The following is a 72089-nucleotide window of genomic DNA, read 5'->3' on the forward strand; positions in this document are numbered from 1 at the left end:
GTATCGATCGGTCTTCTCGTGAGAATCTTATGTTGTAATTTTCTTCCTAGCACCAACCTGGGGAGTGCCCAACCCACTAGACATGCCTAAGCCGCGCAGAACACATGGCAACATTACGGTCACGCGGTGACCACGCGACGGGCATGCGAGTTTACGCGCTCTAGAGTTGGGGCCCTCGGCCACCGTCCAAACCTCGACGTATCGCCACCAAACCATATATTTATGATTAAATAGGTCCTTATATAACTAGAAATGATTTTTGGAAAAAAATCAATAGCAAACTATGAGGCAGTTGCAGTTCAAATTTGACCCGCTTCCAGCTGAATCGGCGGAAATTTGTCTTTTTCACGAGAGGTGGATCAAAAAATTTTACACCCAACCATTTTGTCAATTGTGCATTAAATATGGCCTAGTGTGGCTCGCAGGCTAGGAGGGGCGACGGCCGAGACGGGTCGTGCGGGCCGCGTGCTCGCTCGCCCGGACGTGCTCGTGCGGGGCGATCGCGCTGCACCGGACGTGCGGGCTGTGGCTGCGCGCGCCCGGACGCGGTCGTGTGGGCGGGGTCGTCTCCGTGCCACACAGGACGTGCGGCACAACCACCCGATACACCACACGTGTGGCAGTTATCGGGGACCTTTCTTTTCTGGTGGTGTTCAAAAAGAAAACTTCTTTTCTGGTGCTATATATACGACCAAGGCACAAGGCTGCAGCGAATCAACCTGTGGTTGAGTTGGTTAGGTGGACAGTGGTATCCCCAACCCACCAGGGTTCAAATTCTGGTGCTCGCATTATTCCTGGATTTATTTCAGGATTTCCGGCGATGCGCTTTCAGTGGGAGGAGACGTTCCCGTCGACGACGAGGCGCCTACGGTGACTTCGTAAATCTCAAGATGATATGCCGGCTCAGTCTCTCGAAGGTGCTCATAGAGGTATGGTGTGCGTGTGTGCGTTCATAGAGGTGAGTGTATGCGCATGTATATGAGCGCTTGTGTCTGGATTGATGCTTAAAAAAAAGGCACAAGGCTGCACACCACCAATACGATCAAATCGAATCAACAAGAGGAAAAATAAGCTTATCCAATATGGGCCTCCTGTCGTCGATCCTGCAATGGTGCCTACTAATTCCCAAGTTCCTCGCCCTCGTGGTGGCTAACCTTCCTGACCCCGCCAACTGTGCCCGCTGCCACGCTCTCTACCATCCATGGTACTCCGCCGTGCACCACCATGGCTCCCAAGCGCGCCCGCTACCATGGATCGCCCTACGGGACGGCTTCGTCGTCGCCTCCTACAATGGCCACATGCACCGACTCCCCGAGAACGCCATGACTGCTGGCTCCACCAATGACTGGTTGGCTCTCGGCCTCGGCCAGAAGCACACCAACGAGGAGCAAGCAGAGTACTACGTTGTCCGCAACTATGTCTTGTACAATCCTTTTTCATACAGGTCTCTGCCGCTACCCGAGCTTGATGTCGTCGTCCAGGAGAGGTCTCTCGTCCGCAAGTTCCTCATGCGCTCGATGGTCGGCGACTTCATCGCCGTCATCACCAACAACAGGAAGCATCTGCTCATTGTATTCCAGCGAGGGAAAGGTGTGTGGATGCCAGGGCCATGGGCAACTCAATATACCTACACCTCATTGACATCGCGTTTCTTGGTGATAAACTGTATGCCATCACCACGGCTGAGGACCTCATCCCCATTGATCTTGCATCCGATGGAGAAGGAAGGCCTATGGTTGCAATGGGACTACGTGTCATCAAGAAATCAATCAACTATGATTATTATGAATCATTGACTACTTCTGATGAGGAAGACGATGATGAGAATGAAGAGGAGGAAGAGAAAGGGGACAACACCGATGAAAAGAAGGAAGAGGGCGAAGATAATGATTTGACCTATATCAATTGCTCAGCTGAATTTGCGCCAGACGTCAAACCTGATAATATCACCATAATTAGCCGGCACCTCATCGAGTCGCATGGGAAGCTACTCATGGTAAGGCATAGCCGTCAGCTCCATCCTCACGCTTTGTGGGTCACTCTCAAGGTGGATGTTCTTGAAGCAGACTTTAGCACACACGAGTGGGTGCCACTGACCGGAGGGCTAGGCGGCGATCGAGCACTCTTTGTTAGCATGGCCTTCTCCAAGTCTGTCCCGGCACCTTGTGGACAGGTGGAGGAAGATGCAATTTATTTTATGGACACGAGCGAGGTGCACAACATGAAATCCGGTACTTCTATGCCGTCAAAGTTCTATAATGGGGTCACATGGCTCTTCCCTCCCGAGTACCAGCTTTGATATGCAAAAAAAGGCTGCGTTGCAATCTTGCAATATATCTAGATTAGATATAGTATAAACAAGATGTTTCCATCTATATTATCTCTCATGACAAAAAACAATACTTGTTTTTAGGTATACCCAATCTTTATTATTAATTGTTGGTCAGATTATATGGGCTTGGTTCCAAAGAGATGGAGTGCTCAGCGGGCACCCATGGCATCTCTTATCTGCTTGCTCGTCTCAGCGATAGTATAGTGGCTGGTACGTGGATTCGTTTTGCCTTGGGGATTGAAGATTTTAGCTTTAACCTTGATTCATGTATCTGCATTATGTCTTCGTTCTGCGTGTAGTTTAGTCCAGGGTATTGTTTGTCTGATGAGGTTTTGGCTGTATCGCATGAAGGAGGCGAGATGCTTGGCTGCCGTATGATGGGGCGAGATACCGAACTACCGATAATGTCTGTGTGATGCAACAAAACCTTGAGATAGCCATGGTGTTGTGAGATACATATCTGTATACGAAAACTGGACCTAATCCATGAAATAAACTCACTGAATCATTAGTTATCTTATTAGGTGGCTTTGTCATATAAATAATGGAATCAAATTAGCGTATTATGGGGTTGTACTTTGAGGCACAGATCCTCCCGTGGATTAGTAGCGCTGGGCTCTTTGGGTACCTGGTAACCTGGACGACAGCTTCCCCGATCCGGACAAGGTCCTCTCTCAGTCCCGTCTACAGGCAAAGATGTCAGACTGTGGCAAAGATGAAACCGCTCTACACTTATTGGAGGTGAACAAATCAACAGATCATGTCCTATCTGATGAACTTTCTCTCTCAAAGGAAGTTCTCATCCAGGTGATGCACCTGGAGACGTCCGAAGATGTGGTGGAGCGCCATCACCAACGTGTTTGCGTCACTCTCATCCTCGCTCTCGCCCCAACAACATCCACACACATCTTCAAATGGATGAGCTCGCCGCCTCCGGAAAGCCCCCCACCGAGCACAAACTCGCCTATCGCTGGCCTTGACATTGGCACCGTCGACAACCTGCTAGTATCTGCCCTAGATGCTCACATCGAATCAGATTCCCTTGATGCACTCTGTGTGCAGATGGCGAACTTGGACCGACGCGTCGAGCTTCTCCATGGTTCAAGCTCCGGAAGCGGCTTCCAATCCTTGGCCAATAATGTGCCACCTGGTTGTGGTGGATCCTACCAGCACAGACACGGCACCCTGTGGGCGTGGCAGAGGCCACGATGGGAACAGCCATACATGGCAAACACAACGGAGTCGCACCTTACCCCGAGAGTGGTTTTTCAAAGCTCGAGCTGCAAGGTACCTGCACGAACATTAAAATAAAAAAAGAGAGTAAAACAATGAAAACATTCTGAAACTTTGTGGGATTGATTATGACAAAATGTTGTAGGTGCTTGCATATTTCTGTGTCCAAATAACATTCTAGAAGCTCATACAGAAAATAACAAAATTGATGCTCAAACTTGTGTGCACTGTTGAGTAGAAGTTTTTTTTGTGGGGGTGGGGGGCTCGTCGTATATCATATGGACGACAAACTTTGAAAGCACACAAGACATTTGGTCATAAACATTGTCACAACATTTCAGAATTGTTAATTTTTCTTTACTTTTTTTATTTTACTGTTCATGAAGGTACCAGGGAATTCGAGCTACACTACAATTTTTTGACTTTACCCCTCGTACAAGGCTACAACAACGATATAGGTTGGTGTACTGAGTACAACTGTAATGGGGCCTCACATGTCAAGTCGGGGCACTCCGCCATGGAGTGTTGTTACCGCTTTACTGACAACTACCTCCCAACACGGCAACACCTCCTCCAGAGTCCAGACAGGGTTCAAACTTGTAATGAAATTTCTGAAATTTCACATATTTTGATGGGGTCCGAACTACTTGTAACCCCGTAATTTCTAGACATTCAATCTAATATTCAAACTAGGTTAAAATTTATTGAATTCTAAAAGCTCAAAACCTGAAAGATTTTCTGAAATATGCGAAGTTTCCTAAATTTCACATATTTCGATGACGTCTGGAAGTTTTCTGTTTCCAAAATTAAAAATCTTGCCTCCAGAAGCTTAAAATCTGCAATAACTGTGGCTCCAATGATCAAGTCGACACTGTCGATGGGTCAGATATGACGAGTGGATTAGAATCTTCTAGATGTCTTTTGTATCACGGTTATGGTTCAGATAAAGCCTAAACTGTTCAAGTTATTATCTCCATCTTCTCGATTCTGACATCATGTAACAACCTATCTTGTACCCGCCACGGTGATGTTGTTCACCCTATATAAACATGCAACCGTTTACCTGATGTAAAGAAACATCACACTGAAAACTCAGCCTAATCTAAGCAAGCATTTAAGAATAGAAAGCTGAAAATCATGCATCTTAGGCTCTTAGTGAGCATGAGGCACGCCTGTGCAGGAAGTAACATGAGGAGAGCTAATGTTAACAACAATTTTGAACTTGGCTTCGCCCAAAGAATCTCTCAGGTTCTCGGACTGTGCCAGACTCTGCAAAAGCTACATGAACTCTCTTTGTCTGTTAGAGCCAATACAGGCTTGCAAACTCTGAACCCAAGTAGTGCAAACTCAGAAGTTATGCTTAGCCCAAGTACAGATATACAAGCGAAAACTGAATTTAGACGGTGGTGGGTTTTGCTGCAAGTCAGCAATTGCTAGTCGTTTACGGTACTTTGTCCTAGCCGCTTTGTCGATCACCGTTTCCTGTTAATGGATCCGGACACTGCAGTGAGAGTTCTACTGGTAGTGCTGGTGTTTCAGTTAGCACTTAGAATGTAGCAGTTCTTGCTGCTGCCATAGTTTGCAGATTGGGATTTTTGCTCTGTGATCTCAGACACCCGGTGCTGAGAAAAACTGGGGTGATGCCAGCAAGAACAATCCTTTTTATTTGTTGTTGTTCGTCTTCAGCATGAAAATGGGGGACAAACTGCCCCTTTCCTCAAAACAAAAGTTAACCTTGATCTGCAGGGAAAGATTAGCCATTTGTTTTGTTGGTAACCGATGGGAACAGGGAAAAATATGCATCAGAATAATCGAGAGTCGTTGGTGATAGGCAAAGATAGTTATATATCGCAATCAGTTACCAACCGGAACGGATGGCGATATGGTTTCATTGCCCTCGGGTGAAAAACCGACACCCATATCAATATTCAATAGTAGTGTAAGTTTGTTGATTTCAGTGAGTGCAAAGTGAAGCAGAACGAGTATCAATGTCCTGCCACGTCGAGATACTCAGTAATACGATGTCACAGTACCAGAATAACACGGAGCTAATGAACAGCTTGGAGGTGAGAGCCTCACTTGACGCACTGGACCAGATCCTTGGTGAGGCCTTGAAGCTCGTCACCGCCTGCGAGGAGACCAACTTCGTGCGCCTTTTCTACAACTCTAGGCACCTGTCCCAACAGTTAATCCAGGTGGAACAGCGTATATCCAATAAGAACATGGACGCAGTGTTTGCCATTATGGCCTTCCTTTTACCTAAGCCATTCAGTTTTCATCCTCCACCCTCACAGGTATGATTCATGCACAACTTTTGTCATTCTTGCCTGAGACTACATTAAAAGTTACAATTTCACATTTCCAAGTATCTATTAGCCGGTATTGGTAAAAAGCTTTTTTGCTAAAAGAGACCGCTCTTGTCACTCCTGCCACATGTTTATTACGATTGTCTAAGTGTTGCCAGTGTCTCTTCCATAATAGTTGAAGGGGATGGCCGAGACGTTACCTGGAGGAGTAGCAGAGAACGGCAAGCTACCACCCCTTTCTGGAAAACTGTGACTGATGGTGCCGAGTGGAGAAAAGCATGGTAGTGGTGGAATGTGAAGAAAATAAATAAATGATCACTAAATGGCAAAAGAAAAGAAAATTGCCCTGTACTGCTTACATGTTGCTCTTTTCTTGTTTGGTAGCCTTTGTGTATATGTAAGACAGCAAATTGCTTTTTGTCCATTCTGGATGTTTAACATGTCTTATTCAGTGACATGGACAAACTGTAGGAACATCATAACCGATGGAGCATTATTAAAAATGATAATGGTGCTGTCGATAGCACATCATAACACGGTTTGCCAATTTTTTTAGCAAGATGTTGATCATGCAGTCTGTCAATTCTCATTTCCTCGAAATTCCCGGAGAAGACTCTGGTGGAAACAAGAGTGTCATTTGTATCCATAACAGAATAGTTCATTAACTCGAGAAGACTTCCTGCCGAGCCAATACTGGAATCGCTCATTTGGAGGCTGCAGGGAAAGGAAAGGAGAATCCAAGAAGCAAGGTTAGTGCACAAACTGGTAATCAGCCTATTACTTCTTTTCATGAATTGCTCAGTTATTAATTAGTAGTTCATTTATGTAAGTATGTAACTGAACTTGATCTGTAGATTGAACTCTTTGACTTTCTGCCTAGGATGGTCGATGCAGTGAGCACCGTGACCAAGATTGTGGAAGTTGCGCTAAAGATCAAGAACGCTGCGGACAAGGTGAAGCAGAACGAGTACATCTGCAAGCAAATAAAAAGCCGCGTCGAGATACTCAGTAATACGTGTTAGATGTGTATAGTTCATTGTGTACATCCCCATTATATAAAGGGCTTTTCTGCACTTTACCACATCTGTATATATACTGGCCATTGGTCCTTAGTAAAGCTAGTTGCTCATTCCTAACATGGTATCAGATGCTTAGGTTCCTCTCCCGCTCCCGCACGCTCGCAACTCCGTGCTCCCCTTCCCTAGCCTGCCTCGTCTCCGGTCGTTCCTGCTCGATTCCGGCTGCCCCGACCCGTTTTCTGCCCGTCACTGGCCGTGCTAGGCAGCTGCCCCGCGGCTATCCGTGCTCGCTCAGGTCGTTGCGGCTGAGATCGGTGCTGCCTACTCCCTTCTTCGTCCGGGCCGTCGCCGCTCTGTCTTCGTCCGGTCACCGCAGCCTCGTCTCCGCCCGTTCGCCATCGGCCTCGTCTGCCAGCCGTCGCCCCTGCTGCCTGTTCGGCCGGCTGGCTCTAGCCGCGGTCGCCGGGCCTCTGCTCCAGCTCGGGCAACTGAGCCCCCTGCCTCGAGCCGCCCAGCCCTCTGCCTCGATCGGGCCTCTGCGCGATCCCGCTCGAGCCGCCTGAGCCCACTATCTTGATCTACTTTGTTGCTCGATCCAGATCGGGCAGCTGAGTCCGTTGACCAAAAAAAAGGACAGAGGAGACACACAGAGTTCCCTCATGTCTTCTTCGGGCTATGTTGATGTTCCTAGTTGCTCAGTGATCTTCGATGGCACCAACTATGCTGAATTTGTGGGATTCATGCGCATCCATATGTGTGGTCTTCTTCTGTGGGGTGTTCTTTCTGGCGAGGTTCCCTGCCCGCCATGCCCTGTTGCGCCTGTGGCCCCAATCCCACCGGTGCCGCCGGTACTTGCTCCTGAGGCTTCCCAGGCTGACCAGGAGGCCGCCAAGGCCCTTGACGATGCTGCAGTTGATGCCTATGATCACCAGGTATCTGCTTACTCCGATGCTCTTTCGGCGTACCGGGATAATCTCTGTACTTACACTCAGTGGTGCAATGACGATGCTCGTGCTGCTGCTGTTCTTACTGCCAGTGTCCTCCCTCAGTTGGCTTCGGAGTTCATGGGACTTGGCACAGTTGCAGCGATGTGGTTTTATCTTTGTCAGCGCTATCGGCCCTCTGGTGATGCTCTCTGTCTCTCTGTGGTGCATCAGGAGCACGCCCTCTAGCAAGGTGATTCCTCTATTGATGAGTTCTATTCACAGTACTCTGCCATCTAGCGTCAGCTTGACTCTCTTTGGACAGATGTTTGTGGCACCTGTCATTGCTGTCAGACTACTCGGTCTGATCTGGAGTTTCAGCGGGTCCATGAGTTCTTATCTCGTCTCCGCTCTGAGTTTGAGCCCAGATGTGCTCACTTGCTTGCTCGTGGTCGTGTTCCAATCTCGGAGGTACTTGCTGAGCTTCGTGCTGAGGAGACCCGCCTTCGCTCTGCTGGTTTGCTGGTGGTCCCGTCTGTGTTGGCTGCTCGGGCTCCTGTGTCGTCTGCTCGGCTCACCGCTCCACCGCTCCTCCCCACACCTTCAGGGGGGTGAGTCACCCTGCTTATACTGAGAGGGTCCGTTCGCGCCGTGACACCTTCTGTGGCTACTGCTCTCGGCCCGGTCACCCAGAGTCTGATTACCGTGAGAAGAAGCGAGACCAGCGACTCTCCTCTTCCAGTGGGACTCCTGGATCTTCCTCGACTCCGTCACTCACTGACCAGGACATTGTGAGACTCAAACGCCTCATGGCTTCCATAGAGTCTTCGTCGACTGGTTCAGCTGCTGCTGTGACTGCAGCCACTTCTCCACCACCGCAGGCATCTACACAGTCAGGTACATCTTCGTGGGTTTTGGATTCTGAAGCCTCCTTCCACATGTCTTCTTATTCTTCTGTGTTGTCTTCTCTCGGACCTCTTGATTCGCCTGTTAATGTTCTTACCGCCGATGGCACACCTCTTCCTGTTGCTAGTCGTGGTCTTCTTTTCACTCCCTCTTTTTCTGTTCCTAGTGTCTCACATGTTCCTCGTCTTACCATGAATCTGTTTTTCGCTGCCCAACTTACTGATTCTGGTTGTCGTGTCATCCTTGATACCGACTCTTGCTCCATTCAGGATTGACGCACCAAGGCTTTGGTTGGCGCTGGCCCCCGGCGCCGTGAGTCAGAGGGCCTTTGGGAGGTTGACTGGCTTCGTGTTCCTTCCGCTGCCACCACTCCTGCCAGCTCCCATGCTCTTGCTGCCTCTTCGTCTGCGTCCTTCCAGCAGTGGCATCATCGCCTTGGTCACATCTGTGGCTCTCGCTTGTCTTCTTAGTTCGTCAGGGCCTCTTAGGGTCTGTATCTGGAGATGTTTCTTTACATTGTAATGGTTGCAGATTTGGCAAACAGACCCAGTTGCCTTATCCTACCAGTGAGTTGGTATCTCAGCGTCCTTTTGACTTAGTTCATTCTGATGTTTGGGGTCCTGCCCCCTTTGATTCGAAAGGTGGTCATCGCTATTATATCCTGTTTATTGATGATTTCTCTCGCTACACCTGGCTCTACTTCATGAAATCTCGTAGCGAGGTTCTCTCTATATACAAACGTTTTGCTGCCATGGTTCACACCCAGTTTTCCATGCCCATTCATACTTTTCGTGTTGACTCCGCTGGTGAGTTTATCTCTCAGCTTTTGCGTGGTTTTCTTGCGGAACAGGGTACTCTTGCCCAGTTCTCATGTCCTGGTGCTCATATTCAGAATGGCGTTGCCGAACGTAAGCATCCTCATCTACTTGAAACGGCTCGTGCGCTGATGATTGTCGCTTCCCTTCCGCCTCACTTTTGGGCTGATGTTGTTTCTGCATCCACTTATCTCATCAACATTCAGCCATCGACTGCTTTGCAGGGTGGTATTCCTATGGAGTGTCTCACTGGACGTTCCCCTAACTACTCCGCTCTTCGGATGTTTGGATGTGTGTGTTATGTCCTTCTTGCCCCACGAGAACGCACCAAACTGACTGCTCAGTCGGTTGAGTGTGTCTTTCTTGGCTACAGTGATGAGCACAAGGGCTATCGATGTTGGGATCCTGTGGGTCGTCGCTTGCGCATCTCGCGTGATGTGACTTTTGACGAGTCTCGTTCTTACTACCCACGTTCTTCTTCCTCGAGTTTATCTGTGGACGACATTTCTTTCCTGCTCCTTCCTGACACACCCGGCTATGTGCCTCATGTGTCACCTCTTCCTCCGGCACCTCTCATTCCTTCTCATTCCCCACCGACACCGTCTTCTCCATCCTCCTCCTCCACCTCTCCACCATCATCTCCCATCTGTCGCCCTTCTCATCGTTTCCTCTCCACTATACTCGTCGATCTCGTACTGAGGATGTCTCCTCTGACGAGCCTTCCGGTGCACCTCCTCTCCCGCCTCCCCCGGTTCACAACCTTCGTGCTCGGCCTCGCCCCCCGCCTGATCGCTACTCCCCTGATCAGTATGGTATGTCTGCTATTGCTGAGCCCACTTCCTACCGAACTACCATGACTCATCCTGAATGGCAACTTGCGATGGCCGAAGAGCTTGCTGCTCTTGAGCGCTCTGGCACATGGGATCTGGTTACCCTTCCCTCCGGTGTCCGTCCCATCACCTGCAAGTGGGTCTACAAGGTTAAGACTCGCTCTGATGGTTCTCTTGAGCGCTACAAAGCTCGTCTTGTGGCCCGTGGTTTTCAGCAGGAGCATGAGCGTGATTATGATGAGACATTTGCTCCTGTGGCCCACATGGCCACTGTCCGCACTCTTCTTGATGTGGCTTCTGTTCGCCAGTGGTCTATCTCTCAACTTGATGTTCAGAACGCTTTTCTCAATGGTGAGTTGCGTGAGGTGGTTTATATGCAGCCACCACCGGGGTACTACGCTCCTAATGGTATGGTCTGCCAACTTCGCCGCTCTCTCTATGGTCTTAAACAGGCCCCTCGCGCCTAGTTTGAGCGCTTCGCCTCTGTGGTGACTGCAGCTGGTTTCTTGCCCAGTGATCATGATCCCGCATTGTTTGTTCGCACGTCTCCTCGTGGTCGGACTCTTCTCCTCCTCTATGTTGATGACATGATCATCACTGGTGACGACCTTGACTATATTGCCTTTGTTAAGGCTCGCCTTCGCGATCAGTTCCTCATGACTGATCTTGGTCCACTTCGCTACTTTCTTGGGATTGAGATCTCCTCGACCTCTGATGGCTTCTACATCTCCCAAGAAAAATATATTCAGGGTCTTCTTGCTCGCGCTGCTCTCGGTGATGAGCGTACAGTTGTGACTCCTATGGAGCTCAACGTTCAGCTTCGTGCCTCTGATGGTGACCCTCTTCCTAATACCACTCGCTATCGTCATCTTGTTGGCAGTCTTGTCTATCTTGCAGTTACGCGTCCTGACATCTCCTATCCTGTCCACATCCTGAGTCAGTTTGTTTCGGGCCCCACCTCTGTCCACTATAGTCATCTCCTCCGTGTTCTACGATATCTTCGTGGCACGATCTCTCAGCGCCTTTTCTTTCCCCGCTCCAGCTCTCTTGAGCTCCAGGCCTACTCTGATGCTACCTCGGCCAGTGATCCCTCTGATCGACGCTTGCTGTCTGCTTACTGTGTCTTTCTTGATGGCTCTCTTATTGCCTGGAAGACAAAGAAGCAGACTGCAGTTTCTCGCTCGAGCACAGAGGCTGAGTTGCGAGCCATGGCTATGTTGACGGCTGAGGTGATCTGGTTACGGTGGTTACTTGAGGATTTTGGTGTGTCTGCTACTACCTCCACTCCTCTACTGTCTGACAGCACCGGTGCTATCAGCATTGCGCGTGACCCGGTGAAGCATGAGCTCACCAAGCACATCGGTGTGGATGCCCACTTTGTGCTTGCTGCTGTGCAGGATCAGACTCTCGCTCTTCACTATGTGCCCTCGGAGTTACAGTTGGCTGACTTCTTCACGAAGGCACAGACTCGAGCACAGCATGGGTTTTTCCTCTCCAAACTCGGTGTTGTTGATCCACCATGAGTTTGAGGGGGGTGTTAGATGTGTATAGTTCATTGTGTACATCCCCATTGTATAAGGGGTTTTTCTGCATTTTACCACATCTGTATATGTACTGGCCATTGGTCCTCAGTAAAGCTAGTTGCTCATTCCTAACAATACGATGTCACAGTACCAGAATAACACGGAAAAAAATTGTATGAGACCAGGTCTCACGGTTAGCAGGTAAGACCCGTCCTGATGGATGACACATGGCATTCACAAATCACAAAGCATCTAATCTCTCTCCCCCCTGATTTTAAGTGGGGGTGGGGGATACTTTGTGATTTGTGAATGCCACGTTGTTGGGGAACGTTGCAGAAAACAAAAAAAATTCCCTACGTTTCACCAAGATTAATCTATGGAGTCAACTAGCAACGAGAGGAGAGTGCATCTACATACCCTTGTAGATCGCGAGCGGAAGCGTTCAAGAGAACGGGGATGATGGAGTCGTACTCGTCGTGATCCAAATCACCGATGACCAAGTGCCGAACGGACGACACCTCCGCGTTCAACACACGTACGGAGCGGATGACGTCTCCTCCTTCTTGATCCAGCAAGGGGGAAGGAGAGGTTGATGAAGATCCAGCAGCACGACGGCGTGGTGGTGGATGCAGCAGTGATCGCAGCAGGGCTTCGCCGAGCTTCTGCGAGAGGGAGAGGTGTAGCAGGGGAGAGGGAGGCGCCAAGACTTAAGGTGCGGCTGCCCTCCCTCCCCCCCCTTTATATAGGCCCCCTGGGGGGCGCCGGCCCTAGGAGATGGGATCTCCTTGGGGGCGGCGGCCAAGAGGGGTGGAGTGCCCCCTAAGACAAGTGGAGGCGCCCCCACCCTAGGGTTTCCACCCCTAGGCGCAGGGGGCCCAAGGGGGGCGCACCAGCCCACTATGGGCTGGTTCCCCTCCCCACTTCAGCCCATGGGGCCCTCCGGGATGGGTGGCCCCACCCGGTGGACCCCCGGGACCCATCCGGTGGTCCCGGTACAATACCGGTGACCCCGAATCTTTCCCGATGGCCGAAATTACACTTCCTATATATAATTCTTCACCTCCGGACCATTCCGGAACTCCTCGTGACGTCTAGGATCTCATCCGGGACTCCGAACAACTTTCGGATTACTGCATACTCATATCTCTACAACCCTAGCGTCACCGAACCTTAAGTGTGTAGACCCTACGGGTTCGGGAGACACGTAGACATGACCGAGACGGCTCTCCGGCCAATAACCAACAGCGGGATCTGGATACCCATGTTGGCTCCCACATGCTCCTCGATGATCTCATCGGATGAACCACGATGTCGAGGAATAATCAATCCCATATTCAATTCCCTTTGTCAATCGGTACGTTACTTCCCCGAGACTCGATCGTCGGTATCCCAATACCTTGTTCAGTCTCGTTACCGGCAAGTCACTTTACTCGTACCGTAATGCATGATCCCGTGATCAACCACTTGATCACATTGAGCTCATTATGATGATGCATTACCGAGTGGGCCCAGAGATACCTCTCCGTCATACGAAGTGACAAATCCCAGTCTCGATTCGTGCCAACCCTACAGACACTTTCGGAGACACCTCTAATGTAACCTTATAGTCAGCCAGTTACGTTGTGACATTTGGCACACCCAAAGCACTCCTACGGTATCCGGGAGTTGCACAATCTCATGGTCTAAGGAAATGATACTTGACATTCAGAAAAGCTACAGCAAACGAACTACACGATCTTTGAGCTAAGCTTAGGATTGGGTCTTGTCCATCACATCATTCTCCTAATGATGTGATCCCGTTATCAATGACATCCCCATGTCCATAGCCAGAAAACCATAATTATCTGTTGATCAACGAGCTAGTCAACTAGAGGCTCACTAGGGACACATTGTGGTCTATGTATTCACACATGTATTACGATTTCCGGATAATAAAATTATAGCATGAATAATAGACAATTATCATGAACAAGGAAATATAATAATCATTTTATTATTGCCTCTAGGGCATATTTCCAACACACGTGTCATCCATCAGGATGGGTCTCGCGTGAGACCTGGTCTCATAGAATTCTTTTCCGAATAACACGAAGCTAATGAACAGCTTGGAGGTGAGAGCCGCACTTGAGGCGTTGGACCAGATCCTTGGTGAGGCCTTGAAGCGGAAAAGAATTCTATGAGACCAGGTCTCACGCGAGACCCAACCTGATGGATGACACGTGGCATTCACAAATCACAAAGCATCTACCCCACCCCCACTTGAAATCAGGGGGAGAGAGATTAGATGCTTTGGGATTTGTAAATGCCACGTGTCATTCATCAGGGCGGGTCTCACCTGCTAACCGTGAGACCTGGTCTCATATAAAAAAAATTCCCCTTGAAGCTCGTCACCGATTGCCAGGAGACCAACTTGGCTCGCCTTCTCTACAACTCTAGGCACCTGTCGCAACAGTTAATCCAGGTGGAGCAGCGTATAACCAGTAAGAACATGGATGCTATGTTTGCCATCATGGCCTTCCTTTTACCTAAGCCATTCGGTTTTCATCCTCCACCCTCACTGGTATGATCCATGCACAACTTTTGTCATTCTTGCCTGTGGGGTTTCTCTTCCATAATAGTTGAAGGGGATGGCCGAGACGTTACCTGGAGGAGTAGCAGAGAACGGCAATCTACCACACCTTCCTGGAATTCCTTTACCAAGTGACATATCCGCCATAGTCACCGAAAGTTTGGGCAGCACAGGAAAGTTGTGGGGTACAAGAACAAACTTCAGACGGTCCTGATGGGTTGCTTGTTTCTGATGGATCAAGTTCTGTTAGGAACAAAGCAAGTAATCCAGAAATAACCAATAATGGAAGTATACCACCAGATGCAGAATCCCACCACAAGGCTGAATGGGTAGAGCAAGATGAACCAGGTGTTTATATCACTCTCACTGCCTTGCCCGGAGGGGCTAACAGTCTCAAGCGAGTTCAGTTCAGGTAAATACATTCGAAGCCTATCCGAAAGAGAACTTTTGTATCCACTCCCGTACCTTTTCATCTTTGTCGCCCATTCGTGTTGAGCTGGTTCAACATTTCAGTATTCGACTTTGTGGCTGCAGCCGGAGGAGGTTCAGTGAGAGACAGGCAGAACAATGGTGGTGGCAAGGGAACAGGGCAAGGGTGTACCAGCAGTACAATATTCACATGATTGACAAATACTCCCTCCGTTCCTAAATACTTGTCTTTCTAGGCATTTCAACAAGTGACTACATACGGAGCAAAATGAGTGAATCTACACTTTAAAATATGTCTACATACATCCGTATGTAGTAGTCATTTGAAATGTGTAGAAAGACAAGTATTTAGGAACGGAGGGAGTAGATTGCAGGCATGGATCGCGAGATTGCATCTCATTTACTTGACTCGTACAAAAAAACTTGATTACAAGTGGAGACGAGGCCTTATAAAAAGGAAATGAAGGACAGGTTTTTAGTTTTACATAATTATTTTCTCTACCCTTTCCTTTTTTCCCTGTGTGAAAGTTAGGCTCTTGCAGAAGTAATGCAAAGGCTCATTTGCCACCCAGCTTTTCATTTCAATAGATGGTGTGCGTTGTTGCATGGGTCTACTTGTAATGTTGAATATTGTTAGGGGTTGAAAATTATGTGGAGTCTTTTTACCTGAAAGTCAAAGAATAGATGTATTACCAGAAATGTGGAGTCATTCTACCATTTAAGGGACCTCTCTCAATTCAGCATGTTCAATAATAGCATTAAATACAAAATTCCAATGCTCATTCTCACTTGCTTTATTTATTTCCAGAGCTATTCCTAATAAGATTACCACTCACCAAACATGGAAGGGGATTATCATGATACACCCTGGACAGTTCTGCTAAAAAGGCAGATTTTCCATCAATTTGAGCATCTCCATATATAGTAAGAAAGTTCCAACGAAATTTCACAATTTTATCAAAACACCAAGATCCTAACAAAGTAAACTTCAATCTGCACTTGTACCACATCCAGCAAATCATCATCAACACCCACCAAAATACTTCCAGATCTACCTCTAGGAGGTGATCAATTCCATACAAAATTCTTTCCACCACACAAATTATGTAGTTCATTTTTAGTGAAATCAGCTTTAATGGTTTCTTGTAAACCAATAAAATCCAGCTTTCTTTCCAGAATTAAATCCCTAACAAATCTCTTTTTGATATCCTGCCAAATTCCTCTGACATTCCAGAACAAACCTATCATTTCTAACAATAATAATTCAAGCAGAAAAACTATCAAGATTTTTTCCTAGGCTTTTTAATGCCACCAATGGAAACAGTGTGCTTCACACAGCCAATAGCTGGTGAGCCACTTTCAACTTTTGTCGGAGGACAACTGGCTCCAACTTCTGTGAGGCAATCAAACTTGAGACTTCCTGCCGATCTTTCAGTGGTGATTGTCATGACAGGCTCAGGAATAGGTCTTGCACCCTTCCCTGGTTTCTTGCAAGTTTGGTGATGTTCAATGATAGTTTTGCGACTTGTTGTTGACTATTCGGTCAAAATACTGAGCTGGGTCGATCAATCCTTTTCTTTTTGGATGCAGAAACAGCAAAATCGGATCAGTTCAAAGGCCGAGGGCTTTGTGGACAGAAGGTAAATATTTGAGGGATGTGTGCCAAGAGACGATTCCCAAGACACATAAGATTCATGGGCCAGAATATTCGTTCATCAGTAGATTAAAAAAGTGTATCAATGAAAGATTACTGACATAGGACTAAGATCTAATGTTCTACAAGCTTCATGCTTTCCTCTTTTTTCTTTCCTTTCTTTGTAAGATTGGAGAGGTTTTTGTACCTGTATATTATATATATTCTTGTGAATTCTTTATGCATAAGATGAGGACAATTTCAGCAATAAACCTATGATAATGTGATGATATTTTGTAGCTGGTGGGCAAATGATGCTTATTTCTCCTTTCCTCGTTCCTGCATGTCATTTTCACTTTGTTATCTATTTTAATGAAACAGCAGGGCCCATGCTGCATAATATTCACCTTATTGCTTGAACTTTAGCAAATATTCCAAAGAACTAGGGTAGTTCTATCCAGAAAATATGTGGCATCACACACTTATGCTGCAACGTTTCAGGTCTGCTAAATTTTTGCTCACAATGTTTTGTTCAGTTTTAAGTTCAAGTTTCAGACATGGACATACCGAAACTGTACTTGTCTCCTTAGCTAACAGTAAGCAAACACAGTACGAGATAGGTGTTCTTCAAATACCTAAGGTATATCACTGCTAGAAGAATCATACAATAAACATAAAACAAAGTTTCAAGAAAAAAAATAGTTTAGGCACACGTCAAAATTGATGGGAGGGTCTTTATTGAAGTATATGCAGTAGCTTGCTATCACCAAATCAGACACAGCAAGAATGTTCAATGGTTACCCACTAACCCTAATCACAATTCCAGCTTTTGCATATGTAAATCAACCTGCCAATGTTCTGTTACTCACTTGAACCTCCTCAATTTCCACTACTCTTTAAAAGGTGGCAAGCCCCATTCGGTCGGGTTGAAATCTAACAGGGAACTGAGGACTTGGTCAGCATCTTTCTGATACGAAACATCCAGCCTCGGATCTGGGACCATCACTGCATACCTGCAAAGGAAAAAAAACATAGTTTGCACTTCATGCCCCAGTAGCCAAAAGGCACAGTTGTGTAACTGCAGTTGTCACTTACATGCCAGCATTCTTAGCTGCTCCTACACCTGATGGCGCATCTTCAAAGACCAAGCACTTACTTGGTTCTACATTACCCTAAAAGCACAAATACAAGGCAATCATATCAGGTGAAAAGAAAGAGTGTGCACAATGTTCTGAAGGACATAGCAATAACATTACAGAAGTTCTAAAACAATAATTCTAATACCTCAAATCTTCTCATGGCAGCAAGGAAAATATCAGGAGATGGCTTGCCAGCCTTCACCTCTGGGTCATCCCCCATGACAACATGATGCATCAAGGCAAACATTTCCTGGTGGTTCTGTGTCTTCAGTGCAAAATGACGTTTATGGGATCTGAAAGACACCATAAATAAATGATTCTAACTTAGTAAAGAACAAAGAGCAACGAAGAAGAGTGCAGTGAGGCCAAGTGATTAATATAGAGAAATTACCCTGTCGCGACACAGATAGGTATTTCGTTTGCATGGAGATGATGAATCAATCGTACTACCCCTGCAAGACAAACGATTCATTATCCACCATAACTCCATAAGCAATATCATATACATATATGTAATCAGTATGCTACTCCAAGTCATTTATGTGCCAAAAACAGCTCAAATAAACAAGAAAGACAACCACATGATACATTTTAATATAGCAGTGAGTAGGAAAATAAATGATGTCCAAATGGTGGATTTTATGTTCTCTTGAGTGGTCAGTTGCTTCAGCCTAGTCTTATACAGTTGCAACTATTATTTCTATAAATGCGTCGAAGCACAAGTTTTGCGTTTTCTCGGGGAAAAATATTGAATGTTTTTTACCTTCCAGTATAGAGATTCTTTCAGTATGTTCAATCAATGATTGCGTCTGATTATATTATATCAACTGAAGATAGATCTCATGCTACCAAGTACCAACATTTTCATGAAACAAAGGACACCCAGAATTAAATCCCTTAAATTCCGTTCTAAATCATTGGTTTAATAGTGTATAATTATACTCCCTCCGTAGTTAGTGCTAGATACATCCATTTGAGCCACAAGCTTTTTGGATTGGAGGGAGTAGTACATAAGAACATGGCCCGAGTGCCATCAGCACAAGGTGGCATATTGTCTTGGGCAGCCTATATTAGTACATCGTGTGGTAAAAACTGAAAGCAGAGGTTCACGCCAAATGAATTGGCAAGGCATGCCCTTAATACTTTCAGTTCCTCATTTTTCTGCCATGTGACATTAAACTAGTAATAGAGATTGTAGCAACCACAAAAGCAACCGAAGCAATTACTGAACAGCTTATTACATCGACTTAAAGGATCTTCTACAGCTCAAATTCCTTTACTTGTTTTCCCCATCTAACAGATTATCAAGTCATGTTAAACTAAACCTGCAATTCAGTTGCCCACCCACTGACAAGTGACAAAGCTTGACACATCACTTATACACAGATAAACGACCCAAAGAGTTTCTATCATTAGAAGGGGAGAAACGAACCGGGCAGGACGGCGCAGGAGGGGAAGAGCTCCTGCAGCATGCCCTCGCGCTCCTCGAGGAACTGCTCCGGGGTGAGCAGGCCGGCGAGGCCGCACTCGTCGACGAAGATGCGCGCCGACTCGGCGGCCTTCTTGCCCATCATCTTGGCCTTGAGGGACCAGTCGAACACCTTGCCGTACCTCGCGAGGATCTTCTCCTGCACCTCCGTGTAGAACCCCTCCGTGTCTGCGCCCGTCCGCACCAAGCCATGGAATCAGGCAAGACAATGGAAACAATAGGGTGCAAGAAGCTACCAAATCCAACCATCCAAGAAGCTACCGACAGCCCAGGAACCGGTCCGGATACCAAGAATCGAGGGAGGCGGGGGAAGGGGGAGTGGGGAGCGGGTACCGAGGAGGAGGCCGTCCATGTCGAAGATGACGTGTGAGACGGTGGCCCTGGGCGCCGGCGCTGCCTGCCCCTCGCCAGCGTCCACCGATGCCATTGCCGCGCGAGGGAAGGAGAGAGATCTGGGGGATTTCGGCGTGCGGATCTCGCGCGGCTGCTGAGCTCGTCCAGCCGACCGGATGATTGCTCCAGCGAGGTGAGCTCGTGCAGCTTGGAACATTATGGACCGGGCCAAATCTGCGCCTGTCCTAGCTCGCTGCAAACGAACAGAATGGCTAAACGGGCCGCCACGGCTCGGCCCGTGCTAATGGTGCCAGGCACAGCACGGCTATATATACATAATTAAAAAAAACATCAAAAGGATATACGTGTCGTGCCAGCCCGCATGCTCAAACTAGTGGCCCAAGCACAGATCATGGCGTGTGACGTGCCTCGCACGACCCGATTAGCCCGTGCCAGGCCTAGCATGTCTAATGTCGTGCCGCCGTGCTAATAGGCCAGCCTACCAGGCACGACCCGGATGACCGGCTCAGCTCCCCCAGCATGATTTCCTCTTCGATGAAATCCCTATTCTACGCTTATAGGGTTATAGGATTGTTGGTACATAGCGCACACACCTGATACGAAAATGGACCGAATCATTTGGAGATTGAGCTCTTTTTTTGTGAAGTTTCTAGTAGCTTTGGACTGGTTTTATGAAGCTTGTACAAGCCTCTGATCGTTTTTATTTTACCATTTCTGCTAGTTTATTTTCATTTTCCATTTTAAATTTCATGAACTTTTTCTAAAAAATCATGAGGTTTTTATGAAAATCGTCACCAATTTTTACATTGGTGTACTTGTTTCATTTTTGTAAAAACATTATTAAAATCCCGAACCTTTTTCAAATTGAAGAATAATTTTCTCATCTTCGAATATTTTTTAATTTAGATTATTTAATTCACAAACCTTTTTCAAATCCATAATTTTATTTAAGTTTGTGAACATTTTTTAAATTTTAAAAACGGATATTCAGTTTTTTAGAGTGTTGCACCTCAATAAAAAATGAAATAAATAAGCAAGCCATTGATCGGTGTACCTGTATCGATCGTGCTAGAATATATGTGTTGCAAACACTAATTGGCGCCACAAATACTGTCGAGGAGATTTATGGTATTATTAGTCGGTTTATCAAAAATCAAATACTCTAAAAATATTAATTATTTGGATGTCCTTTTATTTCTCATCCCTTATTTATCTGTTCTATAACTATGTTTTGCATTCGACCAATTCATGTAAATTCTGAAGAACTTATAGTTTTCTATTGCACTTAAAAGAATTACACACGGTACATTATTGTTGAACATAATACAATACATTGTTAGTGTTCAGACTATTAATACATGTTGTTTCAAATAAATTTCACTAAATACAAACTATATTTTGCAGCATTTTTTTAATGTTTACTTTTGATAAACTAATATTTGGAAACAAAATTCACTGAGTAAGTCTTTTCAGATATGAAGAATACTAAAAAGAACTATAAAAATGCATGCCTCCACAATCTAAGCTACATATAAAAGAGGGTACTAGGAAATATGAGTGTCTTTTGCTATCGACACATAATATATATTTGATTGTGCTAAGTTAGCACTGCTAGTTCAAAGCTCAACAGACATGCATAGTTTGCCCAATTTTTGTTGATCTCTTTGTAAAAGAGTGGTTAGTTCTATTTGAGTTAGTTTGTTATTTTTTAGAGTTTTTTTTGTGGTGGAAAATGGATAGGGAAGTTTGGATGAACCATCACATTGTCCAACTCCCATTTAATAAATACTACATACTAAAGAAGATAAATGCATGTTCTCCGATATTTTAGTACTATTAAATATCATGAAAAGGACATATGGAATAAAGCATCCAACAAATATCTCAATACAGACCTCGAAAATGAAGCACAACGTAAATATCTCGATAGACTTTTGAGAAAGCATGATTTTTATATCACATTTGATTTAATGAATGGTTTCGGTTATATTTTTGCCCGATGACCAGTCAGCACCAAAACCCACCTCGCGTGGTACCACCAAAACCCAACACGACCATGACTCATCATAACCCATAGTAAACCACTTTGTTCCTCCCACCTCACCCCCTTTCACACTTGTCCTGCCATGCCCTTGTACCAACCCCTTCTCATTGGAACCGTCCTGAGGAACAATCCATACTTATGTCATATTATCAGTTTCGTTGAGAAATGGAAGTGCGGAGAACTCATTAATTTGGAAAAGAAAATGAGCAATTAGGACAACTCCAACTCTCAAGTTTTCGAAACTATTGATCCGGATCTCTATTAATAATCATATGTTGATAGTTGGTGAAAGTTTTTCGATGAAGTAAAGCAAGCCCCCCCTCCCCCTGAAATTCTTGAGATCTAAAGGGGAGTTGAAGCAGGTGTTGCATAAGCTCTACTGGGTATTTGAGGCATGTCTTCACTCTTGTGTGCTATTTTGAAGTAACAGAATGTATGCCAAACTCTAATTGCCCCATCCCCTTGTATTTGTCACTCCCTAACTCTCTCATGGCCCCCGCTTGTAACTTTTGTTCCAGGACTTTTTAATGATACGTGGAATTAAGGTGGTGACCCCCCCCCCCCCCCACACACACACACACCCCAACCACCCCCGCATGATATGAATGGTTCACCGTACGCACTACTCACACTCCCTCTATATATATGGTTCCTCCCGGTTTGAATTTTTTTTAGATTGATTGCAAAAAGACATCTAAAAGTTAGGATCAATACGTTGAAGGACGGAGTAAACATGTTCGGTGGCCGCATGCGTCTGTCCGAGGAGAACCACTCGGAGTGCTTTTATATTCAACAAGATGATGGTGCTCTATGCATGTATACATCTAGGGATTTGAGACGAGTTGTTGGAGTCGGTGTTGAACAGAACCCTGAGGTTTCATGGTGGCTCGCCCTGAAGACCGACGAGTTATTACTTGTTCTTGTTTTGATATAAATCATAAAATCTTACACCAAAAGAATTTAATATAGAATTTCGCTACAAATTGAACATCAAACTTTTGTGCATGGCAAATCAAACACCTAAGATGGCAAATTATGTTGTCATGAGCGTGTCAAATTCTTTTAGAAAGCGATGATTTGGCAGGATTTGCCATTGCTTGCTAAAGGAAATTGTCACCCTCATGACAACATAATTTTTCATAAAAGCGTTCGATTTGCCATGTTTAAAATCTAACATCAATTTTTTTAACATTACGTTTAATCTACCCCTAATAATAAAGCGAACAGTGCTTCTGGTCGTCCGTCATATCATATTTTGCAGAAAACCCCCTTCCTTTCCCAGTAATTTACACACAGTCCTTCTTTGAGGCAGTACGAATCGTTTTTCCTGTATTTACACAAAACCCCCTGTCTTTTATGCTAATTAACTCGCGGTTCATACTTAAGTGGTATAGTGAATCGTTTTTTCAGTTTTACATAACCCCCTCCCCTGAAGTCTGCATTAATCACCCCACAGTCTATTAAAAATAAAAGAAAATCAAATAACCATATCTTTTAAACCGTAACTTAAAATTTAACATGTTATATATGGAATTTGATTAGAAAAATGTGTAGAATTTCAATATGATATTATTTTACATGTTCATTATTTTTAAAATGGATATTAGGGTGCAATGTTAATCAATGACACATGATCCGTCTTTATTTCGTATCGGTGGGGATCCGTATTGCAAATGAACATGCCATACACAATATTGTGTGCTGGTTGGCAAGGAGCGAGTGAAGGAAAATAATATGATCCTTGGGCATGCTATACTTTCATCGTGTTCTCTATTTGTACATGTTTCATAATCTAAGACCCTACGTATGTGCCTTTTCTTGGTGAAATCCGCACGCATACTTACCAATGGACAACAGAACTTTTTAAGTGAGTACACAAACAATTTTTATAGGATGCACATACAGTTATAAAATTCATGAACATCATAAGTACATGAAGGTTTGTTTTGAAAAAAATCCAAACTATTAGTGTGATAGTCATCATTGGAACTGGTAAATAAGATCTTAATTTATGTTACAGTTGTTGCATGTGACGGTGATACATATATGCATTCTTAAATAAAGTTAATTTATAGATGCAGCCTCCTCAGTGTCAAATGGCACCACCCAGATGTTGTGTGAGTATGGTCGTAGGTGCACGCCATCAATATGACGAGTCAGAGTCAAATTGAATCGTAATGAAAATAGTGGCTCGGATAAAAAAAAAGTTCACTCTTCCGTTGCAATGCACGGGCACGTTTGCTAGTAAATAGAAAAAAGAGGAAATACAACAAAGCCCATTGTATGTTGAAACTACGGAAGGCACAACATACTTATTATTGGTACAAGTGCTAAATATTTAGGAGGATACAAAAACACAAATAGCTTCATGGGTTCAAGAAACCTAAAAGAAGACAAGTATGTTTTGTATGTCACGCCACACCATGGGGCGGTTCCATATACAATATATAGGTTACAATACTTGACCAACAAGGAAGATCAAGAGGGATCCCTTGCCGAGTCAGAATACAATCGGGAGGTGATCTCATGCCTATACAATGTAATCAATACAAAAGGAATACTTTAACATCCCCCATCAGTTTGTGCGTCATAGGGAAGTAAGCACAAACTGGAACGAAACTCGGAGAATAGCTGCGACGAGAGGCCTTTTGTCATGACATCAGCATACTGATGCGACGAAGGGACATGAAGAACCCGCACCTCTCCAAGGGACACCTTCTCATGAACAAAGTGAATGTCGATCTCGATGTGCTTGGTACGTCGGTGCTGAACTGGGTTTGAAGCCATGTAGACAGTGCTGACATTATCACAAAAAACTATGGTGGCAGTCGTGAGGGGATGATGAAGCTCCCCGAGAAGCTGCCGTATCCAGCAACACTCGGCCACAACATGAGCTACGACACGATACTCCGCCTCGGCGCTGGAGCGAGAAACCGTGGTTTGGCGCTTAGAGGACCAAGAAACTAGGTTATCACCGAGATAAACGCAGTATCCAGATGTAGAGCGTCCGGTATCTGGGCATCCGGCCCAGTCAGCATCGGAGTAAGCCGTGAGAGATGCCGATGACGAGCGGGAGATATGCATGCTGAGGTCAAGAGTTCCTTTAATGTACCGAAGGATACGCTTGACCAGATGAAGATGCGGTTCGCGAGGTGCATGCATATAGAGACAAGCCTGCTGAACAGCGTGTGCAATGTCGGGACGTGTGAGCGTCAAATACTGTAGTGCTCCAGCATAACTGCGGTACTCCGTTGGATCTGCAAGAAGAGCGCCATCCTGTGTCGAGAGCTTGCATTTAGCATCAATAGGAGTGGAGGATGGATGACAGTCCACCATGCCCGCACGATGGAGAAGATCCAACGCATACTGTCGCTGCGATAGCACCATGCCAGACGTTGTCCGAGTGACATAAATAACGAGGAAGAAGAATAGGGCGCCAAGGTCCGTCATGGCAAACTCAAAGTGGAGCTGCTGAGTGAGATGACGAAGGAGCCGATCCGTGGAGGCGGTGATGACGATGTCATCCACATAGAGAAGAATGTAGGCGATGTCGTGGCCGCTCTTGTAGATGAGCAAGGAAACATCCGACTTGGAGGCGACAAATCCCATCTGATGTGCAAACATAGCAAACCGCTGGTACCAAGCGCGCGGCGCCTGCTTAAGACCGTAGAGCGATTTGTGAAGACGGCACATGTAGTCGGGAAAGCGGGCGTCGACAAATCCCGGGGGTTGCTGAGAATAGACCTCCTCATCAAGATTGCCATGGAGAAAGGCGTTCTTGACGTCGAGCTGGTGAACTGGCCATGCCTGGGATATGGCAAGGCTGAGGACGATGCGGATCGTGGCTGGCTTGACGACCGGACTAAATGTCTCGTCGAAGTCGATGCCCGGCTACTGAAAGTATCCACGGACCACCCATCGAGCCTTGTAGCGGGCAAGGCTGCCGTCGGCGTGGAACTTGTGTTTGAAGATACATTTCCCTGAAACAACATGAGCACGAGAAGGGCGTGGAACGAGTGACCAAGTCCCATTAGCAACAAGAGCATCAAATTCCTCGAGCATGGCACGACGCCAGTGAGGATCATGAAGAGCACCCCGGTATGTTTTGGGAACAAGGGAGGGAGTCGAGTGAGACACCGTTAGGTTGAGACGATCAACGGGCTGAAAAAGGCCGCGTTTAGCACGCGTGAGCATGGTGTGTGTGTTAGAAGGAGATGGGGGGCGGTGAATCACAACAGGTGGCGATGAATCAGGAGACGTGGAGTGGGTAGACAGGGAAGGGGCCGTCAGAATAGTCTGGGAGTTCGTTGGGCTTGGAGGCGGGCTGTTGGGTGAAGCCGGCGTGGGGAAAGGTGATGATTCACCTTGCATGGCGGGTGATGTGGGCGCATGCATGATGGCTGGTGAGAGAGGCGCGCATGCAGCGGGCAGGGTGGAGGCGTGGGTGGGCGCGCGTGTAGCAAGCAGGGAGGAGGCATGCGAGGAGTGTGGTGGCGCGCGCTACGCGGGCGGGGAAGAGCTGGCGCGGGGGGCGCAGGAGGGGGTGTGAGGTTGCCATGCAAAGCGGGTTGCGGGCGGCCATGCATAATGGGTTCGGGTGGGTTGGGGGTGGTGGCCGCTAGATCCAGTAAAAAATCAAGGGCGGACAGGGAGTTTTGTGGACGGTCTTTAGAACAGGAGAAGGGAAAGATGTTTTCGTCAAAGACGACGTGACGAGAAACAATAACTCGCCGAGTGACGAGGTCTAGACAACGGTAGCCCTTGTGTTGGCTAGGATAGCCGATGAACACGCATGCTAGAGAGCGAGGGGAGAGTTTGTTCTTAGCGGTGGCGGATTGATTCGGATAGCATAGACAACTGAAGACACGAAGGGCGGTGTAATCAGGTGGAGTGTCGTGTAGACGGATGTAGGGTATACGAAGTCTATGGCTTGGGAGGGGCGTATGTTGACTAGGTGGGTAGCGGTGTCGAGTGCCTCGGCCCAATAGGAGGGCGGCATGGATGACTGGAACAGTAAGGTGCGAACGACGTCATTGATCGTACGAATGGCACGCTCGGCCTTTCCGTTTTGGGCAGAAGTGTAGGGACAAGAAAGGCGGAGACGAATACCGTTAGCGGAGAGGAAGGTGGTGACGGTGGAGTTGAGGAACTCGGTGCCATTGTCGGCCTGCATGGCTACGAGAAGACGAGAAAACTGAGTGCGGACATAGGCAACAAAGTTTATGAGTATGGCAGCGGTTTCGGATTTCTGTCGAAGGGGAAAGGTCCACATAAAATGTGAACAATCATCAACAATGATGAGGTAGTATTTAAAACCAGAATTACTGATGTCCAAAGATCACAATGTATCAACTTAAATGGTTCAACGCTTATTGAAGATGACCTAGCGAAGGGCAAACGCACGTGCTTGCCAAGTTGACATGCATGACAAATACGTAAGGCTGCTTTATTACAAGAAACAAAAGACTGTTTATGAAGGTGTGACATAGCGTCACGTCCGGGATGACCTAAGCGGCAATGCCAAAGCTCAGTGGAGGTGGTGGCGAGGAGTCCATGGGCGTGATGACTGACGACGGACGATGGGAAGACATAGAGGTCTCCATAGCTACTGCAGCGAAGAATCACGGCCTTGGTGCGAAGGTCCTTCACAGAAAAGCCAAAGGGGTCAAATTCTATTGAACAAAGATTATCAATCGTGAAGCGTCGAACAGAGAGTAAGTTTTTGACAATATGAGGAACAAGAAGAACATTGTTAAGTAGGAGTGTGCGGGTGAAAGTGGGTAGAGATGCATGACCGGTGTGAGAGATAGGCAAGGTGGAGCCATTGCCCACAGTTACTATGGAAGAAGAAGTTGAAGGGGTGAGATGATGAAGCATAGCGGGGTCGGAAGCCATGTGGACAGTGGCCCCGGAATCCATGACCCACTCGCCGACAAGTATGTTACACCATGGGGCGGTTCCATATACAATATATAGGTTACAATACTTGACCATCAAGGAAGATCAAGAGGGATCCCTTGCCGAGTCAGAATACAATCGGGAGGTGATCTCATGCCTACACAATGTGATCAATACAAAAGGAATACATTAACACTAAATAACTGCTCTATATGATTACAAATCATGCAACTCGCTCCATCTTCATAATAAACATATGGTTCACGAATCCATCCAACCATCCAAGCCACACCTAGCAGTGCACAAGAAACAAGTTTAATAAAATCTTACTCCATGGCCAGTTCTCGAAGGCGAGAAACAATTAGCGCCGGCCAATCGATCTCCAAGGGCACAATCTCTCTACGGCCGACGCCACCGCGCGGACAATCTGCTACCTCCTGCATCACCCCGGTCTTGACACTGACAGCATAGACGCGCTGTTGATCGTCCTTGATGAGCAACGTGCCGTTCTTCTCCCCCAAGCACGCGTACTCCACCCCACGTCCAGCCTTCGTCTTCTTCTTCTTCTTCGACGGTGGATCTAGCTTCAACAAAGTAGGGACGGGCCTTCCGTCATCGTGCCACGTCCAGATATCCAGCTGGTTGCAGTCTAGCTGCAGCGAGAACAACGTGAGCCTCCCCTCGGCGTCGAGGCTAAAGTATGGCTCGTCATGGGTTTTGGGGCTGAGGGGGTCTCGTGGTATCACGATCGGTAGCTTTGCCGTGGAGACGTCGCCGGTCTTGGTACTGACATCAAACCAGGAAACGAGTGCAAGCCTGACTTGTTGCAGAAGAACCACCGCGCGGCGCCACCGCACACGACCGCGTTTTGCTGGCAGAGCGGCGCGCACAGGTTGTGGTTCACGCGGCCGGCGCACGTGCTCCATCCCCAGTCACCGGCCGACGAGAACGTGTGAAGACGGTACTGCATGGTGTCCTTCTGGATGATCATGATGAGAACCTTGAAGAAGGACAGCTCGTCTCCGTCTCCGTCGCCGTCGCCGTCCTCCGAGCTTGAACAGTCCGTGGCGGTAAGGATGGCGTACCCGGTGGAGTAATTGGAAGAACCGTAGTTAAGCTTTAGAGGGGGCAGCGATTTGAACCTGCCGGTCAACGGGTTGCACAGGACTGGTAGGTCGCCGACGCGGACGAGGAGGAGGACGCCGCGAGAGGTCAACGGCACGGCGGAGTCGGCACAGCCGACAAGGCGGGGACAGTCGAGAAGGCCGAACACCGGACGGGGCCCCTGGACGAAGCACGGCTCGGGGAGCCCTCTAGGGCGCCGTTGCTGGGCGAAGAAGCCGGGGAAAGGCGACGAGCGGCACGCGTCCTCCGGCAAGCAGCGGCGGAGGAAGGAGGGGTCGGACACGAGCAAACTGCACCACCGCTTGCACGCTGTGGCGCAGCGGAAGAGGGCCACCGTGTCCTTGACGAGGAGGAAGATCTTTCGGAGCACTTCGTCAGGGAGCTGGACTGCCGTCGCCGCCGCCTCCTCCATCTTTCTCCGTCGATCTTGTTTTCGTTGTGTGCGGTTCTTCGATCGATCTATATATATGCACAGTCGATTGGAGTTGGATCCGGAATTCCGGATACAAACTGGTCGCTTGAGACGTGTAAGAAAGAACCTCTATTCTGACCATCTATTTCTTGCATCAAATTGGTGCGTCCAAACTTTTTAAGTTGGTTCCCTCTCAAATGAGAAAACATTTGAACTAGAAGCTTTGCAGGTCAACATCACACGAGTACTATCATGGGTAAAAAAATAGATATTTTTGACGCAACATAAATAAATATTTAAATTGATGAATCTTGTTTGAAGTTTATAATTTGAGTATTTTATGTTGCATCAGAAAAAACCGAAAACATTTTATGAGTGCCACTTGTGTGTCTTTGACCTGCAAAGTTTCAAGGTCAAATGTTCTCTTGTTTTCTAAAAAATGAAAAAGAGCTATTTACTACTCCTTCTGTTCACTTTTATAAGATCTTGAAGACATTTCAGACAATGTGCAAAACAACCTATTTTGAGTTGTCTAAAACGACTTACAAAAATGAACGGAGGGAGCATATAAAAACAGAAAGTTGGATGGCGTAGGTGAAGCTACGTGGTAGCATCGAGAATTTACACTCCCCCATGGTCGACTAGTTTGAGCTGGTGATATGCCTCTGGCGGACCTTCGTTGACATGAGGTCGATGCTCATGGCTGTGGGTGGCATCAAACAATACCTCAAAAGGTGTACACGTCGGGCTCTCGATTCCGCAGCACAGCCATGCGCCCCCTCCCTCTGTCCACCGCCGGCCGACTGCTCATGAGCAAGGATGGCTTCACCGCCCGCAGGCTGCAGTTTACACATCCATATTGTTTCGAACACTTAGCTACACCTCCATATTGTTTCGAACACTTAGCCATGCACTCCACCTCACAAGTTCGTACATATTGTTTCGAACTATCTCATGACGTGTTGTTTACACATCCATATTGTTTCGAACTATCTCATGACGTGTGACTCGGCTCATGTCCATCATCAAGCTGGTTGCTGGATCAACTTATGTTGGTCACGACATGCCCATCATCAAGAAAAATTACTACTATTGTTTTTTCAAGGACACACTAAGATAGCCTTTTGCGGTGCAAACATTTTTTTTAGAAAACACAATAAGGTAGTGGCCTTTTACGGATATCCATGATTGAGCCGAGGCTTATATGCTCCCGATGAATAGTAGAGTTATAAAAAAAATACTGAAGAAATTTTAAAAAATGTTATTTTATTATCTAAGATGTTGTTGTGTGCTAGCTGCTTGCAAAATTTTGTTGTGAAAATGATATTCCCGCGCAAAAATCAGTTCTTGACAATGCTCTTTTTCAAAGTTTCTTTCACACCTGATTTTTTTTTGTTGAAGGCTTCCCAAAGTCATTTCACCATGATTTTTTGCATCCACATAGCGCACTCAAGCATCTTCGATGAGAAAAAGAAATCAGATTTAAAAAAAATATTTTTACTATTTTTTATGAAATTACTGTTCACACCTAGGCGGGCACCAAAACGCCGCTATCCTTTTCTACAACCCTATAAAGATTCAGCTCTTTTTTAGACAAAAATAAGATTCAGCTAGTGTCATAGCCGGTACCTTTTCGCAAAAGGCCGACGATCATTACTGGACCGGGCTAATTATATCAAACAAAAATGGCCCTAAGCAGAGAGTGGGCCTAATATATATACGCACTAGCTAGCACATCGCCGTCGAGCCCACGCGAGCACGCCACTCGGCCAGTTCGTCATCGCGCTGCACGCTCCGCCGTCTAATCCACCGCCGGCCGCAATCCTCCCATCACTTCGACCACTCGATCTCCGACCCTCATCGCCCCCAACCTCCCCTTCCCCACAAAAATCTATCCACACACCCAAGTCAAAATGGCAACGTGGACGAAACCCACCGGGTTTTGCTTGCCCAAACCCATCCCTACGAGAAAATCGTAAATCCGTCCCTGTCCCTATCAACATGCGCGGGGTTAAATCTTTGCCCGTCCCCTAAATCCATCAGGTTTTGAAAACCCACGGGGAACCCGTCCCCACGAGCAGTCAATGAAAACAACAACATTTGAAAGAAAAACGGGAGCATATTACAGCAGCAGGCGACGGCTGGGGGACCTAGGTTTAGGTTTAGGTGTCGTGTTGTGCGGGAGAGAGAGTCCTAAAGAGCGAGCAACACTGCAGCGACCGAGTGAGGGGTTGGTTTGTACTCCAGGGCCTCGATGTTGTGGGGCTCAGCTCCTCGGGCATTGTGGCTTTGGGCCACTTGAGTCAAGATGGATCGGTGCGTGCTAAATAATGTACTCCCTCCATTCCAAAATATAGTGCGCCCGCGCTTTCCGAGGTCGAATAAATTCAACGAACGAGACCGACTGCGGCGGGAGAAAAAGTTACATAATTAAAAACTTCTTTCGAATACGAAATCACTGATATAACTTTTGCTCCCGCCGCAATCGGCCTTGCTAGTTAAATTTACGGTCAAAGTTGAAGCACGTAGATAGAGGAAGCACTACATTGTTCTATTTCAGAACTTATATAGTTGTTGACCCATCTACTATTGTTTTTTGTTGAAATTTACTCAAGTTATGCTGCTGAAATGTGCTTGTTTTGCTGCTGAAATGTTATTCTTTGTCGCCACTATGTTTGTTTAAATATTTTGATTTTATCGTGGGTTCCCCGAAACCCGATGGGTTTAGGGGACGGGCAGAAAACTAGCCCCGCACACGGTGATGGGGACGGGGACGGGTTTACGATTTTCTCGTGGGGATGAGTTTGATAAGGCAAAACCCGATGGGCTTCGTCCCCGTTGCCATCTTGACATAAGGCAATCGCCATCGGAGGGGATTCAGGCCTAGTGGCCTGGGTCGACCTCTCGCATATGATCACCTTTTGCAACGTAGGGTGGATGTATATCATCATATCACACACATAGACAGTACAGGGTTTAGTAGGGTGGATACTCTGAATTCAACCGAAATAAAATATGCCAGGTCAATGATACCATTCATCTCAAGGACAGATTTAGGATTGGTGACGTTCGGCGCTATGGATTTGGCAAGAACCTTTTTTTTTTTTGCGGGTGATTTGGGAAGAACCTGCTGTGGCGTTAAACACATTATATATTAGTATAGATTAGGGATGGAAAGTGGTAGCGGATAATCCGAAATATCCGATATTCGTATTCGAGAAAATGTCTATTCGTATCCGAAACATCCGCATCCGAATCAAAATGAAAATGGAAATTGTCCGTATCCGAATTTATTAAACAAATACAAAATAAAATATGGTAGGAGATTTTGACACAAATATGGATATGGAAGTGGATATATCCGTATCCGAATAAGATTATGGGAGGTATTTTTTAAAATTCTAGGCCCAATATTCCAATTATCTAAAATAAAAGCCAAATAAGTGGTCAAATTTTACTCTTTATATGATTAAACTTATAAATTATTATGCATTACAATAGTATTTATTCATAAACCTATTTATCATTGACTTATTGTATGTCACAAGTTGATTATTTTAAGTTGCATAGCTATCGACTAATTTACTTAAGCAACATGTTGATATAATTCGTATCCGTTCCGAATTAAGAAAATATCCGATATGTATCCATATTCGAATAATATCCGAGCCACATCTATATCTGAGAACATCCGTATTCGGATTCGTATTTGTTTTGAAAATATAAAAATGGAAGTGGTAAGAGCACTATTCGATCCGCATCCGATCCGTTTGCACCCCTAGTATAGATACACAGCACCAACAACATGCAACTGTAACATGTGGTGGAAGCAGATATACACTATTTCACCTTGGTTGTTGCTGCATTATACTACTATAAACTATTTACTGATAGAGTGCTACATCTTGTAAACAAGTTTGGCATTTTTCAGCAGTCCGTTTCACAAGGAAGTCTAAAGCAGCGGCTATATATTAGGGCCGTGCTACGAAGTTGTGTATGGATCAGCTTTTTGTTTCTTCCAAACTACTTGTATTACTGAAGACATGCTTGTTAAACATACATGGCGCATTACACATACGTGACAGAGGAGGATCTTCAGAGATAGTTCAGGAGGTAGTTTAGCTAGGATATCATATCTATTCGGTTGTAACTAAGTTTATCTCTTGCTTTCTTTCTTCTCAAGTTGTATCCCGATTCTCTCTTATCTTCTCAACCAACTCATGTATGCGCCTGAGGGTTATTGTGCCCCTGCTATATAACACGTAGCACGTCGCCCAAGATAGGGCAAGACGTTTCCGCCATCGCACATGGTAATCAGAGCCTTCCTCTTCCAATCTAGCCTCCCTATTGCATCTAGTGCATAGCCATGTCTTCATCCTCCGGCGCCGCTCAACCTAGCCTCAATGGCCAGGTCACCGAGAAGCTCAATCGCACGAACTACGTGCTGTGGCGCACGCAGGTCACACCCCACCTGCGGGGCGCCGGTGTCTTCGGCTACGTTAACGACACCGCGCCGGAGCTGGCCAGACTCCACGTCACCAAAGACAAGGACGACAAGGAGTCTTCTGAGCCCAACCCTCTCCACCCACTTTGGGTCCGGTAGGATCAACAGGTGCTTGCCTATCTGCTGAGTACCCTCTCCAAGGAGGTGTTGGTCGTGGTCACAGCGATCACCACGACGCGCGGCCTGTGGGTGGCCTTGGCGGGCATGTTCTCGTCCCAGTCCCTCAGCCGCGTCAACAACATCAGGACTGCGCTCATCAACGCGCAGCAGGGCAACCAATCGGTCGCCTCCTACTTTGCCTCCCTGCGCGGCCTCGCCGATGAACTCGCCGCCGCCGGAAAACCTATCCAGGACGACGAGTTGATCTCGTACATCCTCCACGGCCTCGACGTCGACTACCAGCCGCTCGTCTCCGCCCTCGACGCCCGCGTCACGCCCGTCACCCTCGACGAGCTCTATGTCATGCTGAGTAACTTTGACCAGCGCATGGCCCAGTTCCACGGCTCCTCCGGCGGCTTCAAATCTTCGGCCAACGCCGCATCTCGCGGTCGTGGTGGTGGCTCTCGCTCGCGTGGATCTCCCCGCAACAAGGGGCGGTCAGGAGGAAACAACAACACTAGCGGCGGCTCCTCCAACTCTCGCAACGGCCGCTCCATCAACTCCAAGCCTCGCCGCGGCGGCGGCTCCAGCTGGTCTCGTCCTGATGCGCCCCGCTGCCAGATCTGTGGAAAGCTTGGGCACATAGCCAAGGACTTCTAGTACCGCTACGATGAAGATGACGACTCCTCCCAAGACGAGGACAAGGTTGTTGTGGCTGCCGACAGCTCCTACAGCGTTGACACGAACTGGTACGTTGATAGTGGGGCTACCAACCACATCACCAACGAGCTCGAGAAGGTCACCATGAAGGAAAAATACCGGGGCAAGGATCAAATCTACACTGCCAACGGCGAAGGTATGAGGATTAGTCATGTTGGTCACTCACTTTTTAGTACCCCTCATCATAAAATTCATCTAAAGAAAATCTTGCTAGTTCCTAGTGCCGACAAGAATCTTCTTTCTATTCATAGAATTGCCATTGACAACCATGTCTTCCTTGAGTTTCATCCTTATTTTTTCTTGATCAAGGATCAGGCAACGAAGAAATTGCTCTATCGAGGTAGATGCGTTCGAGGGCTCTACCCGTTGATTCCGGAGCGTAGAAGATTCAATAAACAAGTCTATGGTGCTGCCAAACTCTCATCAACATGGTGGCATGATAGATTAGGACATGCTACTTTCTCTTTAGTTGAAAAACTGCTTAGGAAAAATAAGCTCCCGTTTGTTGGTGAGCGTGATCTTGAAACTATTTGTGATTCTTGTCAACGTGCAAAAAGTCGTCAATTGCCTTATCCCATATCTACTAGTATTTCTACCAAACCCTTGCAATTAATCTTCTCTGATGTTTGGGGCCCTGCTCCTAGTTCTGTTGGTAGACACACTTACTATGTGAGCTTCATAGATGACTACAACAAATTTTCTTGGATTTACCTTCTCAAAAAGAGATCTGATGTTTTTAAAGTTTTTCAAAACTTTCAAGCTCTCGTTGAACGAAAATTCGATAGTAAGATCATTGCTGTCCAGTCGGACTGGGGAGGGGAATATGAAAAATTAAATTCCTTTTTCCAAAACCTTGGCATATCACATCATGTGTCATGTCATCACACTCATCAACAGAACGGCTCTGCTGAATGCAAGCACAGACACATAGTTGAGGTTGGTTTAGCCCTCCTCGCCGGCGCATCTATGCCCCTCAAGTTCTGGGATGAGGCTTTCCTCACAGCCGTTCACATCATCAACATGCTTCCTAGTCGTGTCATTAATAATGAAACACCACTAGAACAACTCTTCCATGTTAAACCCGACTACAAATCTCTCTGTGTTTTTGGGTGTGCCTGTTGGCCCAATCTTCACCCATACAACAATCGAAAGCTCATGTTTCGCTCCAAACAATGTGTTTTCCTAGGCTATAGCACCCAACATAAAGGTGTCAAGTGCCTCGACGTTGCCACTGGCCATGTGTATATCTCACGTGACGTTGTATTTGATGAAACCAAATTTCCTTTCGCTGATCTTCACCCAACCGCCGGTGCTCTTCTTCGCCAAGAGATCCTTCTTTTGTCTCCTCATCTCTCCGGTGTTGATCAAGGGGGAAACAATAGTGATGATCAACTACTGACTAACCCTCTTACTAATGATATGCATGAGCCTTGTGGTGTTACAGGTGAAAACAACGAGAAAAATGGCGAAATTAGAGAAGAAAATCCTCCACCGGCGCCATATTTCATGTGCCCGGAATCTGGAGACAAATCCCCCTCGGGATCCGTTCGCCTGCGCCTGCAACGTATCAGATCCGCCTCGGGATCAGTGGCGGCAGACGCGCCAGCAGCGTGCACGCCCGCCTCGGACCAGGCGTGCCCCACGCGGCCACCTCTCACGGGATGCGGCGCGTCGTCATCTCCGCACCAATCGCCATCCGCCACTTGTCCGTGCACACTTCACCGGCCAACCGGTGTGCTACAAGTGGCGCCACCCGGTCCGCCCGACCGGTGCGGGGCCCGAAGTTGGCGTGGGATCCAGCGCCGACCAGCGTGTGCATCCGACCGGCGTCAGACCCGAGGTTGATTCGCCATCATGTGGCAATGATGAACCTGCTGCTGCGGCGGGATCTTCTGCGGATTCTGCACACGGGTAGCCGCTGCCCCTTGCCACAGAAAATCCGAGCGGGGCAGAATCTGCTGCTCCTGCGCGCAGATCATCCTCGGGATCAGCCCCTACAGAAACTCCTGTTCAGCCTGCGGGATCATCTGTGGCTGAAAATCTGGGCACTTCTCCTCGGCGTACACGACTACAAAAGGGAGTAATACAACCTGTTAATTACAAATGTGTAACAAAATATGGCATGGTTTGTTCTACAGGTGAACCGAGTGAACCTCATACTCTAGAAGAAGCACTTGGTGATGAAAAATGGAAGAAAGCAATGAATGAAGAGTACATAGCTCTAAAGAAAAATAAGACATGACACTTAGTTCCTCCACAGCAAGGTAAAAATTTAATTGATTGCAAGTGGGTATTCAGGATCAAGAGAAAATCTGATGAAACTATTGACCGTTACAAGGCTAGGCTCGTTGCAAAACAACGGTGTGGTATTGACTATGAGGATACCTTTAGTCCAGTTGTTAAAGCTGCAACCATCCGTCTTGTTTTGTCTATTGCTGTTTCTAGGGGCTGGAGTCTCAGACAGTTAGACGTTCAGAATGCGTTTCTTCACGGTGTTCTAGAAGTGGAAGTGTACATGAAGCAACCTCCTGGGTTTGAAAGCAAAAATTCCCCCTCTTATGTGTGCAAACTTGATAAGGCACTTTATGGGTTGAAGCAAGCACCGAGAGCATGGTACTCTTGTCTCTGTCATAAGATGCAAGCACTTGGCTTTATTCCATCCAAATCTGACACTTCTTTATTCATTTACAACAAGTCCAACACATGCATATTTGTTTTGATATATGTTGATGATGTCATTGTGACAAGCTCATCAAATGAAGCAATCACAGGACTGTTGAAAGATTTGAGTGCAGATTTTGCTCTAAAGGACCTTGGTGACTTGCACTATTTTCTTGGAATTGAGGTGAAGAAACATGCAAGTAGGCTTCATCTCTCTCAGGAAAAGTATGCAGCTGATTTGGTAAAAAAGGCTGGACTGCAAGGTTGTAAGCCAACACCTACTCCATTATCTAGCTCAGAAAAGTTGTCTCTCACAGAAGGTAATCTCTTGAATCCAGAAGATAGCACAAAGTACAGGAGCTTGGTAGGAGCACTTCAGTATCTCACTTTGACCAGACCTGATATATCTTTTGCTGCTAACAAAGTGTGCCAGTTTCTTCATGCACCTACTAATGTCCATTTTACTGCTGCAAAACGCATAGTGAGATATGTCAAAGGAACTATGAACATTGGTCTAGATTTCAGCAAGTCATCTTCAAATCTTGTTAGTGCCTTTTCTGACTCAGATTGGGCAGGATGTCTGGATGACAGACGCTCCACTGGAGGTTTTGCAATCTTTTTTGGACCGAATCTAATCTCATGGTGTGCTCGAAAACAGGCTACTGTTTCTAGATCCAGCACAGAGGCAGAGTATAAAGCACTGACAAATGTTACAGCTGAGATTATATGGGTTCAGTCCATGCTGAAAGAACTGGGCATAAAGAACACACCAGTTCCATGTATGTGGTGTGATAACCTCGGTGCAACTTATCTGTCTGCCAATCTAGTTTTTCATGCAAGGACAAAACATATTGAAATAGATTTTCACTTTGTCCGTGAGAGAGTTGCTCAAAAGCAACTTGATATTCGCTTTATCCACCCTAAAGATCAGCTTGCAGATGGATTTACAAAGGCTCTGCCTGTGAGAAGCTTTGAAAATTTCAAATAGAATCTCAACTTGATGAAGTTGTGATTGAGGGGGGGTGTTAAACATACATGGCGCATTACACATACGTGACAAAGGAGGATCTTCAGAGATAGTTCAGGAGGTAGTTTAGCTAGGATATCATATCTATTCGGTTGTAACTAAGTTTATCTCTTGCTATCTTTCTCCTCAAGTTGTATCCCGATTCTCTCTTATCTTCTCAACCAACTCATGTATGCGCCTCAGGGTTATTGCGCCCTTGCTATATAACACGTAGCACGTCGCCCAGGATAGGGCAAGACGTTTCCGCCATCACACAATGCTAAATTTGATATGCCAGGCAAAGGCGTGCAAGAAGATGAGCAGTGACCGGAGATGACGCCATGGTGATTAATAAGTGGAAAAAGTTTGCATGTGAGCTGAACTGGACTATATGACCTGAAAATAATGCCTGTGTGTCGAACTGACGATAGAGAGGGGATTGTGGATTACGGATTATCTCATGTCTCATGACTGTCCTTGGTTTGTCTGTTTATTTTAGGATTATATTATGGATTCTCTAATGATCCCTCTAGATCTTTTTTATTATATGTATGTATGTATGTATGTATGTATCCATCTCGTCTATATTGTCTCACCACCTACTCTTATTGCTTTTTTTATTATGTGATCTGCAATAAGAACTTCCTATGAACTATATTATGTCAGTTGTACTACCCTCTGTTTGGACCGCATGTTGCTTTCTTTTGCAGATTGAGCCTGTGCCATGGAGAGCATCAGATAGGCTGGGCTACAAACGACAGAACTGTCGAGGTGCTCTAGGATTGAGGTGTTTTAGTTTTTGAAGATTGAGCAATACTCACTAGCCTTTCACCAAACCCGAAATTCGGAATTTATTGCCTTTGGCAGGATAGAGAGATTACTCAAAATAAATCGAAAGCTTTCTTGCACACACTATGGTTTCTTTTGGAGCAGCTCTCTCCATCTTATAGTTGGACTGGGTAATGTTTTCACTGAATAGTGCACTTCATCAGTTCTTGCAGCGCCTGATGATTTCTGGAGGGAAAGGCATATCCAACAAACCTCCACAGGCCTGTAGTGCGTGTGCGGGGCTTGCTCATCGCATGTGCATGCAGAAGCATATTCAAGGAACAGAATTGTATCAAGCAATCTGCCATGAACACTATGCATGGCTGTGCAAGAAATTTTTGGATCTAACGCGTCGTTCATTTCTCTTGAAGTACGGTTGTATCATGTGCTAAACTTTCACTGAATTTTATCATGGTTATATTGTTCAAAGTCCTGCATTTGAAAAAGTAAATGTGTATCCCATACATTTCCAGCATCTTAATCAGTCCGTCAATCTGATTGTCTTAATCTTGTCTCGTACTCCCTCTGTAGATCACTTGATCTAAACGCTCTTGTATTTCTTTACGGGGAGAGTAATTCCTTAACACTCTGCTTGGCTGCAGCTACTTGAGATCATGACTGAATGCGTGATATGTGACTGTTATTTTTTTTCAAGAGTACGCAACGAAAAGTATATCTCTTGTTGGTGCCGGCAACAAAAAGTAATTCTTTGTTGGCGCAGCCCAAGATAGCTAGCAATTGCAATTTATGCAAAACGGATTGTAGTTTCAAGATTTCAGAAACAAAATGTTTTTTTGAAAAAAAATCATATATACAGGTCGGGCAACAAGGTACAGGCCCGAGCCCTGTACTCAGAAACAAAATGTTTTTTTGAAAAAAAAATCATATATACAGGTCGGGCAACAAGGTACAGGCCCGAGCCCTGTACTTATTCTCGGGGTGCTTGCAGAGGAGATACTGGGAGCAAGGTGAAGGTCCGGCATCGAAGATGGAAAAGCAAGGAGCTCTGTACTTCTTCTCAACGGCAGAAGCATGAGCAGGGGACCTTCGGCGGCAGCACACGAGTAGGGAGCTCTGGGCGGTAGCACGAGCAGAGAAGGAACATCTAGTTGCAGAGCAGGGCCGGCCCACAGCTATACTGGGCCCAGGGGCAAGTCAAGAATAAGGGGCCCTTCTTCACACACAAAGTCTCAAAAAAATTGTAGTACTTCATATACATAACTATTGACCGACTAAGAGCACTGTATGAGATATCTAAAGCTAATGCATAACCTGACATTTTTTTCTGGATTCTCTCCATTCTGCCATGTTCTTCAATAAAAAATGAGTAACTCATCTTTTCCAAACTATCCTACAGAAGGCATAGTAAAGCAAGCTGAGTATTTCATGTTTATACCAATACCATGACGATCAGAACTTAACATGATACTAGCAGAAAAATACTTTCTTGAAGACATGTAACTAAACAAGCTGCATTAAAATATTTAATACAGATAACAAAAGCATGTGGAAACAGATTGATGTGGATGTACTACGTAGCTAGCTTGATCGGCAGGCCACAGCAGTCAGCACGAACAAGAAGATGATACCATGAAGTGAATAAAATTGCTCCCTTATCCTAAGGTCCTGAGCAAGAGCAAAAGAAGATCCATGCGGATATGGTCGATGTGCTATGTGGAATCTTTGAATTGAGGAACGAGATTACAGGAAATAAGAACGCGTACCATCTCGGTCTCTCCAACATCTAGTTGATGGGGAGTGAGCAGAACGTTGAGAAGGAATGAGAATCGACCGGGGAATGGATTCACGCCTTCTGTATCCATTAATAGGTAGATGAGACCTTGGAATCGAAGAGGAGTTTAAGGGGCGGCGATGTACTAGGAGTTCGCGATTTGAGGAAGCAGAGGAGTCCAGGAGTAAATAGAGGAGAACGATGATCGTGGGTGCAGTGCAAACGGCGGACTCTGATTAGCCATCGATTCCTTCGTGGGGCTGGCGAGTTGGGACTTTTTTCCCGCTGTTTATCAATTACTGAAGGAACATTACCTGGGCTGGGGCCCCTGCCTGCTCGGGGCCCAGGGCGGGTGCCCCATTTGCCCGGGCTATGGGCCGGGCCTGTTGCAGAGGAGTAGAAGAAGGAGCTCGAGCTTGAGGTCCAGACCCGCGTGAGAGCTTGTGTTCCAGGCCTGTGAGAGTGCTTGAGGTCCAGGACAAACTTGAGGGAGCTCGGGGTCCAGGTGATGTGGGAGCTTGCGGTCCAGGCGCTCGAGACCCAGACGCGCGCAGGTCCTAGGCAACGGTGGCGCAGGCCCTGGGAGGTGGGAGGGGATATCGGCGGCGCAGGTCCTGGGCGGTGGCGAAGCAAGCAATTGAGCGGCGCAGGTCCTGTGCGGCGAAGAAGCAAGCCCTGGGTGGCGGCGGAGCAATTGGGGGCCGCAGCTCCTGAGCGGAGGCGGAGCAAGCCCTAGGCGACGATTCACCCTGCGACGTGCGCGGGCAATGGGCGGAGGAAAAAGGAAGGAGACGGCTACCTGTTTGTAACAGATTTGAAGGTACGAGGGGGTTTTGCAAAAGTGTCAGTGCACTACACGAGCAACATTCTTTTCATGTACAGTCGACACAGTAAGTTGTTCGTCTTGTCCAAACAGATAATCGTTTTAGAGTCATCTCCATCCCAAATCATATGCGAGTTCTACAGCGCGAAAATTTTGTCGTTGTAGAAAAAATTGGGCAAGGCCGGATCATCCGGGTTGGTAACCGGATGTCCGGCTGGACGGTTGTGACAAGTTTGAGTTAGATTAATTTTCGATGGTATGGACGGCAATGCAAGTCCTTTTCTTGTATGGAAAGTCCATCCACCCTATATACAGACAGAGCTGGCCAAACAAGGCGGGCCGGCATGACACGGCATGGCCCATCATAAACGGGCCTGGCACGGCACGGCCCACCAGGGCACGATTAATAGCCGGGCCGGGCCCACGTGCTGCAAGCAGCAGCCCAAGCACGGCACAGGAGGTAAATGGGCCGGCCCGTGGCACGCTTAGGCACGCTGGCACGTTTTTCTTTTCACGAAATACCTTAGAAAAACAGGGGAAAATGCCCAAAAAATGTTGAGTTTTTTTTTAAAAAATTGTGAAGTATTATTTAGGATGAATCTAGAGATTTATTAGCGCATACATATTTATAACTTTCCATCTCAAAGAAATAAAAAAATACAAAGATGCTCTAGAATTGCAAAAAAGATTAAAAATACAGAAACTGCACTACAAAAATATGTAAGCACTACAAAAATATGCAAGCATATTAGAGTATTAGGAATTTATATAGGACATATATATTTATATATTTCAAAAAAAATAAACGGGCCATGTTGTGCCGTCCCGCGTGCCTAACCTCCAGGCCCAGGCATGGCCCAAGGCGTGCCGCATGCCTGGCACGACCCATTTAGCCCGTGTCGTGCCTGGCCCATGCCGGGCCGTGCCGGCGTGCTCGCGGGCCAGCCTGGTTGGCCAGCTTTGTATACAAATAAGAAGTGAGGGCTAACAGAACAACAACACAAAATCAAAAAACCCATATACTCTCCGCAAAAAAAAAACATATACTTTTGAGCCTAATTTTTACATTTCTTCCATATACTTTCTCTCTTGTTTGTCGTTCGTTCTTCGTGTTGGAGAGCAATGACCCTCGAGGACCTAAAGGCGATCAGACCTACCTAGGACAACACATAGCCACCGTGCGTACGAACCGGTTCTCTCCCGTGCTTGTGTGGTTTTGTGTCTACAGAGACGCCCGACAGATTGCGGTGCATCACCCCGACGCCGAGGATACATAGTGACGTGTTCATGTGCGAACACGCTCCTCAACAGCGTGCAATGGTGAAACCCAAACCTGAAATTTCCGGCACGGAAATGTCCGTTCAAAAAGAATATTGGACAAATTCAGATATGAGATTTGGAAACCGGAATAACCCGACCCGAAATTTCATGCAAAGCCGGACGCCGAGGACCGACTTGCGTCCAACGTACGTATGCACGAAACGGTGTCGGAAGAGGACACAATCCAAACCGCAAGTACAGACGGGTCCCTCATATATGCTATCCTTTTGTATGAGACAGGACGGCGCAGAGCTTACATCCGACGTACGTTCTACTACTACTTTTCGTCCTTAATTAACTCCTTGACCGACGTTCGACGGCGAGGCCGCGCGCCGCCAACCGATGGACATCCCCATGGACGCCCTCGTCGAGATCCTGGTGAGGCTGCCGCTCATCGCCCGCCTCGAGGCCCGCCTCGTCTGCCGGCTCTGGCGGGAGGTCGTCACCCAGCGCACGTGGACGGACATGCGGAGGCTGGGCAACATCCTCGCTGTGGACAGCGAGGGACGCGCGCACTTCACCGGTGCGGGGCATTGCCTGAGATCTCAGGCGTGGAGCATTGGCAACCGAGGACGCGGCCGCATGAGCATCGTCGGCACCTGCAACGGCATCGTCTGCCTGTGCTACGACGGCGACTGGGGGGCCGGCTACCCCGGCGGCGACGTCCAGCTGGTCAACCCGGCGACCGACTACGGGTTCAGGCTCCCGGAGCTTCCACTGTCTGACACCGCCGTCATGCAGAAGCCGGGCGGCTGGAGGTGGCACGAGACGTACGTCTTCGCGCGCCACCCAACGACGCGGCAGTACAAGATCGTGCACATCCCCTGCCACTTGGACCGGTTGTGTAAGCCCGGCATGGTGCAGGTGTTCACGCTGGGGGAGGCGTCGTGGCGGGAGGTGCATGCCGGCCCCGACTCCAGGTGCACCCCCGGCGCCTGCCGCCTCACCGACGTCGACGGCACGGTGTACTGGGTCACGAAGGGCCGCAGGAAGATCATGTCGCTCGACCTGGGAGACGAGCGCGTCAAGCCCGTCGAGCCTCTTCCCGTGCCTGTCAGACCGGCCCGCTGCCGTCGACGACAGCGACGACGCGGTGACGGTATGGGTCCGTGCCTAACGAACGTGCACGGGAGGCTGGGGGCGGCCGTCGAGGACGACGACGGCGAGTCGGTGACAGTATGGGTCCTACAGGGCGAGCGGTGGAGCCGCCGTTACGTGGTGAAGGCGCACAGGCTCGCGATGCCGTACTTCGCTCACGGCGACTGCGTCCTGACGCTTGGAAGCGCCGGCAAAAACTTTGCCGTGTATCGGCACAACGTGAGTGAAGCGGAGAGGTCACAGGGCAGCGTGGTGCAGATCGGAGACAAGGACCGACACAACGGGGAAGTACTCTCTTCCTCTTACCGCATCGACCGGACGTTCTCCTACGTCCGGACCACAGCGCGGCCTTGGTCGGTAACGAGATCGTGAATTTGCAGGGGTTTCGTAGAGACTAGGTGGTGACGCGCGCTTTGCCGCGCCGTTTCTCGGTTGTGAGTTAATTTTTTGTGGCTATTATGGTTAAAGATGAGCACTTTTACACTGAAAAACAAAGAACCAAACTGAACTGATTTGAGCAGTATTCTGGTTTACTTGGTTTATGGTGTTCGTATTGATGTTTCCATCGCTAGTTGTTTCTGTCTTGGTATATTGTCAGTGTTTCTACATAAACCAAAATGATTATCAAACCATTTACACAGAAATAGACTTCTCTTTTTTCCAACTTCCCTACCTTGCGCACGTGCAGGCAGGCATAGTCCTAGACCCATGTACGTCGCACGTCCTCTGCACCCCGGGTCAGTCATGCGTCCGCTCTCAAAATCACTCCCCTTACATTTGTTTTCGTCCCCAGATGGTCTCAAATATTCATGCATCTAGAAAATGGTCTCGGATTAAAAAAGAAGTTCCCAAATTCAGAAATGTTCATCAATTTAAAAATACTCATGAATTTAAAAAACATTCACAAATTTAAAGATTTGTTTACCGATCAATATAGTAGCACCACGTCAATGTGTGAATAAAAATCCAACCGTACCCACAATCGGTCAACTTTTGACATGTGGGGCCACAAATGCAAAAAAAAAAAACACCTTACACTGGGTGGCGGTCTGACATGTGGGGCCAAAAATGCAAAAACCACTTTACACTGGACGGCGGTCGGCACCGGCAGACACAGGCTGCGGCACTTGGGAGAATGCCAGATGTGTGCATGTGCAAGAGTTAGGCCCGAAGGCATCGATGTGGTGTTTGGGCCTTGGTGGCTTCACGTTTGGACTCAAAATGAAAATATGTATTGATAAATCTTGCACAAGCGACATGCAAAACACACTTCTGGATCCAGCTTGTACCCCTAAAAAATATTCAGTTTAAGCCAACGCTTACTCCCACTGACCACTGGGGTCAACTATGAGGCCAAAACCTGGATCGCTCACGGCTCATTATTTCCAGGGAGCTTAGTATCTCTAGTGATATCTTATGGAGTGGTATTGTACTTGGATGACAATATGGACGGTATGTGACAAAGTACTCCCTCCGTTTTTATTTAGCTCGCATATTAACTTTGGTCAAAGTCAAACTTTGTAAACTTTGACCAATTTTATAAACAAAAATATTAACATATACGATAACAAATCAACATCATTAGATTTATTATTGAATGTACTTTCACATAGTATAAATTTGTTACGATAAATGTTTACATTATTTTTTATAAACTTGGTCAAACTTTACGAAGTTTGACTTTAGTTAACTCTAATATGCAGAGTAAATAAAAACGGGGGAGTACAAAAACGAAGTTATCTAAGTTAAGGCTGTACAAAACCAAAGTTGTCTGAGTTAATTAAGGTTGTACAAAAACAAAGTTGTCTAAGTTAATGAGTATTACTTTGTATCTACAGGGTCGTAGAAGATAGACATAGCAACACGGAGTACTGTACGATGATTATATGGACCGTATACGTGACTAAAGTACTACTCCAAAATAGACATATTGCTAGCCAGACGATGAGGAGAGGCGAGATCACCATTTCTTGGCATGGCCCTTGCCCTTGCGGTCATAGGCGCAGCGGTCCATCTCCTCCGTGTACGCATCGGCGGTGGGAGGATCGTCATCTTCGTCCATGCTGGTGGAGCCACTCTCAAACGCCAGTGAGATGTAGCCAGAGAGGCGGCAGGTGGCACGAGCCTGCTCGTTCGGTTGGTGGGCCGCCTTGGCCATGGTGGTCCTTCGCGGGGCGCTCCAAAGCTTCAAGCCTGAGTCGGAGTGTCTTCATATTTTTGTGCAAGAGGCACCTAGCATCCTAATCCGCCATGGTCAATGTATGACGCATGACCTCATGGACGAGCGTCTTCTCCGAGTCAACGAGGACAGAGCAGGCGCTTTGGCGGGAAGAGCCGACCTCCGCCGCAGCCACAACCCGCTCTTGCTCGCGGCATGCTGCCTTGGCCTCTGACTCCGTCATTTGCCACACGGAAGCCGCGAGCATGAGCACCCGGGGCTGCCTAGCAGAGTTGGTGTCGGAGGGGAAGGGGAGAGGGCCGCCTTGCTTCGGATCAGGAGCGGTGGAAAGCAGGACAGGTGAGCGCGGGCCGCATTGCGGCGGGCGCCACGGAGTTCGAGCTCCCACTTGTGTCCAGCCACGACTGCTGGATGGCGATGCAGAGCGTCATCGTTGGGCGCATCGCTGCCAGCGCCGGAGTCCTCCTTCAGGCGGCTGCCCCAGTCTATGGGATCGGTCTCACTGTCGGAGGCGTGATCGGTCTAGACATGGTCAAGGGGACGGACAGATTGAGAGAGGAAGGGGAGAAGATGGAGTGACGCGGAGAGGGCGACATTACTGAGAGGACAAAATGTTTGACTAGGGTTTGTTGGGTCCAATCGAGTTTTTGTGGGGACAGTAATTGGGGCGGCGCGGGCCATAGCAGGCCGGTCTGGCGTGGCGGCGGTGCCCGGACGAGTCCGGACCTCTCATATCCGTCCAGTATATGGGCTGGGTATGGAGTTGTCGGGCATCCCTAACTTTGGGCTAGTTGTGAGGAGTCCGTTTAAGTGTGTTTTTGTGACAAAATTTTGGAAAATCCTTAATTTTGCCCGACTGATTTTAGGCAGCTAGTAAGCTGCCTCGTTCTTTTGACGCGTGTCACGTGTGGCCCCACTGCTAGCCCCGCTACTAGTAGAGTATTTGATCAATTCCCACCGCAGAAACCTTTATCCTTGTTAAGGAAAATTAACCCCTGTGGTTAATCAGGAAATTCCCGATTCCCCTCATGTGCGGTTGCAACTCTAGCATCAGTCGGCTCAGTTCCTTCCCTATTCCATCCCTTGCCAACCGGTGCATCACAGGAGGCACCTCTTCAACCTTGTATATAATTTGTGAAAGATGATCAATAAAGACTACACAAGTTTATTCTATTTGTTTGTCTCTCGTTCCCTCTCGATTAATTACAACACGTTCTCGCTCTTCCCTAGGGTCTCGGCGATTAGAAGAAAAAGGAATCAAAGAAATTTGTTCCAAATCGATCGCTGACCAAATCGAAGACATTCGATCCAAATTGAAGACATCCGAAGCAACCCGATGTCACATCCGCCCAAGGCGGAATGGCTCCCAATGCGGATCCACCGGCGGCCCTCGGCCCTGTCTCACTGTCTTCGGATGAAAATTTAAAGTTCTCATGTGCCCATAAGAAGTGGCTAAGATTAATGAATTTTTGGACTAATACTATCTTAATTCAAGGCATATTGTTAGCTCCTCCTAATTGATTTCCACATTGGTCTCGCTTAGTGACTGTGCTTCACTACAGAGCAAACTTCATATGGAGCAAACTATAGTTGCATGAACCAGTCGGTCCCCTAGCCATATATAGTTTACGATGCGTTTAAAGAAAGGCATATTTATGATTAAGTGTGTATGTTTCAGAAAAACTACTCAGCATGACATAGGTAGAAACTCAATGCCGCGTAGCATAGGTCTGGGCATATATACTTATCAGAAACCGCTGCTGCTGTGAAGAAGAAACACAACCATCAGTTTCCTTGTTTCCAACGGAATCAAGGAGCCCGCTACAGACTTATCAACTGGTGAGCACTAAGTGCAACAGAGCATTACAGAAGGCACTGGACGAATAGCATCTTAAAAAAAAAGAGAATGACCCCCGGCCTCTCCCAGATGCATACATCCACTTTATTGATTATTCTCGAGGACCTTATAAAGTATTACAAACAATATACCTGAATTCATCATCTTGGCAACATATGCCGCTACTCCTATCCATATGATGAAGGGATGCTAGCTGGGTCATTACCCAAACCACTCGCCTAAGCCTAACATCAAAAGCCGGAAGCCCCAGCCGAGCCACATACCGGGTCTGGGGCACAATCCGGTCAGACGCACTCGTGTGTCGTCGCCGCCATCTTCCACGGGCCCGTCTTCAGATTATATTGAGGCTTCTACTTTGTCTGGCCACTCTGCCATCAACGTCACCATGACGCCAGACAGCTACCTCCTCCTGCGCGAGTCCATCTCCGCGCATCGGACGCCGAGCCTCCACAGCGCCATGCCGCCGATCTCCGCCGCCATCATGTGTGAGATGAAGTACCGCTCCACCACCCCCTAGCCATCACTTGATCCAAAACAATGCCCCCAGGAGGGAAAGCGATAAAACGACATCATCGTCCGATCCAGAAGACCCAGATCTAGGGTTTCCCCCGGAGCATCCCGAGTCTGAGGACGCAGACTGCAACGACGATGCCTCGACAAGGAAATGACATCTAAGACACTGTCATCGTCCGCCATGACCGTAGTCGACGCGATTTTCATCGGCAGTTGCTCCACCAGACGTGCGCCACCGACGTCGCTGGTCCCTTCAACCGTACTAAACTCCAAAACGATGCCCTAAAGAGGGACTACAACGCAAAAGCGCCGTCATCACTCGATCCCAAGGAGATCTAGGGTTTCCCCAGGAGATGCCCGCGCTGTCAAGGATCGGACAAGGGTAGAGTCCTGGCGGATCTGCCCAGCTGCCGACGAGTCGCACCCGCCGCCATGCCGACGGCAGACCAGCGATCAAGGCCCACGCTTGGGCATAGATCCGGCCGCGCCGCCGTGAACCGATGCGGTCACGCCGTCGCCGTCCCTGGCGATCGTGACGCACCAGATCGCGAGGCCTCCTGCCGCGGGGGAGCAAAGTCGCCGAGGCGCCGCCGCCACCCTCCATGGCGTCCGGCCCGCCGCCACGCTCCGGCCCGGGGGCGCTGGTGTTGGGGAACGTTGCAGAAAAACAAAAATTTTCCTACGGTTTCACCAAGATCCATCTAGGAGTTCATCTAGCAAGAGTGATTAGATGCATCTACGTACCTTGTAGATCGCGAGTGGAAGCGTTCAAAGAACGGGGATGAGGGAGTCGTACTCGACGTGATTCGAATCACCGAAGATCCTAGCACTGAACGGACGGCACCTCCGCGTTCAACACACGTACGGTCAGCGTAACGTCTCCTTCTTCTTGATCCAGCAAGAGGGAAGAAGAGGTTGAGGAAGATGGCACCAGCAGCAGCACGACGGCGTGGTGGTGATGGAGCAGCAGTACTCCGTCAGGGCTTCGCCAAGCGCTATGGAGGAGGAGGAGGTATTGGAGAGGGAGAAGGAGGCAACCAAAGGCGTGGATCAAAAGCCCTCCTTCCCCCACTATATATAGGAGGGCCAAGGGGGGGCGCCGGCCCTAGGAGATCCAATCTCCTAGGGGGGGCGGCGGCCAAGGGAGGTTTCCCTCCCCCCCCCCCAAGGCACCTAGGGGTGCCTTCCACTAGTGGGACTCCTCCCCTTTGGAAACCCTAGGCGCATGGGCCTATTGGGGCTGGTGCCCTTGGCCCATGTAGGCCAAGGCGCACCCCCTACAGCCCATGTGGCCCCCCGGGGCAGGTGGCCTCACCCGGTGGGCCCCCGGGACCCTTCCGATGGTCCCGGTACAATACCGATAACCCCGAAACTTGTCCCGATGGCCGAAACAACACTTCCTATATATAATTCTTTACCTTCGGACCATTCCGGAACTCCTCGTGACGGGATCTCATCTGGGACTCCGAACAACATTCGGGTTACTGCATATACATATCCCTACAACCCTAGCGTCACCGAACCTTAAGTGTGTAGACCCTACGGGTTCGGGAGATATGTAGACATGACCGAGACGACTCTCCGGTCAATAACCAACTGCGGGATCTGGATACCCATGTTGGCTCCCACATACTCCACGATGATCTCATAGGATGAACCACGATGTCGAGGATTCAAGTAACCCCGTATACAATTTCCTTTGACAATCGATATGTTACTTGCCCGAGATTCGATCGTTGGTATCCCAATACCTCGTTCAATCTCGTTACCGGCAAGTCACTTTACTCGTACCGTAATGCATGATCCCGTGACCAGACACTTGGTCACTTTGAGCTCATAATGATGATGCATTACCGAGTGGGCCCAGTGATACCTCTCCGTCATACGGAGTGACAAATCCCAGTCTCGATCCGCATAAAACAATAGATACTTTCAGAGATACCTGTAGTGCACCTTTATAGTCACCCAGTTACCTTGTGACGTTTGGTACACCCAAAGCACTCCTACGGTATCCGGGAGTTACACGATCTCATGGTCAAAGGAAAAGATACTTGACATTGGAAAAGCTCTAGCAAACGAACTACATGATCTTGCGCTATGCTTAGGATTGGGTCTTGTCCATCACATCATTCTCCTAATGATGTGATCCCGTTATCAATGACATCCAATGTCCATAGCCAGGAAACTATGACTATCTGTTGATCAACGAGCTAGTCAACTAGAGGCTTACTAGGGACATATTATGGTCTATGTATTCACAAGTGTATTACAATTTCCGGATAATACAGTTATAGCATGAATAAAGATAATTATCATGAACAAAGAAATATAATAATAATACTTTTATTATTGCCTCTAGGGCATATTTCCAACAGTCTCCCACTTGCACTAGAGTCAATAATCTAGTTACATTGTGATGAATCGAACACCCATGGAATTTTGGTGTTGATCATGTTTTGCTCTAGGGAGAGGTTTAGTCAACGGATCCGCTACATTCATGTCCGTATGTACTTTACAAATCTCTATGTCTCCATCTTGAACATCTTCACGAATGGAGTTGAAGCGACGCTTGATGTGCCTTGTCTTCTTGTGAAACCTGGGCTCCTTGCAAGAGCAATAGCTCCAGTGTTGTCACAAAAGAGTTTGATTGGCCCCGACGCATTGGGTATGACTCCTAGGTCGGTGATGAACTCTTTCACCCATATTGCTTCATGTGCTGCCTCCGAGGCTGCCATGTACTCCGCTTCACATGTAGATCCCGCCACGACGCTCTGCTTGCAGCTGCACCAGCTCATTGCTCCATCATTCAAAATATACACGTATCCGGTCTGTGACTTAGAGTCATCCAGATCTGTGTCGAAGCCAGCATCGACGTAACCCTTTACGACGAGCTCTTCGTCACCTCCATAAACGAGAAACATTTCCTTAGTCCTTTTCAGGTACTTCAGGATATTCTTGACCGCTGTCCAGTGTTCCTTGCCGGGATTACTTTGGTACCTTCCTACCAAACTTACGGCAAGGTTTATATCAGGTCTGGTACACAGCATGGCATACATAATAGAACCTATGGCTGAGGCATAGGGGATGACACTCATCTCTTCTATATCTTCTGCCGTGGTCGGACATTAAGCTGAGCTCAATTTCATACCTTGTAACACAGGCAAGAACCCCTTCTTAGATTGATCCATATTGAACTTCTTCAATATCTTATCAAGGTATGTGCTTTGTGAAAGACCTATGAGGCGTCTTGATCTATCTCTATAGATCTTGATGCCTAATATATAAGCAGCTTCTCCAAGGTCCTTCATTGAAAAACTCTTATTCAAGTAGGCCTTGATGTTGTCCAAGAGTTCTATATCATTTCCCATCAAAAGTATGTCATCTACATATAGTATGAGAAATGCTACAGAGCTCCCACTCACTTTCTTGTAAACGCAGGCTTCTCCATAAGTCTGTGTAAACCCAAACGCTTTGATCATCTCATCAAAGCGAATGTTCCAACTCCGAGATGCTTGCACCAGCCCATAAATCGAGCGTTGGAGCTTGCACACCTTGTTAGCATTCTTAGGATCGACAAAACCTTCCGGCTACATCATATACAATTCTTCCTTAAGGAAACCATTAAGGAATGCCGTTTTGACGTCCATTTGCCATATTTCATAATCGTAGAATGCGGCAATTGCTAACATGATTCGGACGGACTTTAGCTTCGCTACCGGTGAGAAAGTCTCATCATAGTCAACCCCTTGAACTTGTCGATAACCCTTAGCGACAAGCCGAGCTTTATAGATGGTCACATTACCATCCGCGTCTGTCTTCTTCTTAAAGATCCATTTATTTTCTATGGCTCGCCGCTCAACGGGCAAGTCAGTCAAAGTCCATACTTTGTTTTCATATATGGATCCTATCTCGGATTTCATGGCTTCTAGCCATTTGTCGGAATCCGGGCCCGCCATCGCTTCTTCATAGTTCGAAGGTTCACCATTGTCTAACAACATGATTTCCAAGACAGGGTTGGCGTACCACTCTGGTGCGGAACGTGTCCTTGTGGACCTTCGAATTTCAGTAGGAGCTTGATCAGAAGTATCTTGATCATCATCATTAACTTCCTCTCTAGTCGGTGCAGGCACCTCAGGAACATTTTCTTGAGTTGCGCCATTTTCCGGTTCAAGAGGTAATACTTCATCAAGTTCTACTTTCCTCCCACTTACTTCTTTCGAGAGAAACTCTTTCTCCAGAAAGAATCCATTCTTGGCAACAAAGATCTTGCCTTCGGATCTGAGGTAGAAGGTATACCCAACAGTTTCTTTAGGGTATCCTATGAAGACGCACTTTTCCGACTTGGGTTCGAGCTTTTCAGGTTGAAGTTTCTTGACATAAGCATCGCATCCCCAAACTTTTAGAAACGACAACTTATGTTTCTTACCAAACCATAATTCAAACGGTGTCGTCTCAACGGATTTCGACGGAGCCCTATTTAAAGTGAATGCGGCAGTCTCTAAAGCATACCCCCAAAAAGATAGCGGTAAATTGGCAAGAGACATCATAGATCGCACCATATCTAATAGAGTGCGATTACGACGTTCGGACACACCATTACGCTGAGGTGTTCCAGGCGGCGTGAGTTGTGAAACTATTCCACATTTTTTTAAGTGTGTGCCAAATTCGTGACTCAAGTATTCTCCTCCACGATCTGATCGTAGAAACTTGTTTTTCCTGTCACGTTGATTCTCAACCTCACTCTGAAATTCCTTGAACTTTTCAAAGGTTTCAGACTTGTGTTTGATTAAGTAGACATACCCATATCTACTCAAGTCATCAGTGAGGGTGAGAACATAACGATAGCCACCGCGAGCCTCAACACTCATTGGACCGCACACATCAGTATGTATGATTTCCAATAAGTTGGTTGCTCGCTCCATTGTTCCTGAGAACGCAGTCTTGGTCATTTTACCCATGAGGCATGGTTCGCACGTGTCAAATGATTCATAATCAAGAGACTCTAAAAGTCCATCTGCATGGAGCTTCTTCATGTGTTTGACACCTATGTGACCAAGGCGGCAGTGCCACAAGTATGTGGGACTATCATTATCAACCTTACATCTTTTGGTACTCACACTATGAATATGTGTAGCATTACGCTCGAGATTCATTAAGAATAAACCATTCACCATAGGAGCATGACCATAAAACATATCTCTCATATAAATGGAACAACCATTATTCTCGGATTTAAATGAGTAGCCATCTCGAATTAAACGATATCCCGATACAATGTTCATGCTCAAAGCTGGCACTAAATAACAATTATTAAGGTTTAAAACTAATCCCGAAGGTAAATATAGAGGTAGCGTGCCGACGGCGATCACATTGACCTTGGAACCATTCCCGACGCGCATCGTCACCTCGTCCTTTGCCAGTCTCCGCTTATTCCGCAACCCCTGCTTTGAGTTACAAATGTGAGCAACTGCACCGGTATGAAATACCCAGGAGCTACTACGGGCACTAGTAAGGTACACATCAATTACATGTATATGACATATACCTTTTGTTTTGCCGGCCTTCTTATCCGCTAAGTACTTAGGGCAGTTCCGCTTTCAGTGACCGCTTCCCTTGCAATAAAAGCACTCAGTCTCGGGCTTGGGTCCATTCTTTGGCTTCTTCCCAGCAGCTTGCTTGCCGGGCGCGGCAACCTCCTTGTCGTCCTTCTTGAAGTTCTTTTTACCCTTGCCTTTCTTGAACTTAGTGGTTTTATTGACCATCAACACTTGATGTTCCTTCCTGACTTCTACCTCTGCTGATTTCAGCATAGCAAATACTTCAGGAATGGTCTTTTCCATCCCCTGCATACTGAAGTTCATCACAAAGCTCTTGTAGCTTGGTGGAAGCGACTGGAGGATTCTGTCAATGACCGCATCATCCGGGAGATTAACTCCCAGCTGAGTCAAGCGGTTATGTAACCCAGACATAGTGAGTATGTGCTCACTGACAGAACTATTTTCCTCCATCTTACAGCTAAAGAATTTGTCGGAGACTACATATCTCTCGACCCGGGCATGCGCTTGAAAAACCATTTTCAGCTCTTCGAACATCTCATATGCTCCATGTCTCTCAAAACGCTTTTGGAGCCCCGGCTCTAAGCTGTAAAGCATGCCGCACTGAACGAGGGAGTAGTCATCCACACGTGTCTGCCAAGCGTTCATAACGTCTTGGTTCTGTGGGACAGGCGGGTCACCTAGCGGTGCTTGTAGGACATAATCTTTCTTGGCAGCTATGAGGATGATCCTCAGGTTCCGGACCCAGTCCGTATAGTTGCTGCCATCGTCTTTCAGCTTGGTTTTCTCTAGGAACGCGTTGAAGTTGAGGACTACGTTGGCCATTTGATCTACAAGACATATAGTAAAGACTTTTGACTAAGTTCATGATAATTAAGTTCATCTAATCAAATTATTCAATGAACTCCCACTTAGATAGACATCCCTCTTCTAGTCATCTAAGTATAACATGATCCGAGTCAACTAGGCCGTGTTCGATCATCACGTGAGACGGACTAGTCAACGCCGGTGCACATCTTCATGTTGATCGTATCTTCTATACGACTCATGCTCGACCTTTCGGTCTTCTGTGTTCCGAGGCCATGTCTATACACATGCTAGGCTCGTCAAGTCAACCTAAGTGTTTGCATGTGTAAGTCTGTCTTACACCCGTTGTATGTGAACGTTTGAATCAAACACCCAATCATCACGTGGTGCATTGAAGCAACGAACTATCGCAACGGTGCACAGTTAGGGGGAACACTTTCTTAAAATTATTATGAGGGATCATCTTATTTACTACCGTCGTTCTAAGTAAACAAGATGCAAAACATGATAAACATCAAATGCAATCAAATAATAATAGTGACATGATATGGCCAATATCACATAGCTCCTTTGATCTCCATCTTGGGGCTCCATGATCATCTTGTCACCGGCTTGACACCATGATCTCCATCATCATGATCTCCATCATCATGATCTCCATCATTGTGTCTCCATGAAGTTGCTCGCCAACTATTACTTCTACTACTATGGCTAACGCGTTTAGCAATAAAGTAAGTAATTTACATGACGTTTCTTAATGACACGCAGGTCATACAAAAAATATAGACAACTCCTATGGCTCCTGCCGGTTGTCATACTCATCGACATGCAAGTCGTGATTCCTATTACAATAGCATGAACAACTCATACATCACATATATATCATTCATCATTCATCACAACTTTGGCCATATCATATCACAAAACACTTGCTGCAAAAACAAGTTAGACGTCCTCTAATTGTTGTTGCAAGTTTTACGTGGCCGAAGTAGGGTTCTAGCAAGAACGTTTTCTTACCTACGTGAAAGCCACAACGTGATTTGTCAACTTCTATTTACCCTTCATAAGGACCCTTTTCATCGAATCCGCTCCAACTAAAGTAGGAGAGACAGACACCCGCCAGCCACCTTATGCAACTAGTGCATGTTAGTCGGTGGAACCGGTCTCACGTAAGCATATGTGTAAGGTTGGTCCGGGCCGCTTCATCCCACAATAACGTTGAAGCAAGATAAGACTAGTAGCGGCAAGAAAGTTGACAACATCTACGCCCACAACAAATTGTGTTCTACTCGCGCAAGAAGAACTACGCATAGACCTAGCTCATGATGCCACTGTTGTGAACGTTGCAGAAAAACAAAAATTTTCCTACGGTTTCACCAAGATCCATCTAGGAGTTCATCTAGCAAGAGTGATTAGATGCATCTACGTACCTTGTAGATCGCGAGCGGAAGCGTTCAAAGAACGGGGATGAGGGAGTCGTACTCGACGTGATTCGAATCACCGAAGATCCTAGCACCGAACGGACGGCACCTCCGCGTTCAACACACGTACGGTCAGCGTAACGTCTCCTTCTTCTTGATCCAGCAAGAGGGAAGAAGAGGTTGAGGAAGATGGCACCAGCAGCAGCACGACGGCGTGGTGGTGATGGAGCAGCAGTACTCCGTCAGGGCTTCGCCAAGCGCTATGGAGGAGGAGGAGGTGTTGGAGAGGGAGAAGGAGGCAACCAAAGGCGTGGATCAAAAGCCCTCCTTCCCCCACTATATATAGGAGGGCCAAGGGGGGGGGCGCCGGCCCTAGGAGATCCAATCTCCTAGGCGGGGCGGCGGCCAAGGGAGGTTTCCCTCCCCCCCAAGGCACCTAGGGGTGCCTTCCACTAGTGGGACTCCTCCCCTTTGGAAACCCTAGGCGCATGGGCCTATTGGGGCTGGTGCCCTTGGCCCATGTAGGCCAAGGCGCACCCCCTACAGCCCATGTGGCCCCCGGGGCAGGTGGCCCCACCCGGTGGGCCCCCGGGACCCTTCCGGTGGTCTCGGTACAATACCGATAACCTCGAAACTTGTTCCGATGGCCGAAACAACACTTCCTATATATAATTCTTTACCTCCGGACCATTCCGGAACTCCTCGTGACGTCCGGGATCTCATCCGGGACTCCGAACAACATTCGGGTTACTGCATATACATATCCCTACAACCCTAGCGTCACCGAACCTTAAGTGTGTAGACCCTACGGGTTCGGGAGATATGTAGACATGACCGAGACGACTCTCTGGTCAATAACCAACAGCGGGATCTGGATACCCATGTTGGCTCCCACATACTCCACGATGATCTCATCGGATGAACCACGATGTCGAGGATTCAAGTAACCCCGTATACAATTCCCTTTGTCAATCGATATGTTACTTGCCCGAGATTCGATCGTCGGTATCCCAATACCTCGTTCAATCTCGTTACCGACAAGTCACTTTACTCGTACCGTAATGCATGATCCCGTGACCAGACACTTGGTCACTTTGAGCTCATAATGATGATGCATTACCGAGTGGGCCCAGTGATACCTCTCCGTCATACGGAGTGAAAAATCCCAGTCTCGATCCGTGTCAACCCAACAGACACTTTCGGAGATACCTGTAGTGCACCTTTATAGTCACCCAGTTATGTTGTGACGTTTGGTACACCCAAAGCACTCCTACGGTATCCGGGAGTTACACGATCTCATGGTCAAAGGAAAAGATACTTGACATTGGAAAAGCTCTAGCAAACGAACTACACGATCTTGCGCTATGCTTAGGATTGGGTCTTGTCCATCACATCATTCTCCTAATGATGTGATCCCGTTATCAATGACATCCAATGTCCATAGCCAGGAAACTATGACTATCTGTTGATCAACGAGCTAGTCAACTAGAGGCTTACTAGGGACATATTATGGTCTATGTATTCACACGTGTATTACGATTTCCGGATAATACAGTTATAGCATGAATAAAGACAATTATCAAGAACAAAGAAATATAATAATAATACTTTTATTATTGCCTCTAGGGCATATTTCCAACAGCTGGCCCGCGCCAGCCCCATGCGAGCGAGAGGGCCCGAGTCCTCGCCGCCACCGGCGACGACCAGGCTTCGCCTGGCCGCGCCCTTGGGCGGTGGCGAGGGAGGAGGAGGAGGAGTGGGGGAGGGATGTTAATTGATTGCAAGGACAAGTTAGTACTTCCTCCGGTCCAAAATAAGTATTATGGATCTGAGGGAGTAAGTGATAAGTACAATACTGTGGTCCAACATTCTCTAATGCCAAAAGGCATCATATTAGATTACCAGGAGATGGAGAGTACATAGGCACTAAAGAGCATTATTACAAAATATAGATGAAGCCCCAAAGCCTGCTGTCTTAATACCGCAACTCGTTCTAAAGGTAACTAGAACTAAAGCACGGTCTGTTCAACGATTCAGTCATTATTGAATTCCTCTGCGTTAGGAATGAGATCAGGGAGCCCTTCAAAACTCTTTTCATCATCTAGTTCAGAACCCCAGGCACTAATGGTGTAGCTAGAGAGGAGCTTAATGATGACAAAAGGAGGGTCGGCATCAGACAGGAACACATTACTTAGGTCGCTTATGGCTCCAGAGATGCTCTCTTCTTTCTCATCCTTAAGATCATACTTGCAGATGGAAATGTGTGAAAATCAACGGATTTTAGGTAGTAGATGCAATTGGCTTCGACCGAATGGAACTTGTCGGCATTAACAGACAAGCACTGACGATAACAGAGGAAGATGGCCCGGTTGCCGATGCCCTTAACAGGCTCGGGCGCGCTTCTATCATTGTCTACCTTGAAAACCTCCATGCGCTGTTGCAGCTTAAAGATCATGAGCAGTTCATTAGCAGATTCCACAAGAAAGCAATGGTCGTTATGTCTACTTTCTGAAGGCACACAGAAATCATCAAAAGGACACACAGCCTGCATCTCAGAAGGACCAAAATCAAACAAACTAATCAGGCCATGCATCTTGTCGCTCACATCTCCATCGGTGTAAGATAAATCCTAAGGTGCAAGAGACTGCTCTTCTTTCTCAACTTTAAACACTTGCAGGTAGCTTCAGGTTTCAGGCATCAGATACCTGAGTCTGCTCTGCTCTCGCCGCCCTCTTGGAAAGCCGCAAGACCACACCGCCATCAGCATTGGCTGAGAACATGGAGACTAGGCCCACTCTGTGCCTCACTATGCAAGGTTAACCTCTGATGAGAGTTCCCACACACTCCGAACTTATAATTAGAAGAGAAAATACATAACCAAATTTACAGCAAATAAAACATGGCCTGCTGCGTGATCTAGTATCTGACCCCTGAAGACAGTTGATTAGTCCCATTTTTCAGAATTGACTCGAACCAATCACAACAAGCCTGACTGTAAAACAAAGAATTATCCCATTCGAGTTCTAGACTAATCAAGCTTGTAATAAGCACATCAATACATCATGGATGCTGCAAGGATTCAGCACATCAAGGAGTCAATAAAGTAGAAAGAGCTGAAAATGCTACTCCCTCCGTAAACTAATATAAGAGCGTTTAGAATACTAAAATAGTGATCTAAACGCTCTTATATTAGTTTACAGAGGGAGTACTAGTGAAGATGCAATCAACCAGATACTTCATCTTTTGTGAAGAAACAAAATAAATAAATGATACATTCGGCACAGTTGTGGAAATACAGCTGAAATAATCAGTCAAGATCAAAGGTACAACTAAAATCACTACCGCGTAGGTCTGGGCATATACTTAACAGAAACCGTTGCGAATAAGGAGAAGAAAATTGATCATCAGTTTTCCTTATTTGCACTGGAATCAAAGTACCCACTACAGACTTATCCACAGGTGAGCGCTCGGTGCAACAGAGCATTACAGAAGGCATTAGACGAATCCCATCCTACCTTAACAATAGGTGAGCAAATCATAGATTCAAGTGTTGAACCTACTTCAGTTCTTAGAACAGGACAAAGCTATGTTAAAACATGGAATGTTAGTTGATTGCAAGGGCAATTTAGGTAGTGATAACTACAATACTAATACTCTCAACATTCTCTAGTGCCAAAAAGCACCAGATTACATACCAGGAGGTACAGAGTACATAGGCGCTAAAGTGTGTTATTGCAAAATATACATGAAGCAACAGAGCCTGCTCTGTCTCAATACCGGAACTCTGGTTCTAAAGGTAAGTAGAATTACAAAGCACAATCTGTTCGACAATTCAGTCGTCATTGAATTCCAGATCCTCAAGGTAAGAGGAAAGCCGAAATTCCTCCGCGTTCGGAATGACATGATGGAGCTGTTCAAAGCTCTTCTCATATTCTAGTTCAGAACCCCAGACACTAATGGTGTAGCTAGAGAGGAGCTGAATGATTGTAAAAGGACGGCCAACATCACACAGGAAGAGATCATTTATGCTGCAGCTTATGGCTCCAGAGATCCACTCTTCTTTCTCATCCTTGAGGTCATACTTGTAGATGGACAAGCGTGAATCGATGCATTTCAGATAGTAGATGCAGTTGGCTTCAACTGAATGGAACTTGTCGGCATTAATAGAGAGGCACTGCCGATAACCAAGGAAGATGGCCCGGTTGCCGATGCTCTTGACAGGCTCGGGCGCGCTTCTGTCATTGTCTATCTTGAAAAGCTCCATGTGCTGCTGCAGCTTAAAGATCATCATCAGTTCACCAGCAGATTCCACAAGAAAGCAACGATCAGTATGTCTTGTTTCTGAAGGGTCGTCGAAATCCTCAAAAGGATACACAGCCAGCATCTCAGAAGGGCGAACACCGAACGAACTCATCAGATCGTAGATCTTGTCACTCACATCGCCACCGGCATAGAAAAATCCCAAGAAGCCCACCCTCTTATAAGGATACCAGTCCCGAAACTCAATGAAACATCCACTGTCAAGTTCAGCCGCGTACATGGTACGATATTCATCGCAAAACAAGACGAGGGTAGGCTCACCCTCAAAATGAGTGACAGCAGCAGCAGGAGCAACCAAGTCTATAACCATGGGCGCCATGAAACGAACCAAGTAGCCTGTGAAAGGGTTGAGTACGCACGCACGCGGCGTGAGGGGGCTTCCTGTCCGCGAGGACGAAGAAGCCGCCGTGTGTGGTGGCGATGACATGGTAGTTGCGGAGCATCGGCAGGTACTTGCGGAGGGCGCGGCCTGTGGCGGTGTTAACCAGGAGGGGCGTGAGGCGCTGGAAGCTCCTGAACCTGGAGCAACTGACCTCGTCGATCACTATCCACTGGCTCGGGCGGAACCGGGGGTCCGGGCTGTTCTTGGTGCCTGCGGTGGCGCGGCGCCAGGCGGCGCAGACGGCGCGGAGGTCCATGTAGTAGTCCACGTCGTTGGTGGCCAGGAGGCAGTCGGCGACGCGGTTGACCAGGTCGGATGGCAGCGCGGACCAGCCCGCAGATTCCGCCATTGTGGCCGGATCTACGCGCCGGAGCTTGGATTTTACTCTTCCCTTCTTCTGCCAGGCAGATGTACAGGGCTACAGGGGCGAGCAAGGGGATCGGCGATTGCAGTCAGTTCATCCGAAATGTATCCTGTGCCATTTGCGAAATAAATGGATCAGATGAGGCCGGTCGTACGGTGCAACACACCAGCACCGGCCGTAGCCATGGCATGGGGGACGCGGTCGCAGCGGGGCGGCGGCGGGGCAGGTTCTCCGGCATGCTGCGTTGAGCGGCCAATCTGGACAGGAATGCGCTGCTCCGGGCCGGATGGATTGAGTCGAATCGAGGCGGAAGGGGAGGGGATTCGCCTAGGGTTTAGGGTTCAACGGGGGAGGAATCGTCGCTGCCGAGGAGAGGATAACGACGGGGGTGGAGAGAGGAGTGACTTCACTTGGACCTTCAGCTTTTGGGCCTAACTGCCGGTGACTGAACATGTGCTTGTGTGTTTACTTTATCTGAAGATGAAGATCGAGTTCAAAAAAAAAATCTGAAGATGAAGAAAATGCGTGCATTTTTATTTTTTAGCTTTTGGCTACAAAACAAAGAGACATTCCATTGTACTCCTCCGTCTTGAAATAAGTGAACCTACAAAATTGAGTCACTTACCATATCTGTTGTAAGGTTCAGCTCGATACATGGGAGCTGAAAATGGCGGCGAAAATGGGCATGCTCGAAACCTCTCTCAACTCCTTCAATTCTGCAAATTCGGCCTCCCTCCTGCTCCATCTGGCGATTCCCAAGCGTTTGGCTCGTTCGCAGCTTCTCCCAGTGAAGCAGACCAACTAGGAGGGCTATTGGTCTCTTGGGCGTCGCTTTTGAAAGTAACCCATTTTGGGCCAGTCTGTACAAAGGCGAGGGGTCTTGGGTGTCAATGGCGTCAGAGGTGAGCTTCTCCTTACGATGAGGTTGTTGCTCCTGGCTAGCAGCGGGGTCTCAAGTGTCAACAGGACAAGACGATCCAGCAGGGATGGACGATTGACCCCAATGCCTACAAGGAAGCTACGTCGACCAGCAAAGGGTGGACAAGGGTGTGGCGGTGGCCGCTACACATGCGCTGCCTACTGCTTCTGGGTCAGGCTCCCCACAGGAGCCGGTGGAGCCAACAAGGCGCGAGAGATGCACAAGTGCAGGCGCCTCGACGCGCAGGCTAGGACCGGGCTGGCGCGACCATGTGTGGTTTTTTTTTTTTTTTTGAGGGAACCATGTGTGGTTTGATACGTTCGAGTCACTAGTACAAATGCCCGTGCGATGCAACGGACCAAAAAAAATCACAAAATCTGCTTTGTGTGTGCCGTTGGAGTAAGATGTGTGGATGTGAAGAAGCCACCTTAACGTCCTTCATTTGTTTTTCCTTTTTAGAGCAAAACGTCCTTCATTTGATGAAAGAGTAGTTGTGCATGGAATTGTCTGTCAGTTGGTTTTATTTTTCATTTTTTGTGAAAACATGATTTTTTTTCTTTTTAGAAAGTAAAAAATTTTAATTTCTGATAATTTTTATAAATGAGGGTTTTCTAATATCATCATTTTTAACACATGTTTTTCAAAAATATTGAGTTTTTTTAAAAATAGAACATTTTTAAATGCAACCATTTAAAAAACAATTTGATACATTTTTTGGAAATATTGAATATAAAAATGGTGAACCTTTTTCAGACCAAAAACAATTTGAAATAGTCTTTCTCTTAAAAACAACACACTCTGTGTGTTTGCATTTAAAAATCAGATTGTTGTTGTCTGGACTATGTAGAATAGAACTGAGGAAGTCATAGTCATGTCCTTCGATGGCGTGTCCTTCCACTTGTACTATCACCGGGTGGAAAAGGAGTGGTGTGTGTGTTCTCAATGGGATGTACAGATGGTGAAATTGTTGTATACTTTTTAAAAGTTTAATAAATAATCCATTTTTTACATTCAAAATATTTAAATGCAAACAGATTTGTAGGATGTTGAACAATCACCTTCTTCGTCTCTATCATGAACTTGGGCATGTTTCCGGCAGCGAACTATGTCGTATTCTTCCTCCACGGCCATCGAAATTTTTAAGAACCGAACAGGCAACCGAACCATTGCGGCTGTCACCGGTTGGACCGCCGGTTCATCAATTCATCCGACAAAAAAACTGAATATTAAAGTTATTAAAAATAACCTTACATCAAATGAGTACACATAATATTGGATGTAATATAAACGTGGCCAAGCATAATAACCCACAGAAGATTCAAACAAACATTATCAAAAATATGAAGGTGCCAGCCAACCTTTTGTATGTGAATGTGAGAAGAGGAGGGCCATTGAATATGTGCAGGTGCAACCGATGATGCTCATTTATTTTAATTGGTCCCTCGTCTCAGCCCATTCACAGTCAACAACAGCATCATTCTTTAACTCTTTTCCTCATAATTCCATTCCTTTAAGAGCGAATTTTACTCCCTCTCTTTCCTTCTCGCTCATGATAGTACAATCGAAATTTATGTTTCTTTCCGTTATGCTTTATAAGAGCCAAATTTACTCCTTTTTATTCCTTATCTTTCCTTATGAGTGGAACATTTTATTTCCTTTCTGCTTATATAATAGCCGAATTTGCTCCTTTTAATTCCTTCTCTCTCTTTCCTAGGACACACTTCTTGAGTTGCTTATTGATTTTAAATCATACACATATGGTATAGGAAACATGCCCATGCGTTCCACCAGGAGAAGATTAACATACAAATTAAATATGATTTGGATGGAGATTAAGATTACACAACAAAATAATATCTAAATGGCTATTCCGCAAGAGGCAACCATGTTACCAGCCCTCATGCCACTATTGTCATTCGGTTGATACCCAACAGCCCATTACCATTGGCAAAATTGAGAGCTATTAGCCTTAATGAATGCAGCACATGCATTTTTCTTATTTTTATCAGGTAACAGATATGTAGAGGACCAGCTGGCATCTATAACTCTCTAATTCATTGAAACTTCTTCGCGATCTGCTTCTTTAGTATCATCTCCCTTGTGTAAACATCAAGAAAACTTCTCCATGTTCTGCTTCCTTAGTAGCGTCTCCCTTGTGTAAACATCAGGAGAGCAGATACTTGGAAGGCTTGACACAGTGGTCATCATGAATGTAGTAGCAGCAAGAAGTGCCAATAAGACTTTTGATTGACTGCATAGGGAGAAAATGGAAATTAGATCACTTTGTAGTTTGTATAATCAAAAGAGTTTAGGGTCAAATCCCTGTTGCACGAATTTTCCTGTAAAAAGGATGAAAACACACATTTAGTTCAGAGTGAAACTAAGGTTAAGTAAGAAAATGTTCTTTGCTACAGATTAAGCTAGTCTTATAGCATCTTGAAGCAGAATAAGTGAGAATTTCTACAACTTTTTGGAAAGGTAGACCGCCATATCAAAGATATGATGCTTAATAAATTCTGACGACCATAACTAACTTTAGAAACAATAGAAAAAGTGATTCACATCATATTTCCCTTGTGATCTAGATTCTAGGTTTGTCTCAGGTGCAAGATGAAAAATTTAATTGCTTTCGAGAACATAACTACATAAAAATAGCAAATGAAGAAACCAGATGCTGCCTGCACAACCCAGGTTTGCAGCATACAAACAGTTGCACGCAAAGCATATGACTACCACATGAAAATCTTCCTCATAAGGAACAAATTGAATGTAAAGAACCCCCCCCCCCTATAAGATTGCTCAATCAGGAATAAAATACAGTTAATACGGTGTCCCCCCTATAAGTTATAACTGTCATATATGTATACATTCGATGATTCCCATCTAAGAAGTATGCAATGTGAGGAAAAAGAGTAAGATCATCAAGCAATAACTGTCAATTTGTCATCTTACCAATTCAATCATAGTCACTATCACTACAATTAACAACAAAGCACATCTAATCATCCTTAGAGAAGTAGCATAGACCAACCTTTTCAACTGATTCTTATCGCAGGAGGGTCCAAATTCCTGGAGCTAAAACATCGTGGCGTTAAATGGCAGTAACACTGTTCTTGGGCTCAAGATGCCATGGTTACCCTAGAGGACAAGTAAATAGGATTAAAAATGTCTAATCATTAATTCATTGGCAGTCAGCTAGTATTTCTGGACTTAAACCCTCCACACTCTCGATGTGAATCACAAATGACTTTGAGTTAAAAGAAAATGTTCTGAATAATAGTTACTAACAAAACCTATGAGCCAATGTTTTTACAACACCATTGAATAGAGTTCAGAGTTTAAGTATGTATGCCACGACACACAGCTGCCACAGAGACGATGCGCAGGTGGTCACTATCACAAATCAAAAAATTATAGCAATTTAGTATTACTTGTCTGAACTGTACAAATCTATGAAAGTATGTATAAACTGAGAACTCCTGGAGTTTACTATTATCAGAAAAGCAGCAGGTACCAGTGGCCTACATCCAATGAAAGGTTACACAGATTGATGTTGATTGAAGAAATATCCAACAACGTTGGACTAATCACCATAATCTAGCGAGCTTCTATCTACTGGGCAATTCAGAAATAATAAACTGAAACAAGAGCAATCGGAAACTACATTGTCCGCCAACACTAATCAGATCAACACAACCCGGCCATCAGCATTTGTGTGAATGGACAAAAGTTATGGTAACCCTGTCTGACTTATCTTCAGTTCTTCACATAAGGTTATCTTTACTTAACACAAAGCGCATAGATAAATCAACTAAATCAGAATTTCTCAATGGACGGAAGTTATAAAATAATGTCTGAAATGAATGCACAAAAGGAGCATCTCCAGAACAAATAGGTGCGTAAAGTACATCAAAAGAAAAACGCTTGGTGTGCATCTACAAGTCAAATAAGAAGGCCTATCAGCTCCTACATACATGAATACAAACAGGTTACATTGGGATTAACTATCAGCAAGTAAAACCAACATCCGAGGGAAAAGTTGAACAAAAGCTCTTTCTACCCTTTAACAAGATCATTCTGTAAATCAGAATTCATTCATTATCTTTCTACCCTGGCTCCAGCAGTTAGTGTTACTCTTGGATGACTGTAGAAGCTAGCCGACTGAAAAACCACACCAGTACAACGTTGTGTGCTCGGTCCACTTTTTGTTTCAGTAATTTACACATTATCGATTTTGTTCAGTTAGCCACTAAATGTCCAGCGGTTATCCAATAAAATGTGTTCACTTTGGGAGTCAGTAGCAGTTAGTGTGTATAAGCTCTGGGAGTTAGCTTGCATCATGTAGAGTTCGCTCTTGTAAAAAAGATGGAAAAATAGATCAAAACATAAAACTACGACTGTGAACATCACTTCCTTCGGTGGAAATCGCTCCAGTAAAATTTGCAACTACATAAATTGTTCGTTTTGGGCAACATATTATTTTAGAATTACAAGAATTGCGTATATACTTTGCCATATTGTGCACCCTTGTATGAATTGTTCCACAAAACAAAGTATAAATTGTCATAGGTAACATCTGATGCTAAGCCATCTTGGTGCATAACACACACAAAAATATGATTTTATCTGTTGGATGTGACATAACATAGATGGGTCAAATTTCAGGGGCTTCTATCTACTAAATTCAAAGTATAAATTCAGAAACAATAAACTGAAACAAGAGCCATCAGAAGTAGCACCAATTCAGAAACAATAAACTGAAATAGGGGCTTCTATTTCTATCAACTGATTAGCTTTCAAGGGGATACATACCTCTGGTGTAGCCACCGCAGGCGACATTGAACGGCTCAATGGATGTGCTTCTTCTGCCGGCAAACTTGGCGGAGGTAACATTGGAAGTTTCTTCGAAACTCACAATGATTCATCACACAAAAAAAGTAGCATAGCAGCCATGTAGATATCATATATATCTCTGTTAAGAAGAAATAAGGAATATTACAAAGCTTAAGAGGAAACTCGCCTCTGCCACTTTTGGGTTTACACAAGTGTAATCCACTCGCTCACTAAGAACTTGCATGGCATTTCTAGTGTAACTATTTTATGAGCTTACAAATAAAAGCACAAAAATGAAAATAGCACATCATATATACACTGTTTGTGTTTGGAAGGATATCAATTAAATAAAAATAGATCTGTTAATGGACTTGTTTGTGTAGTAGCAGAATTTTGTTCAAAATAAAACTGGACTTGTGCTAATGGGAGAGACAGAGAGTAGATGGGGGTTGCTTGACCTATCTTGGTGTAGCAGAGGCGTCATCCGAGGAGGTGCTTATGGCTAGGGTTCCTCCCTGTTGACCTGCATGGGAAGGGAAGGAAACGAGATGAGGAAGGGACGGGAAGGGGAGGGGAGGGGATGTGGACAAGATAGAACCTTGGAGCTGCAGGTCCATGGCGTCCTCCACATCTCCGTGAAGAAGCCCTTGATGGCGGCGACCATGGTGGATGGGGAATTCCCATGGCGTGCTCCATCTGCATCTGCAGCAGAGGACATGAAGAGAATGTGAGGTGTAGGGGTGGTGGATCCCAGCCAAGAAGGAAGGAGGGACGAACCTGGGCCGCCGGAGACGCGCCGGCGAAGCCCTGCCCGAAACCCTAGCCATGGGGGTGGCGTTTCGAGCGGGCGGTAGAGGCCGGGAGCGGAGAATCTGGCCGGAGGGTAGGGAGGAGCGGACTGTGGGGAGTTGGGGGGCGTGCTGCGCGGCGTCGGAGCTCGCCGGAAGCTGCCGGCGTGGGTGGTGGCGGCGGCGGCGAGGACTTGAGCGAGAGGGAGAGGAGGCGAGCCCGTTCTCCTCCTTTGGTCGTGTTTTTTTCTTTACCCAAATTTGCTCGGACCGCGGGTTGAATAATCCAAACGACAGGGTGTTTTGTGCAAAAACGAATCGTTTTCCCCGATCCACTTAAACAGGGACTGCGGGTTGAATTCTTGAAAATAGAGGGGCTTTTTTGCAAAAGTGACGACGACGTACGACCAGAAGCACTCCGTGCTTTATTAGTGTATATATATATATATATATATATATATATATATATATATAGGGAAAGAAAAGATATGCGCCGGTCTAGTTCGCTACCGGTAAAAAAAACCGAGGATAAACCTGAAGAAAGCGCCTACGTGGCACGTCTACTCACCACCAAATTGAAAAAAAAACACAGTGAGATAAAATGGGGCACAACTTTACAAAAATGGGTTATGAATTAAGAATTTTCCCAAATTGGGGTAAAATTTGTCACAGAGCTGAAATTTGGGGGTAAAAAATGAAATTAACTCAAAGAAAAAAAAACATATCTAAATGACATGTAATTTGCTTAAGATACAAATTAGTTAGTGATTATAATTTTCTGATCCATTGTTTTCTCATGCCAAAATAGCACCAGATTACATTACCAAGAGATACAGAGGTTCACACTTCACAGATGCTAACGGCCTCTTTGATTTGTAGGATTCTAAAAATGTTAAAATGGAAAAAACACACAATTGGGATGATCTCGATCCTGTACAAGATTTTGTTTGATTGCATCATAGGAAAAAACAATAAAGATTCTTTCAAAGAGGTTTGAATGGTTGTTAGTAATCCTATGGAAAGTAGTACGAGGAAATCCTTTTGAAAAAATTCCTATAGAATTTAATTATATGAATCAAACAACCAACGTAGTAATATTTCATGAGGATTCTAATCCTCCAAAAATTCTGTGAAAATCCTTTGCATCAAAGGAACACCAAAGACTAAGGAGCATTATTACCAAAAAATACAGATGAAGCCACTGCCACAGGGTCTGCTCTGTTTTTTTTACCGCAACTGTGGTTCTAATGGCAAGTAAACTTACAGACCGTAGTATGAGCAGTAGAGCCTCCTTCGTTTCAATCCTGCAACCATGATTATAGAGGTAAGCGGACCTAGATTTTGTCTAACTCATTGCGTGCACAACCTAAATTTTCACCACACATCGCCATACACATCACATCAGCTGGTACATGGTGTCACATCGGCATGTGCACTCTCTCTCTCCTCTCTTCTCTCCCAAACAAATCCACCCCTTTTATTTCAACTTTTCTAACTTAAATCATTTGCATCTTTTAAACAAATATTTTGATTTCAGAACTTTTTATATATTTGAACTCCTGACAAAAGGACCTTTAGAACAAGATCATTTTTGGATATATTTTGACTAGTTTAAATTTTTCAATAACATATCTCACTGGTTTCAATAACATATTTCACTCTTTTCAAAAAACAGATTTCACTCGTATCACTCGTTTTGATGACATAATTCACTCATTTCACTTGTTTCAATAGCATATTTAACACATTTCACTCGTTTCAATACTAGATTCCAGTCATTTCAAAAATTGATTTCATCTCATTTCACTCATTTTCAATAACAGATTTCACTCGTTTCAATTACAAATTTCATTCATTTCACTCGTTTCAATAACAGATTTCACTCATTTAAAAGTTCAAAGTAGTTGAAATATATTCAATATTAGTCTTATTCTAAAGGCCTTTGTGTCATGATTATATAAAAATAATTTATTTTGGAATCGGAATATTGGTTTAAAATATATAAATAATTTAAGTTAGAAAAGATGAAATAAAAGGGATGGATTTGTTTGGGAGAGAATAGAGAAGAGAGAGAGTGGACATGCAGATGTGACAACATGTGTACTGGTTGATGTGATGTGCATGGCGATGTGTGGAGCAGATTTGAGTTGTGCACGCAATCGGTTAGGCATAGCCATATTCGAAGTTAAGCACAGTCACAAAGGGATTCAGTCGTTGAATTCGTCACCGCATTCAAGATCCTCAAGGTAAGAAGAAAGCCCATGAGCATCCACCACCGGAACAACAACATGAGGGATCCCTTGAAGGATTGTAGTTCAACCTCTTAGTTCAGACTCCCTGGCATTGATGGTGTAGCTGGAGAGGAGCTGAACGATCGTGAAAGGAGGGTCAGCATCAAACAGGAAGACACGGTTTATCGGGTTGATGGCTCCAGAGACCCTCTCTTCTCTCCCATCCTTGAGGTCATACATGTAGATGTCCACACAGGGCGAATCGAGACCCTTCAGGTAGTAAATGCAGTCTGATGGACGAAATCTGATTTTAGAAACTGTGTGCAATTTGGTCAACTTGGAAATTACCATTTTGCTGTCAGGTGACCTGCAAATAGCAAATCTAAAAGAGCAAAGAATCAACTGAATGTGCCAAAACACGGTATATTACTAGTTTACTACTCTGGATGTGTACTTTGTACAGTACTGAACATTAGCTATCTAGTCTGAATGTGGATCATTTATGGGGACAGGCAGTAGTCAACATCGAGTGTTTGGTAACAAAAATCCATGGGATATACTAGCAAGTCGTCAGGGATTCGTTCGGGAAGAGCACAAAGATGATCACAATAAATATAGTATGGCGCCAGAATATTAGCAATTCAGTTTAAGTTCAAATATTATGAAATCTGCTGCAAAATAGTAGTACTACTTTGAAATCTATAGCAACACAAACAAGATCATCGAAGTAATCATCATTCAAGATCAGAACTCATACTCTTCTGAATTCCGATTCTGAGGTCCTGGAGCAATTCATGGAGCTCCATCCAATTCCCATGGCGATCTCGTCGATGCCGACGTCTCCGTGTTGGTCTCGATCACTCCTGCCGCTGTCCTGCTGCATCCTTTCGTCAACGCCCTTCTCGTAGATCTTTTTGACGAGCACCGCGTCCGGCAAACAGTGGCTATCCACGTCCTGGTTGTTGGCGTTAGAGCATGTTTAACAGAGCCCTCAAAAACTCAACCTTCAAAACCAGTTTGAGGGCTAAGAAAATGTCGTTTTGAAGGCCGAAAATCCCTGACGCAGATCAGTGCCCTTAAACCAACCCTTAAAATCTTTGTCTCGTCGTCCTCTTCGTCTGCACGGAGGGAATCAAGCCGAGATGCTCGGGAGCGAGGGAATCGTCTCTGTCTTCATCAACGTCGTGCGCTGCTCACCGCCGGAATTCGTCGTTGTTCGTCGATGTGGGTGCCCTCCCGCCACTGTTTTTGGCCGACGTGGGTGGCCTCCACCATCTCCGCGGCGGCAGCATCGGTCGGGGTGGCCGGGGGCGGGAGGCGCGGGGCAGGGGAGGGCGCCGGGGCCGTTGCCGGTGGCGGAGGGGGTGGCCGGGGGCTGGAGGGGGTCCATGGCCGGCGGCGGCGGCGCGGACCAAGGCTGGCGGCGGCGCGGTGGTGAGAGGCAGTTGGGGAAATTTCATTCCCGCGCAGCTCATTGACCAAGTGAGGGTTGGGCCTGGAAATTGCCCTCCAACCCTCACTAGTGCAGGTTGGTCTCGAACTTGAGGGTTCGGCCTGGAATTTTTTTTTGAGGGTTTAGGGATTGGCCAGTGATAAGCGCCGGTCTGCCGGCCGAAATTTCAGCCGGTCGACCTGCGACCGTTCGATCAGACCATTTTCTGCCGTTGATTTTCCCACGTCAGGCATCCCCTTCAGCGTTTTGCATCTCGTCTCCTGTTTGACCAGCATCTTGCGACCATGGCAAACTCCGCCCGCGCTCGTCCTTGGCTGCCCATGCTTGCCGACGAACGGCGCCATCCACACTCGTCGCCCCGGCCTCTCACGCTCGCCGGCCATCCTCTCGCGCTCGTCAGCCATCTGGTATCGTCCTTCAACAGATCGCCGTCGTCGCCAGCAGCCCCTGCTGCATCCGATGCAACAAAAAAAGACGTGATCGTCCCCGAGCATCGTGTGGCGTCGTAGCGCTGCCGCGCGTGGTCACCACAACCTCGGCCACCGGTTCCAGCATCCGAGATGCCCGTGGAAGCAACTCCGGTGGCGCCATGTGGCCATCTGGCGCTCATGCTTGTTCCAGCAAAAGTCGATGCCGGATGTAGCAAATTATGTCACTGGATGCAGCTTCTCCGCATCGACTCTCGACTGGTTCCAG

At 46.5% G+C, this 72089-nt stretch overlaps 1 protein-coding gene and 1 long non-coding RNA gene across 4 annotated transcripts; both read right to left on the reverse strand.

Moving 5' to 3' along the window:
- Nucleotides 1–17238: 17238 nt before the first annotated feature.
- LOC123063494 ((DL)-glycerol-3-phosphatase 2) lies at nt 17239–19718 on the reverse strand. Its single transcript, XM_044487293.1, has 6 exons — nt 19480–19718; nt 19090–19314; nt 18049–18109; nt 17803–17950; nt 17614–17690; nt 17239–17531 (listed from the first exon to the last, which is right to left on the reverse strand). The coding sequence occupies exons 1-6, from the start codon at nt 19694–19696 to the stop codon at nt 17408–17410; spliced, it is 852 nt and encodes a 283-aa protein (XP_044343228.1). The 5' UTR covers nt 19697–19718; the 3' UTR covers nt 17239–17407.
- Nucleotides 19719–64061: 44343 nt separating this feature from the next.
- Nucleotides 64062–68099, reverse strand: LOC123063495 (uncharacterized). Of its 3 annotated transcripts, none has more exons than XR_006430360.1 (6): nt 67699–68099; nt 67520–67623; nt 67380–67444; nt 66901–67060; nt 65120–65226; nt 64062–64339 (listed from the first exon to the last, which is right to left on the reverse strand). It is a non-coding gene; the product is annotated as an uncharacterized lncRNA (long non-coding RNA). The 3 variants fall into 3 exon arrangements; XR_006430358.1 differs by having other exon boundaries at nt 64062–64427; XR_006430359.1 differs by lacking the exon at nt 65120–65226.
- Nucleotides 68100–72089: the final 3990 nt, after the last annotated feature.

Source organism: Triticum aestivum, chromosome 3A (assembly GCF_018294505.1).
Source record: "Triticum aestivum cultivar Chinese Spring chromosome 3A, IWGSC CS RefSeq v2.1, whole genome shotgun sequence".
NCBI lineage: Eukaryota > Viridiplantae > Streptophyta > Magnoliopsida > Poales > Poaceae > Triticum > Triticum aestivum.

Bases quoted from the DNA above. Each gene is read 5' to 3' on its own strand.
- LOC123063494 (XM_044487293.1), bottom strand. From the start codon at position 19,696: ATGTTCCAAGCTGCACGAGCTCACCTCGCTGGAGCAATCATCCGGTCG. The intron at 17,951-18,048 runs GTAATTTCTCTA...GGTGTCTTTCAG, and splicing joins CCTATCTGTGTCGCGACAGG to ATCCCATAAACGTCATTTTG. The intron at 17,532-17,613 runs GTAAGTGACAAC...TTTCCTTTGCAG, and splicing joins GCAGCTAAGAATGCTGGCAT to GTATGCAGTGATGGTCCCAG.